Genomic DNA, 71,232 nt, shown 5'->3' on the forward strand with positions numbered 1-71,232 from the left:
CACACGGGTGTCCACTTATCAATGAGACGCTGGCTGTCCATTGATTGTAACTTTAACTCGATCACTACGAACGCTTTTGTTCAACAGTTAGGTTTCTGGTTAAACAACACACGTACCGGACGCGGGATTTTGGAAATCCAGTACTGAATAAACCAGTCGGCTACATTTATAAATGCCGTGTCTACTTTACAGAAGTATATGATGGAACATTTGTGTTTAGTAAATGACTCATTCATTGTCGATTTAGTGATTTATACCCTTGTGATACCAGTCTAAAGCGAGAGTAAGGACGTTACGAGTAGGGGGTTACTACAGTACCTTATACACGGCATTATGTAATACTTCCTTTAGACTTTAGAGAAAGGGGTCAGCAATGTCAAACCCGGAACTTAAAAAAACATCCGAAAGTATTATGGTTATACGGTCGCACCGGGGAACGGAAAATCCGCTACTCGTTTTAGAACGATCAATGGTTCGCTGTGCAAACACTGTGGTGCAATTTCGGCTTGTCTCGGCCAAGTCGTCGAGGTCGGTGTTGTGTTAGCGTCGGAGCTTCGGGAACGAAAGTTTTGTCCACGGACGACGTGGGATGTTTTTGTTTATACGGTGCCTTTGATAGTAATTCGCAAAGCGGGCGTTGCGACCCTAACACAACAGCAGGCAGTGATGAACACTTCAAGACCCTACCTTAACTTTTTCCGCGGCGGTAGCTTTGTTCAAGCCGCAGTATTTTTCTTGGTTTCCAAGGCAGCACACTTTCGCTTTGACTGCAACCTTCTTTTGAACCTAACACTCCACACTGTTCCATTGACTGGAGCACCCACCACGTATAGAAGTCGATATGTCTGTGGACATACACAACTTGGTTAGTAAAATTATAATATAAGGTTTCGCATTTCTTACAACAAACATATATAACTTTAGTACTACAATAATAGTTTCGATCAACATAAGATTTGGCCCGCTGTCGACTACGTTTTATTCTGCTTTGTTTAAAGGCTCGTCTTGTGTGAAGTACAAATATGAATTGAGGTGTATGTTTTGGCTAACACAAAAGTAATTAATGCATGAACCTCTAAACCGTGTTATGGTATTTCAAGGTAATATATCTACAACACCTTAAAGTGTTGTAATTTAAAAGTATGTTTTTCCCAAAACTTTGCCACGCTGAACAGGCTATTAGTTGTGAAAAACCGTTTACAAAATTCGTCAACACTTCGACAAAGTTAAACAAAAACCCTTCCACAAAGTGCAAGCGTGTGTTAACACTTTAAATTGGCCTCGTAATTAGAAACCGCCATTGACGTTGCTGCGGTTGGGGAAAGAAAACAACGAGTTTAATTATTCCGTCAACCATTCAGCTATCTTGCAAATCGCGGCCTCGGGCGCAAAAAGCTATAGGGCGGATACTGTGCAATATCAGATACTACTGATGCATGTTTCATACTACACGTATATCCATAGCATCGAATCATCTCACGTTTACGTATCAATTGTGTTATATATTTCCGCCGCCAGACCATTGTGTTTGAGTTGAGATTTCGAATCGAACTTTCCTGCTTAGATCGGACAAGTTGGGAGAAAAAAACGGAAACAGATCTGGATCGACTACGCGGAAGATCATTTCCACCGCACATACCGACATACAACATTCGTGTATATACAGTCGACGTAAAAGCCTTTGTTAAACCTTAGTGAAAGATGTGCGATCCGGGTAAATTTGACATGTTCAGCCTTTCTCTAATTCTTCAAGCGTTCTTCCAACTTTAACAGTGAATTGGTTCACTCGCGCATCTGGCAATAGCGGTATAGAGGCTGTTCTATCCATGCAATGATATAGTATGGTGGGGGAAGATGGGTCACATTTTCATTCTATTTTTTCGTTCCATTCGGTAGGAAGCAGTGAACATTCAAAGAATTATAAAACCGTATCCTCACGACTCCCATACACCGTTGTTAATTGTTTAAAACACAATCAGGATATTCAGATATTATGTGCTAAAAGTGTCCCTTCTTCCCCCACTCTACTATATACGCCATCTCGCAAACCTATTGTTTTGTGGGTCTTACTATAGATGTGGCATAAGGTACATATTAAATATTTGAAAGGTAACAACTTTATGCATAAATAACTCTTACTAACCGAGATATAACTTTTTGTGTTTTTTTTTCAATTAACATAATTGTACTGTTACAGAGCACAGACAGAGACATTGAGTGTAACATAGGTTATATAAGATTAAAATCTAACAGTAGCATATAAGCCTAAAACTCACTGAATCGTTAGAAATACAAACAAACTCGTTCGAAAAGTGATTCGATTTGTAATGGAAAATTGCCAATAATATAAGACATGTAAAACAAATGGTTTTCACTCCTTTTCCGTTGTAAGTATATCAATCACCATTTATTGGCCTTGACGTTATAAAAATAACGTTTTGTTCGATTTTCGCGGAAACAATTTGAAAAAATCTGATCACGACGCTTCGCATTGTTCCTCAATGTTCCGATTTCACGCTTGGTGATCGGTCGTCGGTTATTTGTTTTCCTTCGCGAGTTATCGTACGACCGTTGCCTGGCTGTATATTTTGGTAATTATCATAATTGATTGCACGTAATGAGTCCGCGAGTCCGTCTGCTTTGAACCCCTGCGGTTGTGAGCATATTTTAAACGGTCCTTCTGTTGTGACGTAATGGTTATTCAATCCAGTGACGTCAAACGTGACGTATATTAATCTTACGATAACATTTTTCTGAATTCGGCTGGGTCTAGTTTTGGTAATGCAGTCGTATTCCATAACGTAACGTCACGATATGACGTAAGTTTGTCTCATGACAACACAGTAAGGTTGGGAAGACAGCCGTGGCATTTTCTCATCACTCTATTTGAGTTTGCGCTCTCGTTGTCGTTGGTGATCGGGAGTGAAAATGGCCCGCTGAAAGTTTTATTCCGTAACCATAAAACACGCGTTGTTTGGTTACGGTCTCAGACTCCATAATTTTCAGCTTCTAGCCACCGCCGGCCGAGATAAAAGCACGGAGGATGGTCCCATATCGAAACAGGAAATACATTATACGAATTTACTGTGGCCAACACCAACGCTTTTGGATTCCGATCGCCCATTAACGATCATTGCTGTAAATTGAGCGTTATACCACGGCCAAGTACCATCGCCACTTTCAACAAATCGAACGACTTAGTTCAAATAAAGGCATATCAAGTTTGACTTATTTCCCGACGGGCTAGGACTTCGATTAATCGAGGCGGTATATACGCTTTAATATGTACAATACTGATGCGCAGCAAATTGCGCGCGTTTAAGATGCCGAGACAATACGTTATGTATTTCGTTTAGAAATTCAACTAATTTGATCTGTTTGCTGTAAAACTGCTCGCCAAGTTTGACGTCTCATGGTCTTACCAGCGACGCCGATGCTGTTGGCAAAATATACGCGAAGGTCGACTCTCGAGGACGTACCTAGGTGAACTATATCTGCACACATTGCCCTGTGTCCATCACGCGACTGTACACAAGGCACAAGTGCGAATGAGGTTACTACTGCACGTTGGTGGTTAGCACCACCCGTGCGGTATTTTCTCAGTTTTTAACAGTGATAAAAATCGTTGGCAATGGGGGGGGGGGGGGGAGGGGGCCCGTATACCATGTGCGTGGGTAGAGGTTTCCTGAAGTAATTTCAGACAGGGAAATAGCGAATAAAGCTGTTGAAATAATTGCCACGCATGGCCGGCCCGGGTTTGGGTACATCTTGCCAGAAGACTGTACCACGCCGCTAATTATGTTTACTGTAACCTATTTGTTGTAGCATTATGTGGTTCGGGCCGGTTCACTTTTCATCGGATGTAGTCTGTTCACTACGCAAGTGCTTTTGTGTTTTTGTCTAACAAATGCTGCTAACAAACAAAGCGCACAACGTGTCTTGTTAGTATTAAGCAATTTGTCCTAACGCGAAAACTAATTCCGCTTAAACCCGCGTATCTTGGCGCCGTAAACAAACCAGTAAATTCGCTGCCTAAACACAAGGTTGGCGTCGAACTTTTGCTCTTGCTATGGCGCGTGTGACGACAAACTCGTACCCAACCGCGCAGGACAACCGCGCTTCGAGTGCGAAGTTTCGAAGTGCGAATTTCGGGAGCTTCGGCGCTTTAATAACATGCAATTTTCGTGAGAACCGTCGCGCAATTGGTGACAGATGCGACTTGGAGAGTGAACGAGGCAGTTTTTAATTAATGCTGACTCGACTGAGCGCTGGTTTATTGCGTTCAGAGCTGTTTATGGGCCGTAAACCGTTCGCCAATTTCTTGGCAACGAGGGCACGACCTACGCAAAGCAAAGACACCAAGTTAGAGTGATTTCGACTACTTTAAAATAGTGAAGCAAACATAGCGTGAAAGTGGCAATAAACTCGTTGGCGTATTCTATTTTCAGCTATAACGAACAGACAGTCAGCAGGCAAAACGAATGATTCAGCAGAGAAATTAGACCCCGGTAAGAGACAACACGTTACGAGTTCAAAATAAGCGAGAAGTGTCGCCCTGCTTAATTGAGTGTAACGAGAGCCGTATTTGGTCCCTACAGTTTGTCCACAGACATCAACAAAGGTTTGTTTAGAGCAGGAAAGAAGAATTACTTATATAATAATAATTCTACGTTTCTACAAGGTTGCCTACGTATATAAAGGTTTATATGCAAGGGGTAATTTTCCTTTGCCACCCACGAGATTTGCAGTTGTTGTTTTTGTTTAAATATTAGTTATAGGTTGTAGGTGTTAGCGGGTCATAGGACTATGCGTAGCTTGCGTGCCCGTTACTGTCACCTACGTTGTAAAAACACCAGTTGCTTTTTTGCGTGTAGGTGCACATTACATTACGCTAAAACGGTACAGGGTATTTCTCCAGACCTGTTTAACCCTTTTTTGCAAACAATGCTCATTTTCGAGTTATTAGACTGCATATAGGCTTAATTTATGCTTTTTTGCGCATTTTCGAGGTATTAGACTGCATATACCCTTAATTAACCGCGCGAGCACGTACAGATTTTCAGGCCAAAATTTTCAACCGGCGTCTGCGATTTTTACTTATTTAGAAACAATCTTGTTTCACAGCCGTAATAACACAGGGTCTTCGTGGAAATACAGGCAGTAAAGATAGCCTGAAATAACAAAAGCTCAAAGCGTATGTTTTCAAGATGTCTTTCTACAACTAGTGTATTACTATTAACTGGTTGAGTTCATTAATCCCAGCTGCGTGTGTCGATATAACGTCGTCAAATCGAAATTACCACAGCGGGACAACTTTCTTTTGCAGCTGTGACTACTACAGACCCAGTCGCGGTAAATACGCGGTAGTTTACGACCGAAATTCGCATCTGTTTTGCCGGTACACCAAAAACATGCTTTGTAACAGAACGGGCAGCCCCACCTGCCTAGGTCCCTGACGTCACAAAACAATACGGATTTAGTTTCAACGTTCGATTCAGAGGATTCGGTCACTGACAACACGGTTGTTTTCGAATGTCCTACAAGAGTGTACGTGTATCGAGGTGCGTACAGCATAGATCTAGGTATACAGTCACATACATATGCGAAAACAACGCAAAGGTCTGCATGCTCCATGCTTTGAATAGGGTTTCGATTTTTAGTCAGAACTATTTTGGTTCATATTTGATTACGGTTTGGGTCTTTTGCGTTATAGGAGTTCATGCAACAGCGTATTTTGTACTGGGCGTTGTATATGAATGCCCGTGTGCATAAAGTACATATAGGTAGCCTCAGTGTTTGCATTTCCCGTCGTGCAACGACGTCTTCGTGTGTGGGATCGCATAGCCGTGACTGCTCGTAGCTAAAATTATGCATTTGTGGCGTTGTAGGGGGGTTGGGGGACCAGCAACAGTTATTAGTCAGCGTGTCGTGTCCTGTCATGGTTCAACATCAGCCACAGGTTGTTCTGTATATTTGAAACAACCTCTGAGCATACCGAAGACATTTCGGGATAGAGTTCAATTGTGCAGGTTACGATGTAGCAATACATCACTGTTCAGCACGGCAGTAACGGCCTGATGTTCGAACGTTATGTCGTGCAACTATAAAGGGTGGCTGGAGGTTTCTCCTGGGTGTAGAATATAGTTATACGAGGCAACTATGTTAAGTATTCCGTTTGCGTGTGGCGTTGCGGAAAGGGATTTTGTCAAATTGGGAAGTTTTAGCTAAATTATGGCAGCAAGGTATGTTTCATTTGTGGATTCCGGAGCGCTAAAAGAACCGGCGAAAAGAATTACCGCATTAGATAGGGTAAATTCATTGCGGCGGGCGGCTCATATTGAGACCATCTGTCAACGTCGTATAGGTACAACCGTACCGCTCGCGCCGGGGCCGTCAACACTTTTGCTCCCCCACCCCTACACCGTGGGTTCAAAAGAAATATTCTGGCTCGGGGTACCCGATGAGATAACCGCTGACCTAGTTGGGGTGGCCTTTCCTAAATCGAATCCTCTGATATACGAAAAACGTGACCGCTCCCGAGCTACGGGCGGTCCTCTAGAAATTTCTAGAGTTTCAAACACCGTATCCGTTGTCCTTCGAAATTACGGGCTTGGTTTCAGCAGCCGTATACTGCTCCAGTGTCTGCATAACCCAGACCAGTCAATGTTTGTTTAGGACGTCGCCGTAAACGGGAAAATGAGGATGCCCCGCGCTTGCAGCGTGCCCTGCATCCCGATTGTTGTTGTTTTAATGAATCTCCACTCTGCAGGCAGCATATCTTCTGTCCAAATAATTTGCAGCAGTTAATTTCCGCAATCCGCGTATCCCGCAAATTGCCCGATGATGAATCATCTTCCCATTGTATCCATAAGAGGAGCCCGTGTATTGATGAGCGGGCAGTGTTGATTTATAAGGATGCGGTCGGACCTAATCGCAGTTTTATTTAAACGGAACGTTATGCGGTATTTGGCCTATTGATTTTCGGGGCCAGAGAGCGATCTGTCATTCATGTCAAAAGCAATCGACTCGTTCCCCAGCTCTGGGTTGTTGAATCTGGGGCAGTATTGGCCCAACTCGATGACAAATAGTTATGCAGGAGCGTGGCAGGGATCAGGTTGCGGCTGGGACCGGTTTCGTCTTGCCCCATGACAACTCGGGACTGTTTTCCTGCCCCAAAAGCGCCGTTTTTAAACGCGCCAGTGCTTTCCAGCAGACAAGCGAAAGATTTTGTTGAATTGTTGTTCCCTGACTCACCGTGGGCGATTTTTTACCTAACGACGTGTGAAGTTTATCTGTTTACGCGTTAATAGGGGGCAACAAATATACGAAATACCTATAGTCCGAGGAAAAGACAGCCACCAGATACGCCGGGGTGATTTGAACTGATACTTGCATAAACCTTCTACCCATCTTTATTAAAGTGACGTAATCGGATAGATTAACCCTCCCCCGCTTTAAGACACTTGTCATTCATCCGTTGAGCCGCTTCTAGAAATGTCGAAATACCTTCCGTAACGGGTGTTTTAGCGCGGATTTGCCGCCAAGTAGCGCCGGGCGTTTGAAGACTTTAAATCGGCCGAGAATTGACGTCATACGCTTTGGTAATTGAAGGTTGTGCGTGCCGCTGAGAGACGCGTTATTGCTGCTTTAACTCTGAGTGGGTGACATGCTATGCCAGAACTGCCTCCAAGGCTTAGCGTCCGCGTGAGAGGCTCCCGCAAAGGCCTTGCCTATAGTTGCACATTGCACCGTGTGTGTTTGTTCATGCAGTTCAAACCCCTTCTATATCTCATAGCACGAGCCATATTCACGCCACCCCGGCGGAATAAGTCGTTGGTTTAAGGCACGCTGCAATGCAGAAAGGGTTTGACATTACTTCACACGTTGACGTTAGCTGTCAGCTACTACTAGTTAACACATGGCTTAGCTTTACTGTGGCCATACACGATGGTTGCCGTAACCACTTTTTTCGAACGACCGCTTCGTTTAACCCAGTAATGACCTTCCATCGTTTCCAAAAACTTTCCCATCGTTTTTCGTCGAAATGCAAATCAAATACAGACCGTTATCAGATTCTCGAACCTGCAAACAATATGCCTTCCGTGGGTCTAGTCGTACAGCTTTGTCTGTGTGACAGACGAACGTGCGGGCAACAGTTTCTAAAGGCTGAAAAGCAAAAGCTTGTTTTTCACCGACTCACAGTAATCGAATCTTTAAAAGTCGGTCATGCACTTCTGTCGTTCGGATTAATTATGTTGCGCAATCGCTTTTAGCAAGGTGTTATTTAACTCAATGATTGACGTGTTTTTCTGTTGGGCTTTCCATAATAGGCAGCTGGGCGTGATTTCACTTCACGAATTCGGATTCATAAGTTGTTGAAACGTTTTCCGTTCTTTTTCAGATAAGACGAAAAGCAACGAAACTGTAGGCGGTGCGGAGTTTTGTAAACAATTAAAGAGCGAGTAATAAGCGGCGCATTCGGGCCGTCGTCGCCGTTGTAGAAGTAAACTTTCGTTCTAATTCGAAGTCATAATATTTGCACGACATTAAGTTTGTTTAATGCGGAAAGACCCCGTGCCGCGCTTTCCGTCCTAAAACTTGCAAAGCGATCATTAACGAGCGGGTATTTGCGGGACAATACAAACAGATTGCTCGACGACTCGATCACTACTGCGCTGCAGCAAAAATATCCAACCAAGACTAATTATTAAACTCGTTATCGTGCTCATGTTGTCCCACACGATACTACCGTCCGGCTTCGCAACGGATTTTACTCCCAATACCATATGCTGTGCTGGACCAATTAAAATAAACGGCGTTATCAATTGATGGACCTTTTGCGGTCCCATGTGGTTTACCGCTAGGTCGGCAGGTCCTCAGATGGATCAAAGGTTTAACGCTTTTCCTTGATTGGCTTTTTACGTATTCGATCCATGTGCTGTTGTACCTCTGTAGGTTCCCTACAACTTCAAACCAGGGCAAGATTAAGCTATTGCAGCTGCACTAGCAAAGTGCTTTGTAACCTCTACCCCAGCGTAAATTAGGCGAGCGGTATTTTGAGGCTTTTTGGGTTCGGAACCGAAAACTGTGACTTTTAGCAAACCGCCCGTTTTAAAGGGGACTAATTGTGACATTTCGTTTAAAACGAGACTAATTGCTAAGTTTATTTACTTTGATGAAAAGATTGTAAATTACGTGGTAAAAATCACACCGCAGGACGAGAAAAATGCCACCAGTTTAATGTAGATTTAATTGCGGCGAATATCTGTCGACACTAAAACGTTCTGCTGCCAATGTAGTGCTAATGCGTTAACACGGTTTATCGTACAAGTTTTGTATTATGGTCCAGTACGACCTAAAGCTGCCGCGGTGAGAAGGAGAAAAAGGCAATCGTTATCGCTCGTCGCTCGTAGAAAAAATGCGTTCGCCAACTCTGACGATTGAAGTAAGCTGTTCGATTCATTCCTGGCGGCCCATTGTCAGATCACGGCCTCTTTACGTCGCTCCGTTCGAAGAGACTCAGGTCGTCCGAGATTTGACCTAAATCCGCCGGGCTGGAAAGTCGATAAGTCGTTAGATATGAAATTTCAGGTCGAGCAATGGCGCCGTGAGATTTAATTGAAAATAGGTTGACGCAGTGTCGCGGATGAGGTTTTAAGAAAAGCTCAGGCCGATCAAAGCCCATAGAAGCGGATTATGTGATCTGTATGGGGCCGACGTGAAGGGGCTTTCGCAGTCGGCGATTTGACCTGTATTAAATTACTTCATGAGCGGCCTGTAATCCATGCATTTGCCGAGGCAAATCCTAGTCAGCTGCAGCGCATGTGTGCTTGTTCTGTAAGATTTTCAATGTTTCAGCGCCGTTCGAGTGGCTCGGTTGTAGGCAGAGGGAAACCGCACGACTCTTTCACGAAGCGCTCCCGGCTTTTCGGGTCGAGGATCGGCGCAAATTGAAATAAATCGCTTCGGTTGAGAACTAACCGCTTTGCCCTTTCAGGTACATCAAAAACCAACCAATGCATAGTAACTTGTGAACTGAACGCTTTATTGGAGTAAGAGTTGTACACAACTCGGTAAGGACTATTTCCAGACATAAAGTGCAAACAAACATGTCGACCATAACTGTTCGTGTCGGCCGAGAGGAAAAGGAAATATCAGGACTTACAAGGAAAACAACTTGCTCAGAAGTTCTACAAGCTTTGCTCAAAGACAAGCAGACAGAGTGGAACGCAGCCAGGCAAAACGCAGAAGCAAGCACAACGGACGAGCTTGAATTTAACTTTTCAGCGAATAAATCGCTCAAGGAAATAGCTCAGGGCTTCGTTATCGTAGAAAACTGGCGCGGTTGTGAAAAGCCTTTACCGCCACGGACACGGATTTTCGCTGTGTGGCAGGCATGGGGTAAGGAACAGTGCCATGTCAAATTTTCGCTCAAGAAGAGCAAGTGTACCCGATACCGCGATGCTCATCACCACCACCATAGTACTAGGGCAGAGGGCTCGCCTAGTAGATGTAATAACTTGATTAACAACTTGCCCCAGCGCCACACCGGGGCTGAATCAGCGCATTTTCTCGATAATCTGTCGCAAGGGCGAAAGAGGCGGATTCGCAGAAGTATGATGCAATTCCAACGCGCTGTTATGACGCAGCAGACAAAAGATGGCGGCGAGGACAAAAACAACAACAAAAGCATAAGCGCCCACGCTCCAACGATCGGCAGCAAAGTCGCCACCTCAGCGGGCGACCGGTGCGTCGCGGTCCGGCAGAAGACGACCGAAACCACCGAGGTCACAATTACCCTTAGTGAGGAGCAATTTGTGGACGGAGTGATTACCGGACCGGATTGCCTCCTGCGGCACACCGACAAAAGCAAGTTTATCCAAAGTGCGCTGGATAATCGAGATTTTAACCGAGAACACTGTACCTACCGACGCCGTAACCACAGACGAAGGTCCCTCATGCAAGACGATGATGACGACGACGATTCGGACGCATTGTCCGACCAGAACGTCCAGTTATCAGGAAGCCGCAGAGACCGCAATGTTGGACATTACCCCTATTGCCAAAATTCCCGACGAAGATCAAGATCCTCAAGCCAAAGGAAGCGTCGACATAGAAGAGACAGTCGGCACCGGCACGGGAGAGTAGGAAAGTCTCGTAGATCTAGAAGACACGCATACAGGTACAGCACTGATGATACTACGACCACCACGTCCACGGGTACGACGAGTACGGGATCGGACGCCGAGATTGACTCCCACAGCGCAGGCGAAGATGCCGACGACGAAAAGTCTATCATGGCGGAGTTCGGGAGTGCTGTTTCCCGCCAGAAGGCGGTTTCGTTCGCTACCGCTATGTTGCAATGCACAGATAGCTACAGCAGTGGTACGACTACTACCACTACCGCTACGGACTCGAGCAGCGGTACGACGACATGTAGCGAGACTTCGAACACGAGCGGTAGTAGCATAAGCGGGACGAGCAGCAGCGAAACATCTAGTGGTACCGACTACTTAGAGAGCTACCTCAGGGCTAAACGTGCCTCTCCAGCAGTTGCGGTCGCACCAGCAACATCAAGCAAGCCGGAAAAGCAGAAGAATAGCGGAGCGGCGAAGTTATTTAGGAAAGTAACTGGACCAGGGTTAACCAAGCCAGCTCAGAGCTTAATTGGTACTTTCCGCAAGAAGAGGCGAGCACCGCAACCCCCCGTAGCAAAAGCTTCGTCATCCGCTGGCAAGAGTCCAGCACCGAGCCAACCGTCATCGGGTAAAGGTTCCAAGCGAAGTGTAACATTTGCTGCTGTACCAAACAGCCGCAAGGAGCAATCCGCAAAACCAGCACCGTCCGAAGAAAGTCTGAAGACCACCCTGCCTGCAGACACGGATACTGGAGTAACGAAGCCGGAGAACAAGGCCCTGTCTGCTGCCGAAAAGAACAAGTCTACAGATAGCGGTAAGATTGTGTTTATTATCAAATCACACATAACCGGTCGCCGTGCGTGCTAGGCTTGATCAAGTCAATATAGTGGTTTGTGGAATTTTAAACAGCACAGTATTGTAGCCTGTAATGAATTTGAACTACGGGGTTAACAAGGTCTCTCGTGTCGCCTTTCTGATGCGGCAATAAACACCGTTTAGATTATATCTGGCACCCTTAAAAGGTCGGGTCGCTTGTGCATGGTTCTCTACCGCTCTCACGCACAGGTTTAACGCATTGCCTGTGGCAAAACCTTTGTGTAATAACGACTCCATCTCGCGTAATTTGTTACGAGCGTCGCCCGCATGCATTTGCATGGCAATTAACGAAGTCAGTGCGTCTTTAAACGAGAGTGGGTATTTAGTGACGCGTATAATAACGCAATTATTTCTGACGCCAGCAGTTGCCCTACGATTCACTCAATCCGTAATAACAATGCATGCAGTCTGGAGCCTTTGCGGACAAAATAATTAAATCGTTTTCCCCAAAATTGCATCGACTTTCCGTGACGAGGTCTATCGAAACAGACGCGAAACGAATTCGACCGCAAAAATGAATCATATTTCATAACTGACAGTTGTTTCCTTGGGTAAAATTTGGCCACGACATTGTTTTGGAAACAGCAAGAGTACTATGCGTCTAACCGTTGTTTGTGTATTCCTTCAACCCGTTGAGTTTAGAAAACACCTCACCGCGACGCCGATGCGCTTGTTTAAACAGGCAACATGGCCCCATCGGTTAAGTCTATTGTTTCGTTCGCGTTACCGTGACACCAATATAGCCGCTACCACATAGACGAGTCAGAGTATGCAGTTGCACGCTGCTGCTGAATAGGAACCGACCTGTCATATCTACCCAGGTCAAGTAACGAAATTCGCCTGCAGGGAAGTAAGCCAGCCCGAGCGACGGCTTATTCCCAGCAGCCCCTAACGGCCTCTGAGTTTCAGTTACAGAGGGTCCAATGGGCGCAAGCGTGTGGGACGCTCTCTTTCGTGCACCATCGAGCGAGCAAGGGGAAGTATTGCTTCGACTTAGCTAACCGCAGTTCATATAAGATCGCCTTGCATAGTTGCACCGCTTTGTTTCGCTTTAGCACACAAAGTTGCAGCAGCGGATAAGCTGTGTTGGGCAAATGCTTAGGGGTGCTCTGTGTCTCCACCTAGCGAGGCGCATTATCTAAACAAGCGAGACTGAAGGACAAATGACGTAACAAAACGTGCTTTTGTGTTTCTTACCTCTGCGGAAAAGAAACGATCAAAATCAAATTCCGCTGCGGAACCTTGACATGACCTTAACATGGAAAGCGACATTTAGGCTGTCAGAAGTGTCGCGGTGTGAAGACAACGGCCTAACGAGCGATCAGCCTCCGGAACCAATCTGAATCGGCATAATGAAGCGATATTGTTCCTTGTTCGCCACAGGAATTTCTCGCTTCTATTTGTTTGGACAAGGCCGTTCGTATCCGTTGATTTCACCAAACTTTTCAACCTGAATTCGTTCTGCCTTCACTATCAGATCGCGACCAACGCATTTACTGCATCGCCGATCCTAATCGTTTGCGGTGTGTTAATGAAGATTTCGCCGTCGATTGTCTATTAGATTGATGGAGAGCCTGGGTCCTGTTCGCGCCTCTGCCCGTTGGCGAAATAGGTCCCCTGCTTTATCGCATATTTTACTAGTGAATTTCATTCGATCAAACGACAGGTCAATGTACGAACGCCTCGTCGTTCTGCTCGTAACACATGGGCGATCTTATTTAAGATACAATGCCAGTAGTACGTACAACGGGTCTCGAAAATTGGTCTTGCTCTATTCGAAATGCGATTAGGGAGTCGTAGTCACAGCGGCGCGACATGAGAGACCGATTATCGAATCGACAACTAATCTCCGTATGGTAAGCGCCGCCGGTCTTGTGTATTGCGAGCCCACGCATCTCGTCCCACGTCGGAAATATATCGGCATGTCTAATTAGGCGATTATTTGATATGTGTGGCACATGGGAAACGGTTGTCACTGTAAACCGACGGCCCAAGACCCCGCGGGGATCTGTCTGTACTCTGCCGTTCAAAGCAACTGTCGCCACGTCCGACGGCTGAAAATAAATAGAAATCGTTTCCAGCGCACAACAAACAAAACCAATACTCGCGTATCGTCTCTTTATCGACTGTTTATTGTGTAAGCCATGTTGCGATTGGCAAGCCTCATGTTTTGGACTGTACAGCGTCACAAAGGCAGAGTTTTTCGATTACGTCATTGTGGTAACGTTTTGGAAAGCTGCGTTAACTTATGTCTATGTAGCGTAGCAACGGGTTAACGTTAGCGCGATAACATAAGGGAAGTTGCGGAAGCGTTACGATGGAAACACCGACACACGAATCAACGCTTTAAACCCGTAGCTGGCTTATGTGATTCATCACACACTATACCGGAAATTATAGACAGGTTGGAAGGGGTTTTATAAGCACCCTTATGTCCGTTCACTGAACGCATTCCAATCACAGTATGAGTGAGTTTCTTTTTCCGCTGGAGTGGCCAATAGAAAGGGATTGGCCGGTCCAGAACGCCCACGCTTCGCTCGAGGGTTTAGAAAGTAGAATAAGAACCACAGCGGGCGGTTTTACTCGCTTTCATGTTCGGAATTTGATGTACGTAACTCTTGCAGTGCTAGGCCACCGGTACTTTTATGAGAACAAACACGCACAGTAACCATTGCAATATGTTTGTAAAGTCGCATTAGGTTTTGGTACTTTTTGGACAGCACCAGTAAAATTTGAACAACACTAAGGAAAACATTATCCGCGCACTTTTGCAGCATTCCTAATGAGGAGGTTAGTATGACACATAATCCTTATCACACACCTGTCATTCACTTACACAATACACTGTGAATTAATGCTTGTTCAAAATCAATTTATTCGCTCGTTAGCCTGGGGAACCGACATGCAAATATTTGGAAAAGCTAACCAAACTGCCGTCCGGAATTTCTTGCACGTTATCACCTTGGTAAAGACCCGAGTGGCGCCGACTTTCGTCTCATGCCCGGTCGTAACTAAATTCTAAGTCACGTTCGTAATCGCGGATAAAGTGTCGCAATTTTCTGCTGTAAACGATTTACCAAACCGGAAAATCACTCTCGAATTTCGTAAGTCGGTTATCCTGTCCGGTTTAGCTCGCCTGAAAGGATAAATTTCGCCTAATTAAACTTATGGATTTCGACTATATCCAGCGCGTGAGAATGCCGTAACTATTACCGTCGGTCCAAAAATCTGAAGCACTTTACAGTATCTTCGACACCAAGCCAGCACTTATAACGCCGCACCTAAACCTAAAATTCACGTTCCAAAATCCAAACTATAACGTTACGCATATCTAGGCAGTTAACGCGAGGCAAAGTGGAATAGTAATACCTCGCGATATGAATTGGATATTCAGCAATGAACCGAATCTTGTTATCATTTCCCTTATTATGCCTATTGCTATATCATGCGGCGTGGGCGCTACAGGTCGTCGCTAGGACCGCGGCAGTTCACGCTTTGTGGGTCTTTTGAAGGGTCTTCTTTCCTGACGCAAGGACTCATCCGTCAGCATTAATATTGTCACAGCAAGTGCGGGGGTGGCGCCGCAACGACCTGCTTATCCCAGCCCTTTGTATACTACACAGAGACCTGTCCTACCGTGCAATGATCTGTCGCAGCGGCCTATTTTAACCGACACAATAGCAAGGCGCATTGAATCACGAAAGAATGCGATAGAAAGAAAAACACCAAGCCTACTCCATGCATAGCGATGTTCGTCGCCACCTGCTTATTTAAAACGACGAAGTTTCGCGGCTTTCCAGCCGCCACAGTGGAGTTACCATTGCGGTCGACTGGCATGTACAACAACACCGCGCCCCTCTCCACAAACATAGCTACAGAAATAGTTTCCAGAAGTGCGGTCTTATCTTGGTGGGAAAACATAAACCGCCCAGCGAAACTTAATAAGGCGCATTGCTCACCCGCCAAATGATGTTTGACATAACCTGCCATACAAGTAGCAAAGGTTCGTAGTCCAACATATACACTTACACCAAAAGCACGCACAAAATCCAAGCTCGAGTTCTCAAATAGGATGCTCATGTGTGCGTTTGTGGCGTCACCATGGCCTCATTCCAGTACGGTCTGCTGTTAACTGGTAGGTCTCGTGTATGGAAACCAAGCTTCGTGTTATGACTTTTACATTCGCCATAGCTGATAAGCAAATCGTGTTTTCGAAACTCCCACATACAAATTGAATGCCTCGTGCGAGTTGTGTAACATTTTGCGGCTTGCCTAATTAACTAATCGATGACTGCAGCTGCACGCGGGAATAAAGGGGGTTGGCAAACAAGAAACTTTTCCAGACTTTTGACGTTAAATTTTGGCATCTATCGTCGCAATTCAATTTTGGTGCAATTTCCCGAGCGCCTTGTCACCAGTTCCTAGTCCCGGAATGCTAAAACGATTTCACGTGCACGTTGCGTGCTGCATTCAGGCAATTACGTTTAAGCTACGGATAATCAAGCAGTGCTTTGAATCGGAACGGATCTAAACATAGAATCGCGTCTATCCTGAGCCGACTTATCAAAATAGCCTTGCCGCCCCATTTCAAAACACGGTTCCACTACGTTTGGCATCCAATTAAATCACGGTCGTAGAATTAAACCCCTTCCCTTGCACGCCCGGCCGTTCCCCAAACCTTGAGCGTGCGGAGAAATAAGCAACTGGTTTGATGCGAAAGGAAGCATGACGGCAAATATGGCATCAGTCGCGTGGACCCAGTAGCAATATAGAATGAGTTATATGAAAAAAGTAGCTATTCATAGTCATAAGCTACATCCACACTGCTACCTATACGAGGCGACCCCAGGGCGGGGCAAATTATCGAATTATCTCTGCTAAACGTTGCTTGTGGGGTGATAAATAATTGAATGATTGGCCGTTACGCTTGGGCCTAGGATTGGGCCTAATCCCTTGAATTGAAAGCCCGGCGTAGAACCTGAGTATTGAGTTAAGCGTGTGATCTGTTTTGGGCCCCACTTTGGCCCATTGTTTATTGTTGAAGCGCCGGCTCCCACACCAAAACGAGTTTACTGCGTGGGGCCTGCATTTTCCGCATTCTTTTCATTTAAGTCGTTTAATTCATTTCGTAAAATGCTGGATTTGAATAAACTTTCCCAGGAACTCACCTTCGCTTGTTGTGCGCCGTCTGATTTGACTCGTAAGGCGGGCGTGGTATTCGTTGGTCCTGAAAAACATTCAGTTTAGAATTGGATAACTATAAACAACTCCTAAAGTAATGCTTCCTGTTTGGAATTTTTGTGACGATGCTTCGCTCCCAAATTTATCTTGGCCGGATACCGTTTAGATGAATCGCGGGCACTTAAAACTTTCAAACGACGCTTTTATATTCTGTTATTCTTTGCTACCACGCTATTGGAAATAGTGACGTACAAGCGTACGGTGTCATAGTCGTTTACAAACTGGACTCATCCGGCGTGTAGACCCGCCCTTTACTACATCGCGGTGGGATCCGGGATTTTTCGGCGTGTAGGAAGCAGTGCTTCCGTTATTGTTACTCGCGGTTAAAAAATAGACCACGGTGACCGCTACCGCTAAGTACAGCTGGTTCAGTGGGCTGTCGTGCCTTGAAAAGAAGGTGTAATTCATGGAAATTACATGGAGTATTGACCGTGGCGAGGCTGTGCCTTTCAGCGAGCGAACAGACCTGCGTTTACACGACAACGCCTCGGTTCGTTATGCACGCAATTCTTGTGGAATCCGCCAACCTTGACTGTTTTGCGATTGCTGATACCACCTGCGGCACTTAAACGGCAAAGCGCAATTTGTTTTGATCTGGATGGTGTGTCATCGCGTGCCGGCGTTTTCACCATGTAGCTATTCACGGCTCTCGCAAATCGTTCGGCTTGTATTATTCGGTGTCTGCTTTGAGGAACGCAGTTAATGGTATGGCTGCCTGACCGCCAGCGACGCTGACAGCACGCAAACGTGCTTAATACGGCTTTGTATGGTAACATATGTCGTACAGGTAGCTTTAAACGTCATGGGAAAGCAGCGTTACATTGTCAAACCTTTCAGTTCGCATTGTCCTGGTAATTGCAAGGTTAACGATTCAAACAGACGCATGACATATATGGTGCTGGAAATTTTCAGAATGACTGTCGATACTTTTACACAGTTAAAAAAAAATTTAAGGAATTTCAAAACGTATAGAAAATCGAAAATATATACGAAAAAAGTCACACTGTAAAACCGTTTTTGCATCCAATTTTATTTGTTGTTTGATTTACCAACACGGGCTATCTTTAGAATACCGTTATGTACGCTTCAGTAATAATGCTTATTTACAATAAAACGGTTTTTCTTTGGCAATGGGCGAGCCAAGATAAACTTAATCGATTTTTCGGTAATTTTCTGGATCAGGTAAATGCAGTGGAATTTAAATTATATTTAGCTCCTTTGCGGAAGTGGTGAAAATCAGCATGCGACCACAATATCGATTAGGCCTCATCAAATAGAGATCTTGTTCTTATCGTAACATCCGCTCGTTTGGCCTTAATATTAACCATACACGCCTAGAAATGGATACACCTATTGTACAGCAGGGTGATGTTTCTACGAGTACATGTGGCGAGTCAGATTGCATTGATAAATCGCTATTTCTGCATTAACCACAGTCGGATAACGGACCAGCCATTCTCTACTCGCCATTAGCAACTAGCTGCGCCCTAATTCGAGGCAAAATACTTGGATTTCCGCGAAGTCGACCAATTTGACATATCGCGCGGAAGTGGGCATAGAAATAACGAGACCCGGACGCCATGACAGCGAAACCCTTGATATGAGTCATTGCTTTTAGAATATAAATAGAAACATTCGACCAAAAGACGATTCGTTTCAATGTAACGTTAGAAGTTGCGTGCGCGAGTAATCTTTTACAAACACATGGGCGGACGCCGGCAAGCATGGAAGCGGCGAATAAAGTGTCACTTATCATGGCATCTATCATCGTACTCTCTAAGTGAACGTGAAGCCGCAGGACGCGAAACCAATCTCATGCCGCTGTTATTATGGGAAAGTACGCGTAGCTTGTGGCTCGCTAAGTATCGGTCACGCAGCAGGCTGGAATGTGATATACCGATGATAGTAGTCTGTAAATGACTGACCAGAGCATGTTATCGCGCACAACAAGTGCCTCTGCTGTCCCGATAAGTCACAAATTAACTATCGAAGGTCGGGGGTCGGGCGTGGCTATATTATTAACTCCAAACAACGACACGCAACTATTACTCTTCTAATCGAAGCTACTTTTTAACGAAATACCAACACGGAAATAGCGTGCACTCACGCCGGTTTAACTGACTCTAAATTAATTAACCATATCAAATTAATATCGAATAAGTGTAATCAATTTCCACATATTTCTGCAGAAGAAACAGTCGCAAAGGAATTGGAAGAATTAAAACAGCTAATCATCACACAAGAACGAGTTCTTCTTGACCAAAAGAAAAAGGTAACAACAGCCGATGCGGATATTGAAAGAATTGAGGCGGACGTACACCGGTATAGGATACGAGCACATGGGAAAAACTATGTTCAGGTACATGTTACGCCAATAGCAATGATATTTCGCCAATTGCTTGTTAATATGAAATTTTTCAGACCAAATAATAATTCGGGATGTTTTTATAGGACACGTATCTATCCGGTATGGGCGACACCACCGACCCGAATAGCCGGGAAGGCGGCGAACTTGGAGTTCCTTCGAACCGAGTTTCATCTCTCAGGCCCCCACAGTGGGTCAGTGACACTAGAGACACGAAAGCACTCGCCATGTACGTGGCAGCGTGTGAAAAAGTCGTCGAGATGCAACTCAAGATTGAGGAGTACAAGCGGAAGTCCGAGATCGTCCTCCAAGAGATGCAGGACGAGGTGTGGAGAGCGTCCAGCAATCCTACCGGAGAGCAAAAGAATCCTCTCACGGCTGCTGCATCCGCTCTTGGACTTGTTTCTACCAAAAACGCCGGCGATTCAAGCGACGAAGAGTCGGATACACGTCTTGCATCTCTTTCTGTGTCATCCGGAAAGGGAAAGAGCCTTCCTCAAAAAGAGGTACCGGTGGTATCACAGCCAGCGCAAAAGGACGGCCTCTCTACCGCAGAGTCAACTCTAGAACTTGAGAAGTCAAGAACCGAATTGGAAGCTAATCTTTACTTAAGTTTGAGGCTTTCATCTGAACTGGAAGAGATGGAACATCGGGCTTTAATCTCTCAAAGACATATTCAGGTAATTGGTGTGCATCAATATAGAAGTAGGGTCTAGGTGGTCATTTACAAGGTTTAACCCTTTACTTTTTCTTTAGGCGAAGGGTGAAGCACTCTTAAACCTAGTACGAGAACTGGCGGCCTCTCCCGAAGGAATCTCACCAGAGCTATGGGAAGAATACGGAGAACTCCTTACTGCGTATGACAACGAAATCTCGCTGCAAAGATACCTTGCTGCGTGTGCGCAGGCAGACCCCAATAGCCCAGCCTTCGCTCCAGAAAATGGGGTACACACACCGCAAGAAAATGACCCTCTTTCGCCGGCAACGTCGGCACTTCATCACGCACTTTCACCCTGGCTATGGTGCGAGCACTGCAAGATGGAGTTGCAGCAACAACAAAACGGACTTCAAACTCCACCTATATCCCCGCACTGGTTCAGCCACGGCGACGTCCCCGCAAATTTCTCAGAGCTGCCTTTACCATCCCCAGCGCCAGTTCCAGCAGCCGCTGCACCTTTACCGTCGCCCAGTCGGTCAACGGCGTCAGTAACCGCCCTGCTTCCCATGCCCCCAATCCCGGATTACCGCAGCGATTGCGAGTACGAGGAGTTGTCAGACGCTGCTGATAACAACAATGCTACCTCGACCATAATTTCAACAGAAGATGCCATTCCACGAGGCATCATACTACGTCACCCAGCAACCCGACGACCGTCACCCCAGACACGGGTAATCGAAGCGCCGTTCACAGCTGAACTAAAGGATTATCTCTCCGTCACCCGAAACAACAATGCAAACAACACTGACGATTCCGGCAATGCGTCAGCGGGAAGCACGAGTAGCTTTGCCAGCAGCGACAGCACAGATATGGGTAGTCGAAATAGCAGTTGCGACGGCGGAAGTCCCAGACCCCTTCCTTCCGTCGGGACCGAAAGCCAAGACTCGGCCACGTCCTCGCCTGCGTTTTTCTCACGCGGAAATGTAAAGCGTGGAAGTTGTCGCAACAGATTCGTTTTCCCTCCACAGTTAAAAGTGACGCAAGACGACCACTTAAAAGCATCTTCCCGTATGTCACCACGATCGCCATCGAGAGCGAACGTACCGAAAAATCGCCCCAGCTTTGCTTCAAAACCTGCGCTTGCCCTTATTCCAGGCACAATTGCTTCTGCGCCGGTCTCACCGGCAGACTTGCGCATTATTAGCATGAACAAGGACGAACAGGATCGTCTTGCCCAGCAGCAGAAACTCATTCGACGAAACAGCGGCCAACGCAGGAAACCAAACCCGGTGCTTTTGGAAAAGCAACAAAACGAACAGTTCGGCAAACGGGGTGGTAGTTTCGGCAAGGGAGCTCTTCCCAGCCATCTTAGCGGAATCCTTAAAAAGCCGATCGTATACAACTCCCACTGCGATGTACGACAGAGCGAACCATTGAAGCGTGTAGCCCTTCACAACGGTGGAGAAATAAAGGGAAAGGGCGGGAAGCATTGCCCTTCTCCGCTCAACCTTCTCTCGGCAGCGGGGGTTGGTCCTGCCCACCATAGATCCCCGGCATCGGCGCCCTGCTCTCCCTTTGTCACTGGTAACCCTCGTAATTTAACGCGTGGGCAAAGGCGACCTAACATTCAATCCGTGACCGGTGGCGTACGAAAAGTTGAAGCGCCGTGCGATAACGATTCGGATACAGGCCTAAGTTCACTACATAGTACTGATTCGGACTTAATTATGTATTCCGAGACACTAGTGTAGCGATCAGCACTTCACAACTACTTCCATCTATTCTCTTTCATATTGTTTATTTTTCCAACCCAAATCTTAATTTAAGCTTTTGCATTTTGCGCCCATGCTTGCATTTCTTGCCCTTTATCGTTTGTCACACCACATGAGCGTATTCTTTTTGCTTTCCCAGCACAGTATTCAGTTTAAGCGGAGTTCTAAAGCTGGCAGTGCTACATACATTAGTTAACACGATTACCTCGCCCATGTAACTTCTCGCGTATTTTTCTACTCTTGGCAATCATGGCCCATTCATTTCGCGTTGTTTTAAGATGAATTAACATTCGTTTTATTTTCCTTCAGCGACAAGAGTGTTACTGTCTTTGCGCCAATTCGTTTTACATTCACCTTTTCCTGTTGTATATCTAGTTTAGGGCGGTACCGTCCAGTTCCATCGCGGTTTTATTTTCGCCCCCATGATTTTCCCAGAAATTAAATCGTCCATGTTTGCATTACACGACCGTCCCGTGATAATAAATGAACAAAACGAAATCTTAAAGCTGTGCTTCATGCTACTGAAAAAGCCAAATCAAATAGAGAAGGTAGTAAGACAAGCCATCACGCGAAACAGAACTGAGACGTTATTATGCCAAAATCCAAATCACATGCAAAATTCAATTACATTTAAGGAGGTTTAGTTTTAGATTAACGACGTCTTCGTCGATAAAACGGAAGATATAAGGTTTAACGATTCCAGACAATCGTCCACAAGCTGTTATATAGTACTGAGGTTTTGGGGTAAGATGAATATCGTTATTAAAATATTTATATTTCCTGATCGTCTTTTTAACGATTAACATCCGTTTTGGGGGTCGTGGTGATACAGTTACAGAACCATACTTTGTTTACTACCAAATTAAAAGACAAACGAGATGAAAACATAAATCATTTTATTCCAACTTACTGCAGAACATTAATAGAAGCGTGCGAAGCCTGTCAGATTATAGTTGCGAGATGACAGCAGCAAAATAAGTCCTAAGTGTTCTAAGTGACTCTAGGACGTCTCTGTTTATTTGCTTTTATGGGTATATTACTCAGCTGGTGCTATAAAATGTCCGGTCTTATTTTCCCAAAACTGTTTGCGCTTTATTACAGCCGCTGTCTTAAACGGAACATTATACATCATAAAATGTAGTGACTTGAAATCCCAGCAGAGTAAGGGACTTAAAGTAAATCAAAGGTTTACACCAGTTAAACTTATAATGTGTTCAAAAACGGTTATGGTTTAAATTACGATATCAATTTACTAATATTTTAATGTACGGAAATTACAAGACACCAAAATATAAACTTAATGGGCTGTAATTTCAAGATTGCTCTATTACCGTCACGGATCGCCAAGTGTCATAAACAAAAACACCTTTGGCTTAATGCTCTTATACTTTAATGCGGCCAGTAGACCTCTACGTCACATTTATATCTAACAATGTTAAGCCTAAAATCTCGCATTCAATGCCGCTTATGATGAGTGGCTGGTGACGTAAAGAGTTGTAGCGGCTAAAACCGATTTCGGAAATCTCTTACGAGCAAAACTTGGCAGGGCAAAGACAATGCTATATTAGCCGTTACCGAGACCACACATGATTTGATTACTGACCACAAGCCCGTACAGATAAACTGCATTCTGCTGACAAACAAACATATGGTGAAGTGTACAAGTTAGACAAATTACTGGAAGTAGCTCCAAACATACGTCGAAAACTGTGCCAGCAGATAAAATTTGATGCAGGTATATTTACAAATGGTCCAAATAAATCAAGGCAGCGGTTGTCATTACAATGTAAGCGGTATCATACACATAAGCGAAGTCTTAACCAGAATAAGCTCAAGAACAAATTAAATCCCAATGAAAACACAGATGGTTTGTACAGCGTTGTCAATGATATCACATTGGATCTCCAACGGAAAGACCTACTTAAGATATAAGCCGTCCGATGTGACCTAACAAACTGAAAAGACGTTTCAAATCTAAGTTAAGATGTGCATAAACACTTATTCTAAAACCAGGCATTCGAAAGTGAAAATCTTCAAAAACGAAAACGGGCATTCGAAAAAAAAAACGAAAAACAAATTTTCGCGAAAATTTAAGATTGATCAAAAACACGCGCGTGTATGACGCATGACCCGGCCAGGCTCTTAAAAGTAACAAGTACTCTGAGGAAATTACGCGTTTTCATTGACGCAAATGCAAGGTGGCGTCGCTTTAATCGTCTCCGATGGACGTTAACTTAATCGGCCGGATCAGTAGCAAGCGGTGAAGCCACGAAAATCACTGTCTCGTGTTGCGGCACCGTACCCAATTCCCATGACTCCGACAGCCGTTCTCAGATAGATTAGGTTTCGGAACACTTCTTAAACTTTGTGCATAGAAGTTGAAACCCCGCGAACATGCAGGCGCGGATGATACCGGACCAAAAATACCCATCCAGCACACGGGCCAAAATGCGAGAGATCATTATATGTATATAGTAGGTTGGGGAAAGATGGTACATGTTTTTATTCTCTGTAATCGTCCTATTTGGTTGACAAAGAACGTTTATAAATACATATAATGATGAACAAAGAACGTTTATAAAAATGTAACTGTACGACTTTAAAAACACGGTTTTAAGGGGCTACATTATTAGTTAAACATTCAGTTATGAAATATGAGATGTTATGTGCTAAATTATTGATCTTATATATTACTAAAAAATTACAAATGTACATGTTAAAGAATGCGAAAGTCGAGTAACAATTCTATAAGTTTTAAACGTGAGAATAACAGACCAAAACCACTTGTTTCTATTTTGCACCCAAAAAATTGTTACTTTATTTTTTTGGTATTTTACTTAAATATAGTAGGGTGGGGGAGACGAGACATCTTTATCACGTAATATCCAAATTTCGTAATCGTGTTTTAAACAATTACCAACTTTCTATGGAGTCATGAGGATACGGTTTTATAATTCTTTGGATGTTCTTTGCTGACTACCAAACGGGACAAGAAAATAGAATAAAAGGGTGTCCCATACTCCGCCACCCTACTATGACAAAAGTGCCGACATAATTACATTCTTTGTCCAGTGGCAACTGTCGAGCGAGAGTGCGGCGTAATAGGATTAGATTTCGTTTTAAGAGTTACGACTTCTAACTGGATTGAACTGGATCGGTGATCGGTCATCTTAACTAGCAGCATATAAACAAGTAACTTCAATTTTCTCCTAAATTTGTTCGGGACGCTTGGAAAGAAAACACCTCAGGACAGCTGGCCCATTTATAACGTCACTAATGTGTAAGAAGATAAGCTAGAAGCCAAAAATCTCTGCTCCAGTATTGAAAACAGCGTTAAGTTAGCGGTATGAGTTTCGCAATAAAGGATACTTTTGGGTTTATAACGAAAACAACTTAGCATATATAGGTTTATGCTGTTGGCGTACAATTTCATTGGCGTTAATCGGCGTTTATAATAAAGTAGGGTAGAGAAAGATGGGACAAATTTTCATTTTATTTTCTGGTTCCATTTGGTAGTAAACAATGAACGTTCAAAGAATTAAAAAATCGCATCCTCACGACTCCTATAGACCGTTGTTGATGGTCTAAAACAGGATCAGAATATTTGGATATCAAGTGCTAAAGGTGCCCCGTTTTTCTCACCCTACTATATATGTTTGCCATTACTTTATATGTAATCAACAAACATACGCTTTGATATTGAACCGTTTCACTTTATATGTGTAACAGTTATTTATTATGGGCCCGAAAATGGAATAATTTTTCAGGAAAATGTCGCAAAATAAGCCGATATTCTTAAACATCGTGGGAATGTGCACGTAGGCAGTGCTTTGCAAGTTGGAAATATCTGCCACCCAAGCTAGATTAAGGATGTACGTGATTACACTTTACATTTGATCCTTGCCTTCACCCCTGACGATATGTAGGTTACGTAACAGCCCCGTGACGTATGTAAGACCGGTGTTCGTCCATATTGAATTACAACACGGAAAAACCTGATGGCGTCTGCCAAATAACACTTCCTCGTAAGAATGCATTTTAGTTTATTTCAAGGTTATATCCGCAACCGAAGCAATTAACAAAAATTCAAACTCGCCATGTACATTGCACTCGATTTCGACCGATTTCTTCAGAAGTTAAATATTCAAAACCTAATTATTTTATACATGTGACCGGTTCATATAGAAGTAATATTTGTACAAAACAACTGGACAACAAACAACTCACTACAAACACAACTAATCACACAACAGAATCGTATTTCGTATTTTGATAACCGTCTTGAAATTTCAACATTTTTTTTACATTTTTTTTTAAAAATTACCAGTATTATTTAAACCAGATTTTAAGTTGGAACTAAACGGAACGGGCACTGAAAGCGACGGAAATACGGAACACGTACGATGACTATGTACATGTCGCATGCATATGTACAAGTAGCGAACTTAAAGGCCTGCACTGGTGAACGCCAAATACACTTTAGAAAATGCACTGTACAGTTTTAGGCTTTCAAACAATTTTTAACTTGGGTTTTAGGAAAATTTTAATCTGGCACTGAATTGTGTATGCCGTGGGGTTAGTTTACTTATTTGTTTTGTGTATTCTTAGCAGTTGGTAACAGTTTCAGAAAGTTTATATGCGATTATAAGCCAAATGTTTATTGTGAGTTATATTATGTGATATAGGGGAATAATATTTATGCGATATAGGCTTTATTTGTATATAGCCATAAGCGGATAAACGAAAGCTGTAAAAGTAAAGCAGTTTATTTACAAGCTGGAAAGATTAAACAAGTTCATAGTTTTTCCAAGAAGAAAGGGAGAGAATATTCTGGAAGGAAGAAGAGTTCAAAGGGAAGAAGGCTCAACCTTGGGCTGAAGGAAAAAAAATAAGTTTAAACTGCTTTGAAGTTAGAAGTCGAAACCTAACAAATATCGCGCAATTAAAATATTTTAAAAACAAGCTCTCGGTCTGCGTGTCTGTTATTTCCCAATTACCAATAAACTCACTTCAACCTACGGTTACGTGTTCACAAGTCACTTACATTTCAGCTCCTTGACGGTGACTTCAGCAGAACACGAGGCCTCGCCCAGTTCATTGATTGCTGTCACCGTGTAATTGCCAGCGTCTCCTGCTCGTGCCCGCCGAATTTCCAGTTGCACAATGCCTGCATTAAGTGCAAGATTAAGCGGTCAGCGGATGCTTTTACATCGAGGTCATGCGGGTCGTGGATAAGCGGCAGGTGACCGGCATTCTCGGTCAAAGGAATTTTTAGGCTTATATACACCGCAACCAAATGGGTTGTTTTTTACTAGAAGTGGTACCGTTGAAGTCAAGCTGAATATTCATATAACCGCGGACAGCGATACCCTTTGCCATTAAAAATGTCAATACATTTAGAAAATTTAAAAAATAGCCATAAAAATGGTGTATCAACAAAATATGGGAGTGGAAAATGATTACCAGACCAGATATTTCAATTTGTTTTTAACGTTTAAATTCTTCACCTGTGAATAATCAAACGTCGAAATTACCTCGAATTACACTCAAAGCAGCGTAATCACAGCTGTTATTTTCCCAATAAACACTTCAGTACACGATTCGCGTCATTTATATTAAATATCAATGACATAATGAAAACACCTACCCATGGATTGCGTCATCTTGTACTTCGGGTTGTCAATGATTTCAATTTTGTTCTTAAACCACTTGATTTTAGGGCGGGGGTTGCATTTAAGGGCGCAGCTGAGTGTACCGTTGTAGTTTTCCACGATGCGTCGACCGTTTAGAAGTTGGGTAAATTCAGGTTTCATACGGAAGTCCATGGGAGCATAGTCGGGTTTCTTGTACACGGTTTCTATTAGAAAAAAACACGTTTTTAGGCTCTAGAGGTCAATGGTTTAGGTTTACACATGTGTATGGTAACAGAATGTACATATCATGGAATATTTGTATTTGTACCAGTGGTAATGGGACAACTTTGGCCTAAATCCTATTCGTAGAATAACGTGTCACACTACAGGACCTCACCCACGCAAAAAATATATAATAGAATACTCGTAACACTAATTTCATCGTTACATTAAGTGGTCAATTTCAAAATACCAGATGTTGCAAAATTAAAAAAACGTGTGCCTGTGTGTTTTTAGATGTAAATTTTTAGATTTAGATGTAAATTCATATAAATTTTTATATACACCGTCACCCACTTTCTTTAGGTATGTTAGCGCTGTCTTTGGTTCCATTTGACTCTCCGGTTCCCACTTCATTAAAAGCTCTCACCCGGAAGAAATAGTTGTTCCCAAGTACAAGGTCGCTTACTTGGCACTGCTTATGTCGGAGTTTGTCATACACGACGTACCTGTAAAAACAGGAACACACAGTTATTTGTTTTGGCAATACAAACGAAAAGGCAAAACAGCTTAATCTGGGAGTTCGGCTGAGTTATATTTAACCACACGATCCCAGCTTAAAATATATACACAATACACAAAACTTGTCGGTTGCAGCGTCTCATCCGCTGTCAAGCGCAAATTTGCATCCGGAATTTTGTGAAAAGTTCTCCATCATACAAAAGGACTTTGAGTTAAACGAGTTTTAAGCACTCAAAATCTTATCGGAATTTGAAGCATTTGGCCTGTTTAGATAAAATCCCTAAATTTTGGATGTTTTTTCTTATCTCGGCTCCCTTCCAATTTAAGGTGACGTTAAGGTTTACGATTCAGTTATCTTGATAACCGGGGACAAAGAGCTTTGTGGGTGCTCAGGTCGTGTTACTCATTTGTCAAACTTTGCAAAAAGTCGCACTGCATCTTAAGCACTATACAAGGGTCGTAAGCACCTTGCCACTTTGTCATAATAAGTGCTGACCGCAAGGTTTATACCGATTTAAAAAGCGGAACTAAAATTTGACTGATAGTAATTTAGATGTACAAATTTACATCGACCCTGTCCACGCTTCAGGTTTACATAAAAGGAGTTTACACAATAAAGAAAATGAGAGTCAAAATGTTATTCCCTATCACACACTAAGTAACTGCAATATACAAATAGTTTTTGATGCAATCAACTTTACGCTGGTTGTTTCCAAAATGAGTTGGCATAGGGGCGGAGACAGAGTAATTACGTAACGTGAAGGAAACAGCAATAACCACGGGTTGTAAACAGTACCAAGATGAGAAGCAATCTCGTGCACGAATGGAGTATGAGCTACAACAAACAATATCACCATCCTCATCAATCAAGTAATATATGAACTTTACTTGAAGGGACTTACTGGCTCACTATACAGCATAGATGTTAGTTATAACGTTACTGGATCTAGTATCGCCTAACACGTGTAGTAAATACATATGGTAGGGGTAAGTTTGTAAATGTCTTAATTTTCTTTTCCGGTGCCATTTGGTAGCGAGCGTATATTTACAGATTTGTAAAACCGTAGCCCCGCGACTCTAAAAATATTTGTTAGTTGTTCCAAACATATGATCAGGAAATATGCTATTTAGGTGCTAACGGCATCCTATCTCATCTTATCAGTACTAAAAGCAAAATAATGTTTAAACATGTTTAATTCACGTGCTGTTTGTGTTAATGAATGAATGCATGTAGCTTACTTCATCCACCCTTGAACCCATTACCTTTGGGTTTGGAAAGCAGGCGCACTTACCAACCGTGCTACGACATGTACATATTGTAATACTGGACAACGTTTGACCTTTTGATGTTAAAGAGTTCATATAACACGTGTCATCGTTGTTTAAAACGTGCCATTATCTTGGAGAAACGAACTACTCGTGTTGGAATTAACGTCACACCGAAGTATAATCCCCATTCGCCTCGTACAGAACTACAGTGTTTATGAACGAACGGATCAAGGGCTATGAGGATTAAGTGATTTAAACGGCGGAGTATATTGTGGTCTAATTACCATTGTAGATCGTGGAGATACCGTGTAATTTTCCACTGTGTAGTATAGGAAGGGTGGTGTAAACTGGTTTGCTCTCTTTATGGCAAAGGCGTTGAGTGTTTAGTAATTACTAAACCGCTAATTGAAACATTGGATTACGTAGAAACAGCACGATAAACCAATGTTTCCCGGGCGTGAGGGTTCTAAGCTCTTCCGGCCACGTCAATATGAATACACTTATAGGAGGTTGCGGGTGCCAAGTAGTATCGGAAGAAGAGTGTACCGCAGCGGATCTTATGTGTGGAAACAAATAGACCTTTCCGAATGTGGGCACATCCATCAGCTACAGTCAATGAGTCTGTCTGGCCGGGTGGCTTGCGCTTTGTGTACAACGCACACAGATTATAGCGTTGGCACCCGTGTACAAGCATCCTTTGTAGGCGACGACGGTTCAGATCACGACTTACAAAGGTTACAAGTGTGAAAACTAATATTGTCTTTCGCTCGGACTTCCTAAACTTGTAAACCAAAATAAACTTCGGTTTCGTGAAACTGTTAATTATTGGTAATTACACAGAGAACCTGGACTCGCGGGATCTTTATATTAAAATCGAAGAACAATGACCCTTTTTGCACACGGGACCGTATACGCGAAAGCGGATTAATGACGTAAGAGAAACAAACTCTAATTCAGTCGTTCTCATCATGCAAAAGGTTGGGCTTAACTTGGAGTAAGAAACGAGATTAAAATTTCAGGTAATATCGAGTTTTTATTGCCAAGTTTTTATATCAAAATCTGCATTGACGTAAAAGAACGTTGTCTATTGTTCTTTCACAGCAAAGATGATTTAGCTCGGACCAAATGATGTAAAGATTCAGACTAAAATATACATAAATAAGTTGGAAAACAAGGATCGAAATGAAAAATCACAATTTTACAAGAACAACATAAAATACGCCAAGTTTGATCGAGTAACTGACAACACTCTTGCATATTTATGTCTAGCATTTAAAATGTTCAACCTGTTCTAGCATTTAAAAATCAACCTGTTACAAAAAAGATTAGTCCCATACAGCTTCCAGGGAATAAAGACATTATTTATTCCGTGAAGAAATTCCTCTTATGTTTAGTTGCAAACAACGAAAACATGCGATAACCTACCGACTTCAAGACCAATCGGAAAAAGACATGTAAAATAGCAACGAAGCGACCGCAATCAGATTCTACTGTTATTACTGCACACTAGGCAGGCGGTCACGTTTTGTGCGTCGTTCGAAACATGTAACGGTTTGATTTGATCACTCTCATTAAGGTTAAGTAAATTGCTGCGTGTTTGTGGGCAGTTTTGTGACGTCACCCGTTTAATCTTCAAAATATTTATAAAAAATCGGTTGGCAAAACCGTTTAAGCTTTAACGAAAAATTGGCTTTTTAATCTTTGTCGGTTGAGAGAGTTTTGACGTGGAGATGGTCATATATACTGCACCGGGTATTTCATATTTTTCATGGCCTATTTCAGCGTGACATTATATACTATAGGGTGAAAGAAAATAAGACACATCTTCGTTCCATTTTCTCGTTCCTTTTAAGTAGTAAAAAGAGACCATTCAAGGAAATATAAAACCGTATCCTAACGACTCCTATATAGACTGTTGTTAACTGTTTAATTTTTATATTTAGCTATATTTAGATATTGTGTGCTAAAGGTGTCCCATCCTCCCCACCCTAACAACGCATATTCCATGTAATAAAATGTACGCCCATCAAATGTACATTTAAACAACTAATAAAAGCTTACCAGTCGTCGCTTCGTGCGTCTCGTTTCTCCACAATGTATCCAAGTATTTCAGTGTTGCCCGAATCGTTCGGTTCTTCCCACTTAAGAGAAGCAGAATTCCCGACAACTTCGACAAGTTTAACTTGGCGAGGTTTGGAAGGAATGTCTGAAATAAAATAAGTATTTGTTTAAGGCAAATTCCCCCAATTAGAAAATTTACAACACGTAGTTTTCTGTAATCGGCGTAATAAATTAATGAATGATACTTATTTATTCTCGCCCGACAACGAGTCTTATTAACACGGGTGTTCTGTTTCGTACAACTCGTACCCGCTTACAAAGTACCACACATATAACTTTGTAGGTGAAATTTTTTTTAGTCATTTCTTTTTCTAAGTGTGGCTAGCAACGCATCAGAAACTCTATATTCGTGACCACTGGGTTAGAGCAATGGTCTATAAGTGTTTTTTCCCAAAGCCACACACACCCACAATGATAGCAGCATCGGGAATCGAGTCCAGTACCCTTTGGTTTCGAAGCAAACGCTCCAACCACTAATGTACTCAGTAGGTACAGTGTATCAGATTTAGCGACACAACAGCGTGGGATGTTACATTGATAAGTTTTTATCTCGGTTAAGTAAAGTCAGAGGATTATCCGCAAAATGCATTAACAAAAATGAATCATGCATCGCTTATGGTCAGTAAGAAGGGGATTTTCAAAGATAGAGCCATTATTAACCGCTTACTAAACCGCGTATCAAGATGAATCATGGTTAATGGAAATTGTGGATCAAATCCTGCGTCATAAGAATAAGCGATTCCAGGGCCCATGACGCAGAGTTGAGATGTGTGGTGTTATTTTAGACAGTCAGCATCGTTAGATTGTATCATTGGTAACCATATCGGATTCAGTCATTAGAAAAAAGATCGTACGATTGTAAGGAAAAGGTTTTGGTCAGAGATGTTGCTCAGTTTGTGACAATTTATAATTGATTATTACCACGAAAGTTTGTACAACAGTTTCAAATTATCTGTGGTATTTCAATTTACACGGGTCGACGTAAAAAACGTTTTGGGGACACGGAACGCCAAATTAGATTAAATGATCTACTGTGAAACACGACGACGTGTATATTTTATTGACTTATAAAGCGTTTTGCATTTTCCCTATATACTTCTTGATTTGAACATTCCCTGTATGGGTCAATATATTTCACTTATTATAGAGCTTAAAGCTACTTTTGATAAAAAAATGTAATATTGGTTTTAGATTATATATATATATATATATTGGGTATTATTTTCCTATTGAAACTTTACCAAAAATCCCGTGTTTTATGCGCTAAGCTATCATACAGAGTGTTCGGAAAGTTATTATGCACCGTTCTAATAATTGAGTTGTTTAGAAATGAAGCATCTGATTGGGGTGTTTAAAAACAAAATAAGAAAGTTCCAAGTCTGTATTCTTGTTAAAAGGGGTCACATTCAACATCATTTATAATTTTCATTTATATTTACCTCCTGGATTCCATACTGAAACATGTCTGTTAGTAATACTTACCAATCACTGCCACTTCCACTTTGGCTCCAACAACATCATCTCCGACTTTAAGTTGTAGATCATATTTGCCAGAATCCCATCTCTCAGCTGTTCTGATGAAGAGGACGGAGGAATCGAGAGAGTTTCGAACAGCAACGTGATCTTCGAGAGCCTTTCCTTCTTTAGACCATGTGAGTTGAGGCTTTGGTCGTCCCTGATTAAGATATTAAACACGTTAAATATTAGGTGATATAGTGGGTTAGGGCAGTATGGTACAGATTGGGGTAAGATGGTCCATTTTTTTTAATAATGTAGTAGGTTAGGGTAAGATGGCCCATTTTTTAGTTCAAGTTTCATCATACAATATGATAGTAAATGAAAAATATTTACAAATTCATTTAACTGCGTCCTCACGACTCTAAAAGAGCGTTGTTACTGTTAACATTAGGGTTATATAGGGAACATAGTATATATTTGTTGTTTAAAGGTATAACGTTACACCACAGTACTATAGGTAAAAAACTATATCAGGTATATTAAGAGGGGTTATATGTTTTGTAAACTAATACGCTGGTACATTACAGAACTGCCAATCAATTTAGTTTCGTTTATGTACGCCACTTAGTTTAATAACCATGCTAATATGCCGCTTTACTTTGACCAAAGCACGTTGAAACAATACATTGACATGATACACAGCCATATAGAATATCGTGATTTTGTTTCACACAGCAGTGAAAAAAGCGTGACCCAGAAACTGATCGATTTACACGACATTTCAGGTCGTTTGGCCGCGACCTACTAAAATCACAACTCGCTGGCATCAAGTATAACGTTGCACATTGTTTTACCTGGTATGGCACGTTAACGTGAAGCTTTCCGCCAACTTTGACCTTTACTGGCTTGAGTAAATGACGAGGAAGAACGATCTTTGCCTCCTCTGTAAAAAGAGCAAAGTTTAATCCTCCGTATCACGTGTTTGTTTTGTACAATGTCTTTTAATAATGGAAGATACCGGACTTAAGGTTACCAAGGGTTTAGTTGAGTTTTATTACATGAGAAATATTGCTCAATTAATGTTTTTCATTTTTTGCGTTTTTGTGCCGGTTATACTAAACAAAGTTGACTTTTTCGCTCAGAAGGAGCCTTTTGGTGAAAATGTGTTTGGTTTTGCACTGCTTTTTTTAATAGGTTGTGATTGTTGCGGCCATATACACTTTTCCGTTAAAAGACACCCGTGTTTATAATCACGCCATCTCTTTAAATAATGTAAAGTTATTGTGTTTCGAAGCCCATATAAAGTAATCTGCAAAGTTGGCATTTGGTTTTGTTTTAAACTACCAATAAGGTTGTAAACGTCATCACAGCCATGAAGCTCGCGTGCTTCTGCCCACTGCTATATACGCATGAGAAGCTGGAATCAAGTAGGATTACTTTAATCCAGGCTTACGGCACGCAGTGGTCTCTTTGTTTGTTTTATTAACAGGTGCCTCGACCGGGTGTACGTAGAGTTTTTCGTCAAAACAGCCGCCGATCAAGTAAATCGAAAATTGGGGGTTGTACAGGGACACACCGTGCCCATTATCACGAAGGTGGATTTTGGGTGGAAATACCGGGTTTTTCTTGGTGAAGTGACTTCTTTTAAAATAATAATAGGTTGGCGCCTTGGTGGTCGTATCATTGCGCGCTGTTGCGACGTCTTGCGGAACGGGATTAGTGTCACAAAACCTACTAGCATCAATCATAATTAAGTTCTTTATTAATATTCCTATTTAATTGTTTTGGAGTCTTAGCAAAAACCGGCTGGCGCCGGAACGGTAAGCAGCATGAAATTTCACTGAAGTGAGACGTCGGCTTCATATTAAAGAGCGGTCGGGGTGTTAATAAAGTTATCCGTGACGGCACACTGCGGCTTTTTTCTCACGGAGCAAGCAAATAAACAGAGGCGTCGAAAGCGGGCAGTTTTGAGGTTTGAGGCGGTGTCCGATAATGGGTTTTCGCGAACACGCCGTAAACAGTGTGTCACTTGAAGATCTGACGTCATACTTTCACTGCGTCACCAGGACACGCGAGCATTTTAATAACAGGGCTTCTGCTCCAGAATGGCCGATCGTGCTGATCGAACGGCCGTGCTTTTCCAGATTATGATCAGCGCTTACGGTGTCCAAGTTACGTCACTGAAGACGTGTTTGAGGTCGTTTCGTCTTTTCTTCCTAACATAATTGATCTCGACGCATATGCTAGCACGTAGTAACCGGACACGGCTCCGGAGCGAGAACGATGCTGTTTGCGACATTATTATGATACGCGAAGAAGGTCAGATCTTTACACGTTGAACGCACACGCCCCAGATAATTGGTAGCGAGAAAGTCTCGCCTAATGACCGAAAACATCCGTTACCTGTTGCCCGTGCATTATTTACGCTCGTGTTCGTGAGTGCGGGTTAAATTCAATACTAGACACACGATAGGGAGAGTTAAGCAATTTCCTTCACGTTACACGCGATGGAAAAACGCGACACCTTTGGTCACTGACTCATATACAAACTTTCTCATATAGAGCATACACGCAAGTGAATAGCAAGCACTTTGCGACGAGTGTTTTCCGGTCCTGTACGGAGCTGGAAACCCGTCGGATAGTGGCGGATGTGAAGTCCGCTAATCACGTTAACACTGCGGCGTTGACCAAAGATTAAATCAAAAGATTTTGGGCAAAACAGAGCGAGGAAGTGGCGGTCGGCACACGCGAATTATTTAACCGACCTAAAAAGTTGATTTTAAAAATGTTTCGACTTGAACTTTTTCACGCAACGAAGCAAGTCCCATAACTACATATACTAGGGTGGGGTAAAATGGCCCATGTTTTTTTGTCGTCCAATTTGGTATAGTATAGCAAAGCATATTTACAGAATTGTATAACCTTTTCCAAACGACTCGAAAAGAGCGTTGTTAAATGTTTAAAACAAGATTAGGAGATATGGGATACTATATGTGCTGAGGGTATCCATCTTAATCAGACCCACTATATTTAAACACTGTAAATGGCACAAGTTAAAGCAAAGAATGCACCGATTCAGTGGATGCACTCTAAAAGCGTAGATTTAGATTAAAAATATGCCGGTCAGTTAAACCTTACACAAACGATTTATTAACTTAAGGTGTAGGTGTCAGCTACTTAACTAAGTATGCTCTATTTCTATGAAAAAAATGTGGTTGCTTTTCCAGCGGAAAACCAAAATTTACGCTGAAATAAACATCGGTAATACCGTTCCAGACGTTTGTTAATGTTTTTGAAACCAAATGTTTATTGCTTGTGCCAGGGCAGGGCACTAATCCTTACCTAATGACATAGAAAGCGGTCCATTAACCCAATGCCCGTGTATAACATAGGCCTGAATCTTACACCCTGCGTTGGTGGAACACAATTAAAGGAAAATACTGTTTGTTGTGTAATCACAGCCAAGACAGTGCGTCTACCGCATATTGCGTTCGAAGCGGAGGGCTTTCGTATATATGGCTACACGGTTTCGGGATACCGGTGTACGTCATACCATTCAGAAGCGCTGACTAAATTTGGCGATTGTGGGTCGCATGTTTAACACCACTGCTATACGACAACCTGCAATTTTTGCAGATGCGGTGCCAGATAAGGCACTTACGCTAATCGTTCGCTGACACCTTGCCTGGGAACAATAAGCATCTTGTGTGAACTATAATTGGCAGGTGTATGTTGACATTGCATCTTACTTATGTACGTCAACGGGATGCAAACCAGTTCCATATAAGGCACCTAACGACCCCAAAACCTTTATGACCCAAAACTGTTAATGAAGAAGGTTCGGCATTAAACCTAGAACGCAAAAGCGCATGTGCTGAAAAGAAGCGAAACCCCTAGTCGAACCCAGCGCTTAAAGTAATAGGATTATAGCTGCAAAAAAAACTGAATTTCGCCCGAACGTTTGCAACACGAATCTAGTATGTTAACGTTGATGTACAAGTTAAAATACGCTGAACATAATTAACTATGTTTATGCCACAACATAACCCAACAAAAAAGAGAAATAACAAACAAATTCCTCAAACATTTAAATCCTCATCAGTATACATGATATATTACCAAAGCTGCAACAATGTATTGTACAGCACTATTTGGGTTAATAAGTGGTTTTTGACAGGGCCATTTTTTACAGGTTTTATCTATACCTGTTTATTTATAGGATATTAAAATAAAGGCAATTTACCCAAAGGTTTTGGTTTATTTGCACTAAATACCCCTCTTTACCGTTTTATCAATTTCATATGCAAAATCGCACAACATGTTTTTTCAATCGAGGTAAAAACAGGATACGATAATTCAGCCGTTTCTCAAAACGGTACCGTATTACGTAAATCTCACAAATTCTTCATCCCCAATTCGTCTCGGTACAAATTTAATGGCACAAGACGATACCGTTCCCCCTAAGGGATTTAGTATTTGGCAAACAAATCTAAGGACAAACAAGGTAGCCATATATTTTGTAACAATTCGAAAACTGATACATCAGTATTGTAGGACAAGGTCATAGGGGATCCGATTTTTCTCATTTCAATTGACAAGTGAGAAGGAGAAATGACTGATTTAGCGACCGAGATTTCCGCCTGAAATCCAGCGTTATCACGTCGGCGTGATTGAAGCCTTAACCTCGGCCGTGCAACTGACCGTTGGTGGAGTTTACAGCGAAAACAAATTGGCAGAAAACGAGCAAAAACGGACCGACATCGGTTATCGATTAAGCTGCATGATTAATGACACACCTGTCACTTATAGCTAGCTTCCTCGATGTACGATAAGCTGCATATGCTAACATCCGGTTAAAATATTTTCAAAGGCGACAAAATCGCTTTGGTCCGACCAATAGCATGTTCGCATGTCTTAAACGAGAGAGTAAATACCGCTGCCTTGTAGCAGACAGTGTACGGACCAAATGTCGGAATTTTTAACAGCTATCTAACGCATTGTCAATTTACAATAACAAGATCGGGAAATGAATTATTTGCTCGTCAGGGAAGCGAATACTGCGCGTAGCAGCATATCTACATAAAGGTAATCTTTCAATGTGTTTATATGCATTTATACAATGCCTATGTATCTCCACTTTATCAATGGTTCGAATACGGTTTGTTTGTTTGCTCTAATACAACAACGGTACCACGTATTATACTTCAGGTTAGAAATACTTTGCTAGTTATGTGTAAACTAAAAATAAACGTGAGATAGGCAGGGTACAACATTCTTTTAGTCATATTGGTAAAGATATTACGTAAGCATTGCAGGCATTTGCTTTTTTATCGAATGTTCAAATTATAATTTTTTGCAGATTTTGGTATTTATATTTAGTGCTTGGCACAAGTGTCCCTGGGCAAGACACTAATTATTGCAAGAGTGGCGAAATTGTTGGCTATACATTAAATAAATGCTTTAGGACCCATAACCCCTGCAAGTGGAAAGCAGAAGCGTTAACCATTGTTCCACAGCGCCGGTTACGGGATGTAATGTTTGTATTTAAACCGAAAACTTTTCGACTTACTAAATAATAAACCAAACTCACCGACTACTGCAGCGCACACAACAGGACCAATCTCAGTGAAACCGCTGGATCCAGCTTTGTTGATTGCTGCCAACCGAAAACGGTATTTCTTTCCAGTGACCAGTTTATCCATGAGGATTTTAGAGGTGTTGTTGGGTAATAGACCTCCGTTTGATTGGACGGTTGTCCATTTTTCGTCTTCTTCGCCGACAAGTTGTTGTTCAAGCTGAAAAAGGATGTGTCAATAACTTGGAAGTGAATTTAAATGCGTATTTTTAGGTCATGTGGAAGTACTTGTGAGATATCGTTTTATTGGGCACAAGGGGGGGGTTACCCCAAACCCCCCCCCCCGTAGGGTTGGATGGGTACCGCTAGCTCCTGGTATCTCAGGTTTCCAGCTGCGATTTTAGCAAACAAACAACGTTTTTTTAGAGTCGTGAGAATACGATTTTGTTATCCTACAACTTTTTCTTTTTACCGAATTAGCGAACTAAAACAAGAAAATAAAATAAAAACGTGTACCATCTTTCTCTCCAAACTATATTATAAGGTGATGAAATTACCAGATATCCGTCGAGACCGGCCGCTCCTATGTCCGCTGGTGGAAGCCATGATAGCTCCAAGCTGTCGTCAGTGGCGGCAGATACTTTAAAACCGCTGGGCTCGCTACAAGGTGCTGAAAAGTAAGAAAATATGAGTCATTAGAAATAAAGTGGCAACAAATGGAGGAACCGAAACAACCTATACAGTCAATCTAGGAAGAGGCATTTTCTATTTTTATATAAAAAGAGGTCAAATACACTAAAACATAAAGAGAATACAAGAACACTCATGAAATAAGGTTATTACTAGCACTTGCTACACCAGCGTGCAAACTTTTACAGAAACACGACATAAATAACAAACGTTGCGCTAGTAGGCAGTTTTAATAAAAAGAGCATTTCGCGATGTTCAAAAATTGTTTTTAGATTTGGCAATATAAAACACCAGCGTGCAAACGCACCTACATGAAACGCACTGACCATCCACAGCGGCCCCATGCGGACGCAATGAAATGAGCGAACAAACCGGCGGGGGGCGGCAGCGCGCGTGAAATCTTTGCTCTCCCCTTTAGCGTGCAAGCGAAAACAAACTGTGACAATAAAACATGAAAATACTTTAGCAAACGGACAAGGAAATTAACGCTGACATGTCTATTTTACATTCTGGGAAAACAACTGGGAAAACAACTGTTTTGAACCTAAGTCATTTAAACGCGAGACAAAGAGAAAAAGAAATCCCACGCTAATAAAATTATTTCAGAAAAACACATGCTTATACTTACCCCATTTACCGAAAAACTTTTAGGAATCACTATTTTACCGTTACCAACTGCTGCCTTACAATTAAACACGATTTTCGAACCACCAACCACATTATTATCAATCGCGTTTACCGGAATCAAACGTACTTTACTTTAATACAATACGGATACCACGCCAACATAAACCGTATACGAACCTATGAGATATTTACAGTACGGCAGTAGTGTCATAAAATGCAGAAGAACGAAAAACATGAAACACGTTGTTGTGTTTCTTGACAATTCCTGATACTGAGAAATTAGCGACTGTTGTACATTTTTCAACGTAAAGCTAAACCTCAATGCTAGTTTAACACAACGCCCAACACAACATAAAATACACAAAAGTTAAAATAATCAACTCACCGAGAGGAGTGAACGGTATAGAAGCTGGACTTGGTTCTCCAACCCCAACCTCATTCACAGCTCGTACTCTCAACTGGTATTCCGTCCCTTCAATCATTCTTCTTGCTTCGTATTCTACTCCTTGCAGAGGGTCGAAGTTAAGACGAATCCATCTCTCGGATTTCGTCTTCTTTCTCTCCATTACGTAACCTATAGAATGAGTTGAACAATTTTTGGTTGGAATTAGATAAAGTCCGACGCCGTAGCAGTTGTTTAGCGCTCAAGCCGCTAACCCAGAGGCAATGGGTTTAAGGCTCATTGCTGCTACCATGTGTCCTTGGGCAAGGCATTTAGCGGTAATTGCTCAAGCCATTTTTTTAGTTGGAAGTTACAATACTCTAAAAATCTCTTCCAAGCTGCATGTGATGCTAGCTTAACACCAAGCAATTAGTAGGTAAAATTTATCACGTTGATTTAATTATTATGTTATGTACTTTGCTAAATGCTTATATAAAGTGCCCAAGTCCTGTACTTACCCTTAATTTCACAACCGCCGTTGCATGAAGGTCCAGTCCAAACAGCATAACATGTTTCTGCTGTCACGTTTGATACCTTTGGGACAGTTGGTGCACTTGGTACGTCTAAAAAACATATTACACGTTACGGTATGTTCTTACAAAGAATACATTTGTCGTGTCAATGTTTGTGAAACTTTTTCTTTGTGAACTTTTTTGTGAAAGCTTTTACATCAAGCAGTAGCAGATTTGTGAAAAGGTGAATTTCAAAACTCTTTGTACATTTAAGTCCTACCAACAAATTGAAGTTTAAACTGAATTTCTTGTCGTTTAATATATTCAGAGTCTCCGCCTTCAAGCTTTTCTTTGTCCCAAACCAAGTCACAATAATATTCGTCACTATCCTCGAGGTGAGAATCGACGATGACAAGCGAAGTGATGCCATGCTCAGTGCTTGTGTTGGTCCAAACCCGTTTTCCGGTTTGAACTAGTTGAATCTGCTTCCCGTCCTGCAGTGACGTGGGTTAAAAATGACTTAGCGCAGGCTTGGTGCAAAACATGCAGTGGATTTAGTTTTGAAAGTGGTATAATCATGCTGATGGTGTTTCCTAAGTGTGGCAATGCATTGATATGGTTTTGTGTTGTGTGCTATAGTGATTTAATTACCAATCACTTTGACTGTAAACGTAGCTGATTCAAAACCTTCTTCGCTAGTCAGAATAAGCGTGTATTCGCCCGAGTCGGTGCGTTTGGATTTGTCGATTATTAAAGAAGTTCTTTTTCCATTAGGAGCAGTGTCACTGCGAACACGCAGCTTGCTACTGCCCTCTTCCAGCAGCTGAAAGTTATTGGCTACATCACTCGGTAGCGTTATAGACGAGGCTTTATCGCGAGCCCGGAAAACGACACTTGTTATTACACGGTTGTTCTGTTTCATACACTTCGTGCCAGCTTATGAGCTACCACTTATGTAACTTTGTGGATGAATGTTTTTATGGGTGACATTTTAGACAATCCAATATAACACACGCTGGGTGGCAGCGAATTGTCTTATTTAAAGACACATACAACCACAACGGCAACATGACAAGCCTTGAACCCATCACCTCTTGTTTGGAGGCTATTAACCACTGTGCTACGCCGTCGGACTGTGCAGTATAAACACCTGTCCGTTGAAGTGGTTCAAATTCTAGTTAAAGTTAATACGTTTTCTATGTAGTTAATTCATAACAAAATGTCTCCAGTGTAAGAGATACAAATATACCTTAGGTCCTTTTTTCCATTCGGGTACTGGTGCGGGTTCCCCAGAGATGGGAATGTCTAACTTGATCTTGTTACCAGCTCTAACTTGAATGGATCTATCTTTTAAAGAGTGATCCAAGAAGATTTTGGGAGGAGCTGGAAGGAAACAGGCGATTAAAAACTTTACCAAGTAAATTAAAGTGTCGGTAAAGTATAATGCCTTTCGTTATAACTTGGGCCGAGAAGGGCAAACTTTAAAATAAAAAATGACCGAAAAAGCCTAGCAGTATTTTGAAATATATACAGTATTACAATTTATAGTAGGTCGCGGTAAGATGAGACACCTTTAGTACATAATATACAAATATCCTGATCATGTTTTAAACAAACAGTAACAGTCTATAAGAGTCGTGAGAATACGGTATTATAATTCTTTAAATGTTCTTTATTTATTACCAAATTGAACGAGAAAATAGAATGAAAGGATGTCCCATCTTTCCCACCATATACTTATATACAAATTGTAATTGTAAAATGGGGAGTTCTTACCCTTCTTTCGTTCAACGGTGATATGTCCACCAGTCATTTCAAGCGCAGCAGTAATGGAGCATGTTGGGTTATCTTCTGCAGCAAAAGTGTATTCACCTTGGTCGGAATCTTTCACGCCGGATATGACAAGCTTACGAGCTTTACCGGTCTAAAAGTGCAAAAGTAACAGTTTCAATCATGCTTTTTTGTAAATTATTAATTTAGTCTATTTATGTTTTTATTTAGTTAACTTAAGTATCAAAAAGTGTTTTGTTTAAGTATAGTCAAAAAGTGTTTTGTTTAAAAATAATCAAACATATCGCTATACTAATTGTAGTAAAATACTTGACAAATATTAACATATTGATCAAGCATTTATGATATAATAGGTTGGGTTAAGATGGGGTATGTTTTATTTTCTGGCCCCTCCAAATCGATAACAGGCAAAGAACATTTACAGCGCTATAAGACGTAACACCACACCTATATATAAAAATTGGTTTGTTAATTGTTTAAAACAGTCGCAAAATATAGGATTTAGGTTCTAATGCTATTCCATCTTACTCCAAGGTACTATATATTTTGGTTTGTTAAATTTACAGACATTAGAAGAATATAAATTTTGATACCTCAGTAATCTTAACTCGGTCATCAGCTTTCATTGGCTTGCCGTCCTTCAACCAATTTCCCTTCGTGGTTTCATTTGAGACTTCGCAGAAAAACTCCGCAGTTTCTTTGAAGTTTACCTATGAAGACACAAAGGTATTACATTGTGTTTCGTTGGGACACTTTTCTTGATGCAATACAGCTTAACGACATTCATTTGACAGAGTGGTTTTGTTACAGAGTATAAACGGTGTAAATATCTCGTGAATGATTTTCGTCCTACTCGCAAATACCAAAAAATCATGTTATAGTAGTCTACAAAAGACACATACGCCCGATAACGATAGCAGCGACTACGAAGAGCCTTAAATCATAACCTCTGGGTTACGATACCGGGTTAGAGGCAGATGCACTAGCCAAATACACTGCTGCGCAGAAAAATACTACTAACTTTAAGGTCAGAGAAAGCCCGAGTGAACACAGCAGCTGGTTCCTGCACCAACAACTCGGAACAACTTGAGCTTCCGTTAGTCATGAACTGGTAGAATCCTTCGTCTTCTATCACAGCCTGTTGTACAAGTTGTTGAATATTAAAAAGCACTTTTGAAACAGAAAGCGCGAAAATAAAGTCGAAATGATAGTGTAATATTTTTATTTTTTGTTGCAAAGTAAAGTTATAATATTTGTTGTTTTAATGCTGTATCTTAGCCGGTTATGTAAATTGTCAAAAGTGATAACGTGTCCAAAACATAATGCTCAAATATAAAGGCGAACTGGTGTTATTTTTATAACTTGTGTAAGAACGTTAAACTATGGTTTATCTGGTACAGCAGCACTGCGAGGCATTGGCGAAAACGGAAAACAACAGGAATGAATTAATGGTGAAGATATGGTATGTACCTCAGTAATAGTTAAAGTCACTTTCACGCCTTCTTTCTTTACTTTGAACCGATCGTTGGACGGAATATCAACACCGTCTTTGAGGAAGCGAAATTTGCCGTTCTCGTTAGAGATCTGTAAAAGCACATGAATAAAAAAATGTCAAGAAAAAAATGACAAGAAAATTTAACAAAACAAAGAAAATTGACAAGAGAAACAAGTTGGCAAGATAAAAAAATTAAAAGAAAAATATGTTATATGTTTGAGTGATGCAGCAAGCCCTAACCTCGCAGCAAAATTCGGTAGTTTCTCCACATGCGATTTGAGCGTCCTCCAATCCCTTTACAATGGTGACTGGTGGTTCTGAGCAAAACATTTAAAATTGAAACAAAAAATATACCAGTCGATGCCAAGACATATTTTTCGTTAACATGTGATGAAAAATATGAGAATCAATTCAAAATTAGTTATCGATAGGCAGCTAATGGCTTTCAGCGATATATACTACTGTTTGATTATAGATTGCATACTGTAAGCACCTAAATTCCTTATTTTTTAATCGTGGTTTAATCATTTAACAACGCTCTTATAGAGTCGCGGACCACGGTTATATAATTCTGTAAAAGTTCTTGGTGTTCTACCCAAATAAGAAGAAAAGAGAATGAAAACCTATAGACCATCATCACCCACCCAACTATATGTAATAGAAAAATAAATTATATTTGATGTTTAATGTTTAGAAACAAATTTACATGTGGTCATACCTTGAACGAACACCTCACACGCAGTTACATCTTTACCAACCACACAAGTATAAGTGGCATCGTCATCCTTGGAGGTTTGATCAATCATCAAGTATCTCTTGTTCGCTGGTAATCAAATCGAATTTTACAAAGACGCCAGTATATTCGAGACCCCATGTTTTATGTGCAACAATATAGTATGTTGCCCATGCACAATTAAGTATACAACTTCTTATAAAAAGATACGAATGCTACTTGCGTTTATCCTCGCGTGGACGGAAAACGACAGTCGTTATAATTTTTTGCCTGACTGGTAATTTGGACAACCCAGTAGTGACCACTGGGTTGAAGCAATTACTGTTTAGTGTCTTGTCAAAGAACACATATGCTCACAATAGTAGCAGCGACGAGCGTTGAACCAATTACCCCTGAGTTAGAGGTAGGCACTGTATAATTCCCCCCAAAAAGTTATTTTACCTTTAGTTACAATCTGGTAACCCTTCCCTGGGGTAATTTCGTTGCCATTTTTGAGCCACTTTACTGTCATTTGCTCGTTAGCCACCTCTGCTTCAAGTACCAACTTTTCACCAAGATTAAGAGAATGACTTTCGGGAAGCTTTTTGGTAAATGCTGTATTGAAAAAATATATTGTCTTGATAAAAATTTAGATACAACATGTTTTAGTATGAATACAGTTAGTTACGTTTGCATTACCGGTTATAGGTATTCGGTATACTTAGAAGTTCTTTTTTCAAATTTGTTTTTTAAGGTGATGCCGAAATTTTTAGAACATATTGAAACATTACTGAAATACTTTTACTTACACGGGCACTTCTTGTTGGCCAGTTTACTCATTTGCGAAAGTCTTCGTAGCATAATACGCATGTCTGGGATTCCAAACTTGAACGCAATCGACTCATAGTCGCGAGTAGATGCAGTCTTCAGCAAAGACCAAATGTCGAATTTGCCGGAACTTTCTTCCTTACGTAAGCGCTCACTGCAACGTATTGATTTTAAAGTATATGCAGTAGGGTGGGGTAAGATGGGACATTTCATATATTTTTCTCGTCCGACTCGGTATTAAACAAAAAACGTTCAAAAAATTACAAAACCGTATCCTAACAACTGCATAGACCGTTGCTAATTGTTTAAACACGATGAGGATATAAAACGGCATCCCATATTAGAAAACAGTATTATATTGTGCGGCAAAATTGCGTCGCTCTATGTACAAAACAATAGTTCTTAATTTTAAAACAATTCCGACCATTTGTTTAATCTTGAAGTTAAAACATTTTTAAAAATCTTAACATAAAAATTGGTCCAAGTCTTTCTGTTATTGCTGTGCTGTATTAAGCACAGTTGAAATCATGTGGAATTAGTATGAAACATGTCATTGTTAAACGAATGTGCGAACTGACAGGTGTGCTAAGTTAATACACATGTGTGCATGCAAAATGTACAGCCAGTTACCTTAAGCCACCCGCAGCAATGCTCTTTTGCCTGGAAGTGAAATTAGTAAAGTGTCATTTCAACAAAGTGAAATTAGTAAACTAAGTAAAATTATTTTTGCAAAAAAGTTAAATTGGTAAAGTGTAATTTTAAAAGCGTGATATATAGGATTGGAAATTAACGGCAAAACAACAGTTCTTAAAACTCGCTATGGGTAAAACCTACTTCAGTAAAAAGTGTCAAATAAAAGCGTGGTTGCATGCTAAATTGTATGCTGCAATGTATCTATAATTTGTGCTAATAGACTACGTTTGGCGATGTTTTTATTTATAAAGCAAAGCATTCTTACACTTTCTTGAGTCGGTTTCGGAAGTCTACATCCTTTAAGACATCTTTTTCATCACTGCATATAAAAAATGTTACGGTCGAACTAATGTAACTTAGGGGGTCAATTTTTGTGGGATCGTGTTTTTGCAATGTATGGCTGACAATTTAGACAACCCATAAGAGACCACTGGGTTAGAGCAATAGCCTTCAAGTGGCTCGCCCAAGAACATACACGCACATAATGGCAGCACCTAGCCTCGATCCGTATACCCTAGGCTAAATGTAACGTGATTTCCATTTTGCCATGGCGCCGGACTATACATGGTCAGTGATACAGCATATACCGATACGATATTAGATACGCCATTACCAGGCAAGACAAATCAGAGAACTTACGGGACATATCCTTTCTTGATTTCAATTTTGTGTTCTTCAACCACTGGAGCTGTGGAAATATTAAAAATTAAAAAACATTTTAAACATAATTCACTCCACACAGCAAACAAAAGCATGCAGTAAAATTTCATAGGAAAAACAAGTTTATGCAACAACGAAGCAGAACCGTTGAGCTAATATACAGTTTCGTCAGTCTTTTGAACTTTTGAATAAATAAATGCTTAGAGTTGTTTGCCCAGCACATCCTACATGCGAATAGGAGTTATATTTTGGAAGACACATGCAACCTTACGAAAAACAAATTCTGGCAAGTATACTACTACCCATATGAATTGGTATTGGTCCTTAGCTATAATATAGTATATGGTAGGAGAAAATGGGACACCATTTTATTGTATTTTCTTGTCCCATTCGGTAGTTAACAAAGAAAATATAAAAGTGTATCCTCACGACTCCCATAGACCGTTGTTAATTGATCAAAACACAATCAGGATAATTGGAGATTACGTGCTAAAGGTTTTCACCTGACCCCAAAGTACAACTATGTTACCATTAACGTTGCCTGTCGTTAATCTGCAACTAAAGCATACGTACGTCCAACGGCCACGTTAAAAGACGCCTCATTTTCCCCAATAGGCGACACGGCTTTCACTTTGTAACTGCCACCATCAGAAACTTTGGGCTGACGAAACTTTAAAAAATGTTCCCCAGTGCGTTCGTTGCACCACATGTCATATCTGTCGCCCTTTGTCAACTCTTTCCATTTCCCTTTGATCCAAATAACTTTCATAGCATGCAGCACGTCAATGTGCATCACTTTTACTCGGACCGTAACCTCCACGCCTGCAAATGCTCAAATTCTGCATGCATGTTTTGCAAAGTCACTCAAACAAACGGAAAATCATGGGAAATCAAAACCACACAAACAATGGCCAACTCCTAAACACAGGAAAAGCAAGGAAAACATCAACACCAATCTACTAACCTTCAGTTGTAGTTGCATTTTCAGGAGCTTCGACGATCCCGTCTGCGAAAGATAGACAGTTAAAAACTGCGTAATGTTGCGGTGCAGACAAGACGATAAATACGGACATGTCGTAACGACACTAGTACAACAGCAGACTCCAGAACCATCATTATCGGTTTTGGAAATCTGCCTAGCTTAAGCACTACATAAGAGTGTCTGCTGTTCTATGACTTTACACAACCTCCCCTTTAAACTTTAAATGAATGAATGAATGAATGAATGAATGAATGAATGAAATATACTTTAAACTCCCAATTTAAATCTACCTAAAGTGGAACTAAAAGTATTTTTTATAACTGGTGTATAGAATAGAGACGCGACCGTTGCAAATATAAGTGACTAAAACTCGAAAATGATATCGTTTTAAATCAAACAATTGTAAATATGAATTCAGTTTAGATAAAAAAAAACAATTTGCAGATCAATTATAACAATTTAGTTCAGTTCGCGTTTAATGATCTGGTATTTAGGTATTACAGTATTATGGGCGAATGTTTAAATATAGCGTGCCCATTTCAATATTTTAAAACGTGTTGCAATCTAAAAAACTTCGCTTACTTGTCACTGGCGTCTCCTCCGTTGGTTTTTCAGGAGTTTTGACTTCAGAAGTTTCAACGACAACTGGGGCTTCTTTTGGTTTATCAACTTTTACAGGTTCTGGGGCTAGTACAAGTTTGATTGAATTAGTGTCAACAAAACGATATGGGTTTGTGTGATATAGACCTCATTCGAAAAATTTTGGTAAGGTGGGGAAAGATGGGACGCCTTTTCATTATCTTTTCTCGTCCCATTATGAAGTAAACAAATAACATTCCATAGGCCGAACAGGATATTGGGATCCTCTGTGTTATATCCTTGCTTCATTTTTTCACACAAGAATCTTCCAACTTTATGAGCACCAGATCAGGGCCATAGATTCGCGGAAATTATTACCACTCCATACTTTATCCACAAGCTAACTAACAAGATCATAGCAATGGAAAACTTTAATGTACCTGGAACAGGTTTTTCTTCAGCTTTTGGGGCTACGTCCTTTGCGGGTGCTTTTTCTGCCACGCTTTCCTTGCGTTTTTTAACCACTTTCTTCACTACTTTCTTTTTCAGGATTTTCTTTGCGGGGTCTAAATACATTAAGGCGTGTTATTAGCTGTTACATAACAGAACAACTTATCTTTTTGAAAACGATAGTAAAGATCATTTTAAGCAAACGTTATGTATTAAGAAACAAAGAGAATGGAATCAACAGAAAAAAAACGACAGTCGTTAAAACACGCTATATGGATAAAAAGTGTGGGAAATGGCGTTAATTAAAAACACCCGATTTGTAAGCAAATCGGTTTAATGTATGCTATGCCAACTATATATTATCTAAGTAGTAAGTACGTAAAAATGATCACAAATATGTGTCATCGTACAACAGCGTAACGAATGCTAAAGCATTTATACGATGTGGTAGGCTGGGGTAAAATGATAACCTGTTTACATTCTTTTTTTTTGTCTTACCATTTGGTGGTAAACAAAATACACACAATTATATAACCGTATCCTATCCTCACGATTGTACAAGAGCATTTAAAACACGTTTTAAAGTATGGGATATTAAGTGCTAACGGTATCCATCTCACCCAACAGTTTTATATTATCAAGGCATGTGCTTGGAGAACCAAAGTTCGCCAACGAGGCTTCAAATTAACTTACCTGCTCCTGGCACTGGCATCTTGATATTTGAAACAAATTCCGCTGATGTTTAGAAACACAGATCAGTTGTACGACTCAAAACTTAATGGTTTATGATTCTAGGGGAATCTGTAAAAAAAAATAACAAAACCTGCTGCTTACTGCTTCTACAGTCGTTTTAAATGCACATCAAGTACATTCAACATAATATAAACAACTTAACAGATGCTTGCACACCCTTGAGTCACTTGGTCTGTGCTTCGTCTGTGCAAAACTTGACTGGCAGAAAAGAATGCGGCTTCTTACTGATAAGAGCAAGGCGCCCTGTGCTGATTGCTACGCAAGAGAAAAAGGCTGAGTGCTGCGAGTGTTGCAATTAACGAAACGTCATCGAATCTAGGTGCTATGCGACCAGCTGTACTGATGTGTGGGAATTGAATCAGTGACCGTTGGTGGTATACATTTGCATGGCTGAACATTCGGTAGCAAAGTTTGATATTTTTAAATTATTGACCTCAAGTCGATTTATTAAACACGATGTAACGTATTCCTTAGGTTAAATATTTGCATACTGATGTATATCTCTACCGGGTTGAAATGTATTTTAACAGATTTTTTTGTTTATACACACACACAACTTTTTTTTATTTTTTATATGAAACTGTACATTACATTTCTCAATCTTTAAATCTGCAACTCGTTAAACCATAACTGTATACTAGAAACCTGGAAAAAACATTTAAGTTTTACAGCAAAGTCTGCACGCGTCTATATTTATCCCTTCAGTACTTTAGCTGTCAACAGTTTTCTGATGACGTAGCAACCCGATGACGTGTTATATATAGAAATGAATGTTTAATAGCCAACTGTTAGTTTTAATTTATAGACATTAAATACATCAACAAAACACTTCAAAAATAGTTACATTTTGTTGTTGTATTCGCAGAATCACTCTTGCATGGTAATAGGTTGACTAGACTAACAACCAAAAAAATATAAAGTATATATACAGTGTTGTGGGGAGAGATGGAACACCTTAATAATATCCAAAAAAATCGTGTTTTAAACAATTAACAACGGTCCATTTCGAAATCGAGAGTATGCGGTTTTAAATTCTTTGTTTTGTTCTTTGTTTACTACCAATTGGGACAAGGAAAATAGAATAATTACAAGTGTCCTATCTCCCCCACATTACTGTATATTTGATTTGGCAGAAGCAAGCTATATACGTATGGTGATTTTCGGTAAACTACGCATAATAACTAACAATCTGGCTTTAAGCGGTATAAATGTACACGAGAAAAATGTCGGCGGGCATATATACGCGATATATAGATTTCCTTTATAACGGAGTGTTTATGTAACCAGCGTCATCGGCAACGTTAATTTTTGGATCGATTACTTTTACAGTTGGAAGAGAGTTTACAGCTTGTGAATTGGAAGTTAAATTGTCATTCTCGTCTTCTTCAGCTATCCCGGGTGGCTCGCTAAATTGGAACGAAACTTTGCTTGCTTTACGGTCGTTGTGTCCGTTAGATTGGAGCTTATGACTGTTGTTGGTCCCAGAAAATCCTCCCATATTAAAAGCAGGGTTTTCTTTGCCCGACATCTTTGGTTCATGATATTTCGTGAGCGGACTTTCGTGAACGTCAGAATCGACATCTAAATTGTTAACAGTACGGATTACTTGCTGTGATAAGATGAAGGAACGAAAATTATCGTGTTTTAAACATTTAAGTATACGTTAAAATGTACATAGCAGGGTGATCGAGGGAAGACAGTTAGCACATATTATCCAAATATCCCGATTGTGTTTGGGCTTTGGGCTATACAGGGGTATATGGGAGTCGTGAAGACACGGTTTTATAATTCTTTAAATAATTTATGCTTACTACCGATTTGAATGGGTAAGAGAATGTGTCCCATCTTCCCCACCCTTCTATATGTTATACATCACCTTGTAGCATCGAATCATCTCTTTCGTAATTGAAAAACAGACGAAGTGCTTTGGGTTTCCACTTATGTACTATCATCACAGATATTCCACATATAACGCATAAAAGACCTATACAAGTATACATATTTATAAATACAATTTTTAAATAATACATTTTCGCTATCGTTTTCAAAGAGATAAATAAAAACTAGGCTATGTTATGTTACACCAACCTGTGGCAAAACAAAGCCAATAGCACCATCCGTAAGAGGGCGTAAGAACGGCATTAGGGGCGTCGTATCCGAGGTGTATTTGGAGTTCCCGCCCGTGGCTACTAATGGTAAAATACGAAAGATTAGCGCTAAGCATTAGTAGCCCAGTGAACGTCAGCACCATGCCGCCGTACAAGAGAACGCTATGGAACAGTACATTCGTTACAAACCACATCCCGAAGGCTGACCTGGAAAGTACAATAAGCTGGTATCAACGACAAATACATATAAAATAAACTGTAAATATACTGATATAATAATACTGTGACTAAACGTTATGTATTCGAATGAACCGAACATTTTATAACTAATCATAATTCATGCGTATGTGAAGTAAATATTATTCTATATTCATTTTAGTCGGTATTTTATAATATTTCTTTAACATTGCACTAATACCAAAATAAGGTACACAAATAAATCACAATGAAAGCCATACCATAGCATGTAGAAGCTGTAATGACCCGCAATCCAATACCGTCGACCCCACATCCAAATTGTGCTTATTCTGTTCACACTGAAGTGTTCAACTACGTTAAGGATCGGGAAAGGTAACCCTCGCTTCAGAGAATCTGTCAGGGCCTCGTCTGCGGACAAGAAGTAATATCTTTCGCTAAAGGAAATGTCTTCGCCACCTTGAACGCCATCTCCTGATGTGAAAACATGGGCGGTAAATTTATGGTTAGGAATACCGAAGATGCCTTTACAAAATATGTTTACAAATAAAAAAATTTTAGTAAAAAGGGTTTTCTGTATGGCTGATATTTTAGAGTGACTACTGGGTTGGATCATTTACCGTTATAAGTGTTTTAATCCAGAACACATATGACCACAACGGTAGCAGCGACGAGCTTAGGTTAGAGGCAGGCGCGCTAACCATACTGTGCTACAGCGCCGAACTTGTTCAAGTTTCGCTCACCTCTTAGAGTTACATTAAACTCGCTCAGACCGATCATTAATCCAACTTTGAAACGAACCATTTCCTCGGAGTTTGCTTTGAAAGGCATAACAGTTTCCACGGAATCGACGTGCCATGACACACCTTGTGCGCAAGCTGAAAGACATGAAATTTAATAAATGAAAGATTGTAACTCGCGTCAACAGAAAAACTATTAGTGACTATACTGGGTTGCCGTTTCAGAAAAAAAGAAACTTATATTGTGGCTTTTTCCGAATAAAACATATAAAGCATTTATGTTTCAATTTTTTAGTTAAACATTTCGAAACCTTTATGTTCAAGTTGTCGAAGAAAGTATTTCTGCCAATTTAGAAGCATGAAATTGTTCGCAAATAAAAACGCACTGTCGGACAAGAACCGATTGTATTTGATTATGAATTCGCTATATACCCAAATCAGAAAGGAGTGCTATAGTCAATATACATTATCAACTCTTCAGTCATAATAATCCAAAATGCGAAAGCTGCCAGTTGCAAATATAAACATACAACACAAATTAGCATATACTAAATGCCGGCAAAAAAGTACACCCGATACGAGATTCGTTTTCGCTAAAAATATCTCTATTCATAAAACGACCGATAAAAGCTCGGCTAATGAGTTGCGTCAGACGGTTTCGTTCATGCTTATTAAATATCAACACATATTATTTACATACTAGTTGCAAAGAAGTAATTTCCGTTACATAATAGCCACGCGTTTTCAGCGAAACTATTACACGATTTAAACGAAGCAAGTTTATGCAAGTCAACATCGGCACTTAAAACTTACCAATAATTGTGGCGCCAATGAAAAGGCTTGTGCACCATCGTAGTAAAAAGAACAATCTCTGGAAAAGTAAAGAAAATAATAATAGTCGCAAATATTATTTTGCAAAAAATAAAAGAGCATGCCAACATAAGCATATGCGGTGTATGCTTATAAGGTCCCTTAAGTTTGTATATAATCCGTTATATTCAAGGTTGCAATAGTCGTTGAAGTTAAACACGATTTTAAAAATACGTGGCTATGAACCGCAAGGCATGTGTATTTAGATGATCATTTAGGTTTGTATATATTAAATTATTTTCTAACGTCATCAAAATGGCAATTGCAGCTTCGTACTTCATACGCGGTGGGGGGGAGATGGGACACCCGACGTGATAAGTAAAAAATGTTGCAATAGTTTGGAGTGAGATGGGTCAAGTTTACATTATATAACCGTAGCTCGCGACTTTAAAACAGAGTTGATAACTGTTTAAAACACGATCGAGAAATAGGGGTTTTAGTGACAACGGTATCTCATCTTACCCCACAATAGTATAATTATTTTTACGTTTTGCATACCTCTTTGCCTCGTACACCGGGTAGAATAAGAAAAAGCCCAATAAGCACAGCAATAGCGGCATAACCGAGATACAACTGGCTTGGATTCACAACTGCTGCTGAAGGTCGTTCGGAGTAAAATGGCGGCCATCCATCACCCAATGTCATCTTAAAAAGCTTTGTGGATTACTTAACAAAGCAACAGGTCCAAGCGTCGTGGATTGGCGGATTGCTCAGGTTTTACCAGCTAAGCTACCGCTTTGAAATCTAATACAACAAATACTTGATGTTATTTTTGGTAACTTTGTAAGAATACAGTGTAAAGTTACGATATTTAAATTCGGCATTGGGGAAACCCGTAACACCACAATGCTATATGACGCTGAAAGGAATATTGTTAAGGTTATACCCATGCGAAGTGAATGTCAATGTTATCGGGAAATCTAGTCATTGTGGAATGTGAAAGTTATCGAGGCAAATGTCATCGTGATTTGCAAGTTCGAAAACTATAACTGTATCACATTTCGTCATTTAGTTAAAATAAAACAGAATAAATATTATACAAGATAAAATGCAAAACAAGATTGAATCTCAAAATGTATAGTCCAGACGGAAGCGTTTTAACTATTAATGATAAAATGTGATACAGTTACGGCGTAAACTAAACGTAACGATACATAAACAAATAAGCCTCTTACAACAAGAGTTATATTTGAAACGCAGTTTAAATATTTAAAAAAATGCTCGCGGAAAAAATCCCTACCCCAAAAGATCTCATTTATATTGTTTAAATACTTGCATTATCAGATTAGGACTACTTAACGCATTGCAACAGTAGGTTTCTAGCAAACAAATCCATTGCAGCCAAACAATATATTTTATTGAAATATTGTTAGGTTTAGTGAAATAATGATTAGAAGGGCACGCGTGTTCAAAGGTTCCACTTTATTAGAACTGTACTCTCTCAACACGACCAAGTATAAATTTATACCATGAATAATAAATATTTGCAATTTATTTCTTTTTCTGTATTTGTGAGCACGTAACTTCAAATTTAGCCATGTTTATAATTTTGTCCAACTTCCAAGTTTTAATATGGAAATGATGTATAATTTAACGAATGTAACATTTTATCCTCACGTGGACAGAAAACGACAGTCGTTATAATACGGGCGTTCTGCTTTATACACCTCATGCCAGCTTACGATATACCACATATGTAACTTTGTTGGTGGTTGTTTTTTTTTTTGTTTTTTTTTTCTTTTATTCTTTGTGGTATGGCTGATAACTTGGACAACCCATTAGTGATTACTCCAATCCTAGTAATTGGCGTTGAGAGTTTTGCCTATTGATACATAAGCTCACAGTGGTAGCAGCGCCAAGCTTGGAACCCATGACCGATTGGTTAAATGCATGCGCACTAACCAACCGTGCCACGACGCCGAACGATTAAATATATTCATTGGTTATAGACGTTCTGTAGCTTAGCTTTATATACATTATAATAGGCCATACTACAGCAATGCTCGGGTTTAAGTGTATTATTCAAGTCACAGAAAAAAGGGCGAGATTGAAAACAAAACACGCCCTACGGTTGAAGCTCGACCGAGCGTCACAGACCCGTGGCGTTCTCCCCCAAAACAGGACTCATTAGATCAACAAGTATATTTTACACCTAAACACACTTCTGCTAGACTTGTGCTTTGTATTTCTAGTTCAGAACAATTTCCCAAACATCAGGACACCTTATACACACCTGAAGGTTAAAATAATTTCCCCGGAAATTTAAACGACAATTCCAAATCCGGTGTTTCTTCAGACAAATTAAGATGCATTGTAAGTTGGCATGTTTAATTACCGAGTGATTTTAGTTTCCCAAATAAAGCACGACTAGTATGCTATGAATGTTTCCCATGCGTCGCCACAAGGACATGATAAATGAAACCGCAAAAGGCGAAAATTGTTATTGCGTGTTCACATTTTGGTACAGATATTGCAAAGGTATTAGCAGAGATAATTTTGCGCTGTTAAATTTCTTTGTTTAATTTTAACATAGCTATTTCAACATAAAGCAGTGAACAACGCGAATGAAGGTCATATTTTACAATAATAGTTTTGTAGGGTGAAATTGGATAATGTTTTTTTGTTTACCACCAAATAGGACGGAATAATAGAATGAAAATGTGTCCTATCTCCCCCCATCCTACTATATATAAACCAGAACTATACAAAAAGAAACTCCATAAGGATGTGTATAACTTCCATTACTAGATATGAACAATCCATAAGTATGAGTTGAGTCGCGTCAATGCAATGAGATTGCAAGTAGTGAAAAGAATTTACGCGCAATCATTGGACCTGGAACGCCTGGAATTATTCAGGAATTTGCGGGTAAGTTTTAGCATGCCTATCTCCGATAGAGCGGTATTCCGATACTCAATATTCGGACCGAGCATATGGATTCAGGAAGTTTTAGTATAAGAGGATTGTTTTTAATTTGATGTAACATATTGCCGAAGTGTAATTAAAAGATTGTAATTATATGTTTTACTAATTGCCGTTAAAATTAATATGTCATTATGCGTGTCACGTAAACACACGCGGTTTGACAGCCTGTCATTGGATATTAAAGTATGCGCTGTTTTGTTTTTACCAACACCAAATAAAACTGTTAAAATATAGCTCTGTGGTAAGATGGGTACTACCAGCACATACTAACCCATATATTTTAACCATACCAATTAACTACGCCCTTTGATAGAGTGAAAATATCTTTAAATAATTTTCAATATTCTTTGTTTAATACTGAATGGGAAATTAAATAGGAATAAACACAGGCATTAGCCAAACTACTGTACGTTTGCAAGTTTCGTATTCTGTAGATTTTTAAATAAAATAGGTAACATGGTTTTATTGCTACGCGTATGAGAAAACATATACCAACAACCTATATAGGCGTATAACTATAAGAACGGATATTGGTATACACATACAAGATAAAAAACATATGCTTCTTGTATACACAATCAAAATAGCGGAAACAAGTTATATAGTAGGTTGGGACACTTTTTCATTTTATTTTCTCTTCCCATTTGGTGGTAAACAAAGAACATTCACAGAATTATAAACCGTATTCTCACGACTCCCATAGACCGTGGTTAGTTGATTAAAACACGATCAAGATACTTTGATATTGTGTGCTAAAGGTGTCTCGACTCCTCTCATCTTATTATATATAAAACAACTCGTAATAACTACTCCATATCTTGTTTCAGTCGTAATAAAGTTCATCTATACAGCTATATACATGAGCATGAGGTTTTAATTGTTAAATTACCTCAAGTAATGATTATATGACATGAGAACACATACACCTACTCGTCGGCAATTTACGCTAATTTTTCTCAGGCTATTGTTCTACGAAAAGCAAATGATTTTCACTCAGCAAACTACAACTAAAAGTCAGGTTATATACCTATAACTGAATTTTGCGACGCGACTAAAGTAAGTTTATGTGTATGTTAACTGCCTTTTAAAATTATGCTTAAATAAAAAAAAACTGTTTTTAATCTACATGATTTTTTATTAGTTGCTTGTTTTGCTTATAGCGTTCTAAAAATGCCTAACCTCGTTATAGAAATTTTTGGCAGAATTTATAAAGTACTAAAAATATATTCCTTTTAAAATATTATAAGACTACTTTCCTTCACAAACAGAATACATGGCTCATAAACTTCGCACAATGACAGGTATTATAACGTAACTGCCCTAAAGCCTATTGTCAATGTCAATCCAAATCTTATGGGTTTTTTTAGCTAACTGAACCGTGCTCCGCTACGCAAAAACAAAATTTCGGTAATATTTAACAGAAAAATCTATAATAATATGATCATATTTTTTTAGCACAACAAATACGTGTAGTTAAACCGATTATATGCTGTTATACTAACCAAACCTAGTCTGTCCTGTTTGCCGATAGTCTCGTCCGTATAAACACAAGGAAACACTTCATTAAAATGTAAAATATTAATGCCAGGGGTACCGAACTTACATTAGCTTCTCATTGATTAACGGTTAAGCACTGACCATCGGTAGACTTAACTCGGTCGGCCAATTAACCTCACATAATCACTGTAATCGGCTAATGACTAAGATGTCTCAAATACGACAAAGGGCTGCGAGCACAGACCTTATAATATTGCACTAATCTTTTACAGAGACTGGTCATAGAACCGCTCCGCCTATGCTGGGGTATTCTGTGTACTGCGGCTGTCTTCTGTGTTATTCTGTGGGAAACAGATCGCGTTTTTTACCGTGCGAATGTACTGCGGCGCACGGCGTCGTTCTGCTTGCGGCGCGTACAGTCTGTCGCCGTTGAGGCAGTAAGAGCTCCGGGTTTTATCAACCCAAGAGCCCGTTATCGAATAGTTTGGTTTAGCAATGACAAAGGGGATTTATATAAAGGCTGTCATAGGTCGGTTAGTCGAAAATCCAGCACTTGAGCGAAAGCTAGAATGAGGTTGATATTTGCGTGTCTCATTTAGATGCAGATTGTAACCTTTACCAAAAACTTTTATACAGAATATAAGAATGTCTTAAGACGTAGAACAGTTATTTTTATTTTTTCGATCTAATTTTACGCAAAAACGCAATACCGAGAGCGTAATACGCAACAACATATGGCGTAAGAGTTGTTTAATTGGCTACTGACTCAAACCATGGGTTGACTCTTTGTTGGTATATGACGTAAGACGTGTTTCGAAACATGATTGCGGCACGTATGTAAGATAAATTGCGTAACGTAACGCAGCGCACGTATCGGGCTATACGTTTGCAGGAATGTGTATATTTAATACAGAAAGTTTAGATCAACGATTAAAGTACAATACTTAAGCAACGGACAGATAGTGTACAATAGTTAAGAATTAGTCAAACGTGTAGTTTTTTTTAAATAATGCAGAAGACAGTAGTGTAGGTAACAGTGTTAGTATTACAGCGTGACGCACTGCACCAATATGCTTTAAATGTTCTGAGAATATTCATCACTACAAACACGGATGCCCGCCCACGCTGCACTACAGTATATGCGTTTTCCAAAAATTAGGCAAAAGCTGTATGCTGTCTTGCTACAGAATCACGTACTAGCTTTCATCGCCATTCAAAATGTGCCAAACAGCAACGTAAAATATAAGTTCGGAACGCTGTAGTTTTTCTGCAGGGCGATAGTTTAGTTTAGAACTAGCCCATTATGTCTACAGATTTGTGTCTTAAAAGATACATAGGAATATATTGTTAAATAATGTGACGGTGAAATTAGAACGACATTAAGATTGATATGTGGTACCTTCAGCATTTAGAGCTCGTTTGTTCTGTGTCTGTGTATATAAAACAAAACCTCTAACTTATAGTGGGCGGGGGAAGACGGGACACCTTCAGCACATAATATCCAAATATCGTGATCGTGTTTTAAACGATCGTTCTATGGGAGTTGTGAGGACACGGTTTTTATTTGTTTGAATGTTATTTGTTTCTTACCTATTGGGACAAGAAAATAGAATGAAAAGGTGTCCCATCTTTCCCAATTCTCTTATATAAACGTTTAAAAAATGTTATATAATTTTGTTAGTTGTATAAATCAAAACCCCGTAGTTTGAACTCCAAAAATTCTCGAAGACCGAAATGTGAGTGAGGTCAGCAGATGTTCGTCTGCTCAGTTACGTTTAACCAAGCGTGTACTTCGCTTAGGTCTTTGTAAATGGGTTTAAATGATATACGTGATGTTAATGCAACGTCCCGGTCATTGACTTTGTAAATGTTTTTGAATCGTATTTACTGTTGTATACTTTCAGTTTAGTATTGACAAAGTGAAGTTTAAAAACTGTAATTCAAGTTAAGGTTAATTGTGATTCAAATTTTTACAGCAAAGCGATGTTGGAAATTTAATGTGGAGGGATATTCGTGGTTTAAAGCTTTACCGCAGTTTCAATAATAAAGTGAGTAAGTTGATTAAAATGTAATCATCCACAGGTTAAATTCGTGGTAACTCGTAAGCGGGCACGAGGTGTATGAAACATAACATCCATGTTATACCGAATGTCGATGGCCTCCACGCATTTAAGTATTAATAAGTTTCACTCATTTTTTTATTCCAAAGGCCCCGCAAGCCCCCGGATTTTGTAAGTTTAATGTAGTGTTGAACGATGTGGCGAGCGTGGGCGTTTTGTAGATTAGAAATGAATGTTTTTGTCTTCGGGACATGGACAACTAACTCCCTACAATGTTGTTTTAGTTAAACGAAATGATCGAGAGTGTATAGGGTTTATTTTGTAAGTGGAATTCGTGTTTATGCGATGACTTAGTCGAAAGCAATGCGTTTACTTTACAGATTTAGAACAGATCTGAATTCATGTTGTCTCTGTCGAGTGAAATTGATTTTTATTGTTTTAAACGTTTCCTCATTGCCCGCGAAAACCAAATATTGGTGAGACTCCTGAACGTCGTTTCCTGCCTTTAGGTTGTTTTATTAAATACCTGTTTACAGCCTATAAGCTAGCACACGATTTGCAAAGATAACACCGGATCTAGGCAGGTCAAATCCGAGCCTTAAACGTTCAATGTCAATTTTAGGGTTAGGTGTGTAGATAGACAAGTGTATGTAGTTGAGAAAACTTTTCTTTGCGTAGTACCATTTTCTAAGCACCCCAAATAGTTTTCTCACCAATTTTCTGTTTATATTGGTTATGTAGGAGGGTGGGGAAAGACAGGACACATTTAGCACATACTGTATCCAAATATCCTGATCGTGGTTTATACAACTAACAACGGTCAATTGGAGTCTTGAGGATACGGTTTTATAATTCTTTGGATGTTTTTTGTTTACTACCAAATGTAACGAGAAAATAGATTGAAAAGTGTCCCATCTTTCCCCACCCACTATATCCTATTGTTATTAGTATACTCCAGCGTACGAAAGACGCGTTGCTTTTTCAATTACTTCCTCTATATTAAAATGCTCTTTCAGAAATGCACGTATTTGGATAATCATATATAAACATTGCGTGTTTGTATAGTTTATCACTGCTGGGTATAAGTATTGCAATTTTTCCAAAAAGTGAAAATTATACACACACAATGACTTATAGCAATAACATATATCTAATGTAACTTTTGTGCCGTAAATAAACAGCTAAAAGTTCAATAATTTAAAGTAAACAACAACAACAAAACGTATTTTAGCCAGCTGTGTTTTAAAGAGATAGCAAACAATCACGTTTTGGAAATAAGCAACACGCGTCATCCTGCAAGCGACGTCACGAATTTGTCCAGGATGCAACTGCATAAAGTTGCGCAGTAACTAGAATAGGAAGTCTCAAAGCGTTGTGTAAACATCACAGAAAAGGTGGATAATGCCGCATTGACTTATGTAAATATATTCGCTATGATGGCCGGTAAGAACAGGATTGAACTAGAAGTATTTAAACTTGCAAAAACATTTATTTCGAAAACTCAAGGTGTAAGTTTTAAACGAAATGGAGTTTTTTTCAAAAACTTAAGATGTAAGTTTTTAACGTACAACAAGTCGCAGTGAAGCACCGAAGCTATAAACATAGGCATATAATAGATTTAGTTCACTATTAATGCTTTTTTAATGTCAATACAAACATGGCCGCTCATAAATATGAAAGATTTTTATTTCAAACGTTTCGTTTCAAAACTAAAACCACCATGTTTTGTATAAATTTTAACTAACAAACCACATTTTCAGGTTGAATAACTAATTAATGTAGGATATACAATACTGACTAAGCGTACAAACCACCAAGCAGACGTGATGCGTCAATTATGGTGTGTGGCTTTCATTGTTTTAGCGTTACCGTCATCACAAGGTAAAATTTTACAGGATTTTCATTTATATGTTTGTGTTTACTTATCAATAAGGGAATTAACTGTGTACCATGCGAGCTACTCGCTGCACTAGTTACTGCGAGTGGTAGTATAAGTATATAAAGTACTGTGGGGTAAGATGGAATACCGTTAGCTCATAAATCCCACACACCCTGAAATTGTTTTAAAATTTAACAAAGCTATTTTATGCTTTATAAAATTCTGTGAATATAGTTTGTTTACTACCAAATGGGCCAAAAAAGAGAAAAAAAAACATGGTCCATCTTACCCCACCTTATACTGCACACAAATCAACATATATCTTACCGGATTCTCTTAATTCATTACTATTAAAATACACCCACGTTATAACTAGCATGATACGGGTAATACACCAGTTGTACATAGGGTTTGCATTGCATGTCATTTAACACTTATATCATACAGGATTCAACGATATACTAAACCGCAATCGCAGAATGGATGGTTGGTACAATAATCTTGACCACCCACAATGGGGTTCACCAGGTACGTGAACAGATATATACTCGCTTTCTTTAGAAATACACTACATATACGGCGTGCTTAAATTTCCTTTTTAATGACCCACGACTTTTCCAATGGCTAAATTAAAAAAAAATAGAGCTTTGAACTGTATACAAGTTACTTCGGAAAAAAAATTAATCCAATTTCAATCTGTTTTAAAAACTTTTGGTAAGTATCGTAACATTATCCTGTTGGACTTATATTTATCCATATTGCGAAATGCGTTTCGGTGAGACCCGGCCGAAAGCCCTACTATCCCTGTCGTACTCACAATACTATTTCTGTACATCTATGGTGGGGTGGGGAAGATGGGACACATTTTCGTCCTATTTTCTCGTCCCATTTGGTGGTAAATAAAGAACTTTTAAAAGTTTAAAAGTTCATAAACCTTTATTAATTGTTTTAACCACCATCACGATATTTAGACAATATTAGACTAAATGTCTTTCTTCACCCTACTGTATACATTTTGACGTATTTATTTGATCGTGTTTACAGGCGAACGTATGATCCGTCGTTCAACCAACGGGTATTCCAACGGCATCAACAAACCAATAGAAGATGGCTTACCAAACCCACACACCCTAAGTCGTTTGCTGATGCGTGGCGAATCTGGGATTCCGTCGGTGACCGGAAAATCAGTTTTTCTAGCATTTTTCGGTGGGTGAATGGTTTGAGACGAATTACCTTACGCGCACGTGAAGCATAATGCCCCATTAATCGGTCTAGTTGATATATAAGTCAGCACCGCGTGTGTGGGTAGACGCGTGCGTTTATTCAGAGTAACCCATGCTCACCGTTAACTTATGACGTCTTTTAAGATCACTTCATATTTATGCAAGGCGTGTTTATATCATATCAGTGAGCCCTGTGTAAAAAAGGGTGCGCGTATTCAAAGTATTCGTGCTTGCTATATGTTAATTTTTGACGAAAACAGTTTTGACCATCGTGGTTATTAATGGGTTGTCTAAATTGTCAGCCATATACAGAGAAACAATCATCCACATTGTTACATATACGTGGTAACCCCTAAGCTGGTGTGTAAAACGAAATACACGTGTTATAACGACTGTCGTTTCCGGCCGCGCAAGGGTAAAGCAAGTTATCTAAATGTGAGTTAAAACAAATTACGGAGCAGGTCAACATGTGGGCGATGACATGATTGACAGCAGAAGAAACGCTTGTCCGAGTGAATACATCAACATTGAGATAGAGGAAAACAAAGAAAGCAACAACCACATACTACCCATGTATAGATCGAAGTTTATTACGGGTAGCGGGTCGTCTGTTAATTCACCGAGGATGCTGGTTAGTTTATGTTAATAACAATTTTAACTTTTTGCTAATTTGTAGATAAAGTTATTCTGCTGTTATAGTAGGATGTGACAAGAAGATTCCGTTATAGAACATACTATTCCATATTTCCTAATAATTTTCAGCAATGTGTTATATAGTTCTGTGAATATTACTTTTTACTGGCGAACGGGGTGATAAAAGGCAATGAAAACATGGACCATCTTACTTCAACCTATTTTAAATTTATTGCGATTTTATTTTTTTGGCTGATTTGTAATTAAAGCGCGGGGGTTAATTTTTGGCACAAAACGGGCTTTAATCAAAAAACGCAAACTCGAAAATGTAAATAAATGTTCAATTAGCTGCAAAAGTTAAATTTACCAATCAATCAGAAACTGACTAATATCACCATTTATACGTGGCTTTTTAATTATGGGTTCTGCGGGCTGTCATGCATATTCAGAAAATAAATAATGACAAATATGACACAGTGCTACTGAGAAAAATGCTTAGTCAATCCGTTTTTTTTTCGAACCCGGGCCAAAATCGAACCTACAGAAAAATTCCGCGCACCGAATAACAACTAATGCACTTTAAACCTAATTTATTGCGGCTGAAAATAATACAGTAACTACCTAATTTGTCGGCTATTAGTAAAATCGTTAATAAATAATATTAAATTGGCAACGACTGTTACCCCAACGAGTTCAAATTTGTTAAAGCTATAAACATTTACAGGTAAACGAGGCGACGTCGTGGCTTGACGGTAGCGTGATATATGGCAACAGTCACTCGTGGTCGGAGCATTTGAGGTCATTTGAGAGGGGTCGTTTAAAAGAAGAAGACGGTCACCCGGGATACCCATCGTTTAATAGAAACGAGATTCCATTATACAACCCGACTATTGACCTTAAACGGCCACCGAAGACACGAAACCCTGAAGAACTACTTAGTAAGTGATATAGAGAAATTTAGTAGACGGAATTTCCCAGATCCATTTTGGTATTCACATTTTATGCAAATAAGCAACTGGTATGTCTTAATCAGCGATAGGCCGACGCCAGGCAGTTTAAAGTATGCAGGTTTCATAATCTTTCAACACTTAACAAGGACGCCCTTGTCATAAGTGTATACTCATCGACGTTGAGTTGCTTAAAATTATCTACATACAGGTTTCGGTAACCCCCGAGGTAATGAAAACCCATTTCTGATGACGATTGAAATTATTTGGTTTCGATGGCACAACCATTTAGCGGAAAAGATTGCAGTCCAGAACCCGGACTGGTCTGACCAGCAGGTAATATTATCACCACGGCCGTGTTGGTACAGAGTAATTTTTACTTTTACATGGTCAGCTACTGTATATAGTTCTAAGTAGCAATATGCTTTAAAGGCGTGTTTTAACGACTGTCGTTTTGTCGCTGTTTTCAATCTTTTAGTTTTAGATTTGGATGAGAAATTTTAAATATCCTTTCTCAAGGATCTGACAGTAAAAAACAATATTAACAGAATTAACTAACATATTTAAATAAGCCTGCCATTCTAACACGACGTTTTTAATTATTCAAAACATAACCACGCAATATGGGACTCAGTAGCTCATTTCCAATCAAGTTATATTTCAGATTTTCGACAAAGCAAGAAAATGGACGATTGCCACTTATCAGAACATCGCTTTCTACGAATGGTTGCCGGAAATCATAGGGACTTCTCCACCGCCATATCGGGGTAAACAACAAAGATATATTGTTATTAAAAAATATCTAAAACATGTAGTAAGTTGGGGTAAAATGGGACATATTTTTATTCCATTTTACTCGTCCCATTTAATAGTAAACAAAGAACATTCAAACAATTTTAAGACATCGTTATGAATTGCTTAAAACACGATCAAGATATTTAAATATTATGTGCTAAAGGTGTCCCTTACTCTATAAGTATTCTATCATTGCAGAGCTTTATAGTTTGTTCATTAACGCGAAACCGACCTATTGACGTAGCTCAAAGTATTATGCAGTTCAAACAAAACGATGCCAAGCCGCGACTACCTATTTTATTCTACGAAAATACACCGCATTATTGGCGAAAAAATAACTAAACTTTTATGCGCATCAAATTGATAGGCTGGTTGCAATACAGTTTACCGATTTTATTCTAAGAAAACATTAAGCGCTGCGTTTTAACAGTATACTCTAAACAGCTTACAAGGAAATGAGATATAGTAGGTTGGGGGAGCCATTAAGACACCTTTAGCACAAAATAACCAATGGTCCTGATCGTGTTTTAAACAACTAACAATGGTCTATGTGAGAATACGGTTTTATAATTATTTGGGAGTTCTTTGTTTACTACCAAACGCGACGAGAAAATAAAATGAAAAATTTCCAACTTTTTCTCACCCTACTGTACTAAGACATTCTTTGAAAAACAGAATACAACAAATTCATGCTGCCTAGCGTGTCTGTCGAATTCTCAATCGCCGCGATGCGACTTGGTCACAGTTTGGTGCCAAGCGGGGTGGTGCTGCGACAACCTGACTGCAGCCCTATCGACCCATTACCAGAGGATTATTTGGCTTCTGCCGGGGAGCCTGCATTGCGACTTTGCAACACTTATTGGCAGTTACAGGTGAATATATTCGACTTGTGATCTTGCGATATGGCATTCAAATGTCTTCTTTAGGAGGTAAATCCATTCGAATTAAACCTTTTACTACATATAGTAGGGTGAGGGAGACGGGACACCTTTAGCCCCCAATATCCAAATAACTAGATAGTGTTTTAAACAAATAGCAAGGGTCTATGGGAGCCGTGAGCGTACGGGTTTATAATTCTTTGAATTTTTTTTGTTTATTACCAAGTGGGACGAGAAAATAAAATAAAAAGATAACCCATCTTCCCAAACCTTACTATATAAAACACGTTATTTCAAAAACGTCTTGTTTAAAGCGTTCATTTATTTGCAGATGCTAAAACATAACTATAGAATAACGTAACATTTTGTTAACTTTCTTGCTCTTTCCGATACTACAGCACGGAGTAATTTCTAGTAGGCTGTGCGTACAGCTTATAATATAAAACATCAAGAACATATAACGAAAAAAACAACATTTCTTCAGGACGCATTGCTGGATCTGGGAATCGAGGGAATAGTTCTCGGTATGACATCACAGAACGCCGAAGAAGAAGACGCAGTGGTGGTGGACGACCTGGCAGGTTCTGTTGCAAATGTTACATAGTTCAGTGAACAATAAGATGAATTATATGCGATGCATAGCAAGTGCATGTATGGGAAATAAGTCTAATTTAACTGATTAATATATTCAGTGTCATTTCCAAACGTGTTCTTGGGTAAAGAAAGGTAAATAACTTTTATCAAAACAGCAGTTTTCTCCAACCGAGTGGTTATTAATGTTGTCTGTACTGTCCGCCATATACAGTAAAACAATCACCCACAAAGTGACATACGTGGTAATTCGCAAGCTGGCACGAGGTGTATGAAACAAAATCTTCGTGTTATAACGAATTTAGTTTTCTGGTCACGTAAGGATAAAACAAGTTACAAAACACCATTTAAATTCAAGTCGTATTATCTAAGGTTTCTTGTACGGTCCACTTAAACGCACACGAATGGATTTGGAAGCCATGACAATACAAAGGGGCAGAGACGCCGGTTTACAAAGATACAATGAAGTTCGAAAAACCTACGACCTTCCCCCAATAACAGACTTCTCACAATTAAACCCAAGTTTACCCAACGAGGTAAACTGTACTCTTATTTTTAAATTGGAATTTCTAAAGCTTGCAAAACATTTTTTTAATATCTTTATGCTATTGAGCGTATACTAAGATAGTATTTGTTTAGTAAAGGTAAAAAAACACGAAAAAACGTCAAGAAAACCAATGCTATAACAATGGAAACAATACTGTTATATCTTTCTAACAAAATAAACTATAACCTTTGATAGAAACTATCAAACTCAAAAAATCTTAACATTTAAGCGTATCCTACCCCATAGGTGATCGCAAGACTAAGAAATGCTTATAACAACGATACCAACAAGCTGGAGTTGTACGTGGCTGGAATGATGGAAGATCGAAGTAACGCAAGCAACGTTTTGTTTTATAAGATTATTTTGGAGCAGTTTCAACGCACGAGAGACGGGGATAGACTATGGTTTGAAAACGCTCAAAATGGGTAAGGATATATTTAATTTAACGTTTAGTAGGGTGGGGGGAGATGGGACGCCTTTTCATCCTATTTTCTCGTCTTATTTGGTAGTAAACAAAGAACATTCAAAGAATTATTAAACCGTATGGTCACGGCTTCCATAGACCGTTGCTTTCTTAATTGTTTAAAACACGATCAGGATATTTAAAAATTATGTGCTAAATGTGTCCCATCTTCTCCCACCCCACTATAAAATAAATCTAAAGTAAAATAAAGTTTGTACAAGTATATGTACGGCTGCCGACTTTGACAACCCATAGTCACTGCGCCAACAGTGATAACAGCAATGAGCCTTGAGCCCGTAAACTCTATAAGTTGCATTTTAAAACGTAACCTATGATTCAGACTTTTCAACGCAAGCGAATTGCAAGAAATAAGACAAACGACAATGAGGGATATTATAGCTGCCACTACAACTTTTAACAGAAGCTTGTTTCAGCCGAACGTTTTTAACACTGCAGGTAAGTAACATCACATGAAAATTCTTTATACTAACACTTAACCATAAAATTCGCTAACATTTTACAACTTTTTACATAACTCTTTCCATTCCAAACTTGTATTTGTACGTTATTAACCGTTTCTCAGGGTCTCGATGCGCGTCTATAACTGTTAGAAAAGATATGTTCAGCAAATCCTGTACACCCAACACGGGAATTGATTTCTTTTATGGATACTGGGGGAAATATGCAGGAATAGTCGTTCTTTTGCTTCTATTTCCATTTGGTAAGTGTAAATTAACATTGTTTAACAAGGCACCAGCAAACTTTAACTGCATTTTTTGTTTAAATCTGTTAACGTGCTAAATTCCGTATGCAGTATCCTACTTCGTTATGTGTATGATTGCATGGAAGAGACAATACGATCTGGCAAAAGCTAAGAAGATAGCCACACAGAAGGTCACACGACGAAAGTCCTCTTCTCAGAATGAGGCGGAGATAGAGAGTGAAGACGGAGCTGTGTTTTCAGGTGTTGTTACTTAACTAGCGAATATAATGCATATTTATTTATGATGGTGCTGTATAGAGGGGACGTAAAGAAGTCGACAGTGGGAACGGGATTTAATAATCGTTTGTGTACACATAAAATATCAAAGTGGGTATTGGTATGTAGTATATACGTGCCATCTACGAATGAAACGATTTATAACCTGATCGTGTTTTCTGATCCTGGACAATTAACCACAGTCTACGAAAGTCGTGGGAATACGGTTTTATAATTTCTGGAAGGATCTTAGAAAATAGAATAAAAAGCTGTCCTCATCTTTTCCCACCCTACTGAACAACATAACTAATATTCAAGATTTTTTTTTTAGCATTTGAGGTTGAGGGTCAGGATAAATCAAGAAGAGTAGTTGTTATGTTGGAAGGTACATGCATCAAGCTATTCAGCAGTGCAGGGAGAGAGCTACGGAAAATCTGCTTTTCTCATTTTAAGGTGAATGAATGTAGCTTGCTTTATCCTTGCACGGCAACATTTCAAATATTTATTGTGATTTAAAACAGCTGCTAAAAATAAATCCATTTATTCTTGTTACAGAAATCATTTCTGTTTATGTCTCGGAACAAAAGGAAAGATTTAATTGTAATAAGAGTGCCAAAAGAATACGATGTGGTGTTAAGGTTTAATGACTCTCTAGAGAGGTGAGTAAATGGGAATAAAGTACAACTTTGTATAGGCATGGACTTAAACTCTCATACCTCCAAATAATTGCAGAAATTTGATTTTAAACACTGATTAAGAAACCCAAGAATGCCTTATAAAGTTCAGTTAACCACGATGGTTTAAACTACTAAACTTTTTCAATGAATCATGTTTGCTTCAGGGTGGAAGCAATAAAGAATGTACAAGAGTTCATGCAACATAATGGTGTGAATGTTGATGTGTTCGAGATGGACGAATCCGCATTAAAAGAAGAAGCAGTCACAAAAGAAGCAAGACAAGCTCTTCTGGAGACATTTTTGAGACAAACTTTTGCCGAGGTATGTAGGCAACGTGTTAAAATTAAAAACTGTGATGGAACAACATGGTGATTTGGAAAGTCAGGTCCCATGTTATGGTGTCTGCAAAATGTTGCGTTTTTAATCCATAGTGCAAAATTAATGCATTAAAAAAGGAACCGTTTTAATTGGTATAAAACACACATATAATATGAACCAGGTTACTTTTATTTCAAAACTTACTGAGTTGTTAAAGATTTTAAAACTTTACATATATACTTTTTTTATTACAGGCATTAAACATCGATGATGCTGTTGAACAAAATTCGAAAGCCAAGTACAGACATAAAACAATGGAGGTTGCCGATTGTGAACTAACCCAGGTACAAAACATCTTGTATTTATAAGAACACTTCAAAAACTTGATAATCGTACAGCATGAAATAATGTTTTATGTAATGTTATCAAACTATTGTACAAATTGTTCAACATGTGAAGTTAAGAGTGAAGTGTTTGACTGGTAATTAGGGAATACCAGGTTCACTGGTCGAAATCCTACAATTGTAGGTTGTTGAATTCTTGGGCAAAACACATAAAGTTATTGCTCCAACCCAGTAAATACTAATGGACTGTAAACTAAAGCGTCAAGTTCTTGGTATTCTATTCCATGTGCGTCAGCTGGCAAGCCATGGGTCCTGGGATGTAGGCTAGAATTGCCTTATTACCTCTGATTCTTGGTATATGCAAGAAATTGACCACTTATACCATGAAGTTGCTCTACAAATTGAAAATAAATATGTGACATTAATTTATATCAACACAGATGGAGCTGGCTGAAACGATGGGAATGAAACCAGACTCTCTCTTTGTGACTCAAATGTTTCAACTTGCAGATACAGACCACAGTGGATACCTCTCTTTTAGAGAATTTGCTGATCTCATCAT

General features: G+C 39.9%; 5 protein-coding genes and 1 long non-coding RNA gene across 11 annotated transcripts in view; 3 read left to right on the plus strand and 3 right to left on the minus strand.

The window, feature by feature from the left end:
- The first annotated feature begins 9,992 nt into the window (after positions 1 to 9,992).
- Positions 9,993 to 22,548, plus strand: LOC100177998. Its single transcript, XM_009863975.3, has 4 exons — positions 9,993 to 11,952; positions 19,445 to 19,614; positions 19,707 to 20,300; positions 20,377 to 22,548. The coding sequence occupies exons 1-4, from the start codon at positions 10,110 to 10,112 to the stop codon at positions 22,027 to 22,029; spliced, it is 4,260 nt and encodes a 1,419-aa protein (XP_009862277.1). The 5' UTR covers positions 9,993 to 10,109; the 3' UTR covers positions 22,030 to 22,548.
- LOC100178041 (myosin-binding protein C, cardiac-type-like) lies at positions 13,927 to 50,073 on the minus strand. 6 transcript variants are annotated; one of them, XR_003396445.1, is made up of 30 exons: positions 49,942 to 50,073; positions 49,239 to 49,364; positions 48,802 to 48,906; positions 48,202 to 48,243; positions 47,811 to 48,059; positions 47,217 to 47,265; positions 46,843 to 46,896; positions 46,515 to 46,544; positions 45,866 to 46,038; positions 45,519 to 45,671; positions 45,063 to 45,167; positions 44,585 to 44,661; positions 44,320 to 44,433; positions 43,871 to 43,987; positions 43,443 to 43,559; positions 42,835 to 42,982; positions 42,308 to 42,441; positions 41,339 to 41,552; positions 41,065 to 41,169; positions 40,550 to 40,738; positions 39,405 to 39,517; positions 38,863 to 39,067; positions 34,127 to 34,215; positions 33,297 to 33,489; positions 31,755 to 31,899; positions 28,260 to 28,411; positions 27,698 to 27,907; positions 27,095 to 27,217; positions 17,183 to 17,241; positions 13,927 to 15,150 (listed from the first exon to the last, which is right to left on the minus strand). XR_003396445.1 is itself a non-coding variant. In XM_018815376.2 (29 exons), the coding sequence occupies exons 1-29, from the start codon at positions 49,958 to 49,960 to the stop codon at positions 26,914 to 26,916; spliced, it is 3,561 nt and encodes a 1,186-aa protein (XP_018670921.1). In that variant the 5' UTR covers positions 49,961 to 50,073; the 3' UTR covers positions 26,077 to 26,913. The 6 variants fall into 6 exon arrangements, 5 of the variants coding, with proteins under 5 accessions (XP_018670921.1, XP_026692941.1, XP_026692944.1 ...); XM_018815376.2 differs by lacking the exons at positions 13,927 to 15,150; positions 17,183 to 17,241 and adding an exon at positions 26,077 to 26,924; XM_026837140.1 differs by lacking the exons at positions 13,927 to 15,150; positions 17,183 to 17,241; positions 41,339 to 41,552 and adding exons at positions 26,077 to 26,924; positions 41,710 to 41,881.
- LOC113474778 lies at positions 32,049 to 50,935 on the plus strand. Its single transcript, XR_003396465.1, has 3 exons — positions 32,049 to 33,281; positions 46,724 to 46,729; positions 50,922 to 50,935. It is a non-coding gene; the product is annotated as an uncharacterized LOC113474778 (long non-coding RNA).
- On the minus strand, positions 50,839 to 58,645 carry LOC100180454 (dual oxidase maturation factor 1-like). The gene is made up of 8 exons (XM_018815387.2): positions 58,443 to 58,645; positions 54,413 to 54,658; positions 53,858 to 53,915; positions 53,048 to 53,182; positions 52,568 to 52,778; positions 52,090 to 52,316; positions 51,878 to 51,985; positions 50,839 to 51,582 (listed from the first exon to the last, which is right to left on the minus strand). The coding sequence occupies exons 2-8, from the start codon at positions 54,557 to 54,559 to the stop codon at positions 51,263 to 51,265; spliced, it is 1,206 nt and encodes a 401-aa protein (XP_018670932.1). The 5' UTR covers positions 54,560 to 54,658; positions 58,443 to 58,645; the 3' UTR covers positions 50,839 to 51,262.
- A 1,720-nt stretch (positions 58,646 to 60,365) lies between these two features.
- duox-b (dual oxidase-B) overlaps positions 60,366 to 71,232 on the plus strand; it is an 18,262-nt gene continuing 7,395 nt past the window's right edge. The window contains exons 1-20 of the mRNA XM_018815372.2: positions 60,366 to 60,384; positions 62,157 to 62,277; positions 62,723 to 62,803; positions 63,320 to 63,481; positions 63,960 to 64,129; positions 64,856 to 65,069; positions 65,290 to 65,414; positions 65,743 to 65,845; positions 66,549 to 66,745; positions 67,236 to 67,332; positions 67,715 to 67,878; positions 68,136 to 68,314; positions 68,693 to 68,808; positions 68,936 to 69,073; positions 69,167 to 69,316; positions 69,663 to 69,784; positions 69,887 to 69,990; positions 70,173 to 70,329; positions 70,581 to 70,670; positions 71,111 to 71,232. The exon at positions 71,111 to 71,232 is cut by the window's right edge and continues 14 nt beyond it. Coding sequence (XP_018670917.1) covers positions 62,223 to 62,277; positions 62,723 to 62,803; positions 63,320 to 63,481; positions 63,960 to 64,129; positions 64,856 to 65,069; positions 65,290 to 65,414; positions 65,743 to 65,845; positions 66,549 to 66,745; positions 67,236 to 67,332; positions 67,715 to 67,878; positions 68,136 to 68,314; positions 68,693 to 68,808; positions 68,936 to 69,073; positions 69,167 to 69,316; positions 69,663 to 69,784; positions 69,887 to 69,990; positions 70,173 to 70,329; positions 70,581 to 70,670; positions 71,111 to 71,232 — 2,546 coding nt within the window. The 5' untranslated portion in view covers positions 60,366 to 60,384; positions 62,157 to 62,222. The remainder of the gene's footprint in view (positions 60,385 to 62,156; positions 62,278 to 62,722; positions 62,804 to 63,319; positions 63,482 to 63,959; positions 64,130 to 64,855; positions 65,070 to 65,289; positions 65,415 to 65,742; positions 65,846 to 66,548; positions 66,746 to 67,235; positions 67,333 to 67,714; positions 67,879 to 68,135; positions 68,315 to 68,692; positions 68,809 to 68,935; positions 69,074 to 69,166; positions 69,317 to 69,662; positions 69,785 to 69,886; positions 69,991 to 70,172; positions 70,330 to 70,580; positions 70,671 to 71,110) is intronic.
- Positions 67,054 to 71,232, minus strand: part of LOC100180409 (meiotic recombination protein SPO11) — a 17,346-nt gene continuing 13,167 nt past the window's right edge. The window contains exon 12 of the mRNA XM_009863864.3: positions 67,054 to 67,335. The gene's annotated coding sequence lies outside the window, so the exon portion shown is untranslated. The remainder of the gene's footprint in view (positions 67,336 to 71,232) is intronic.

The sequence above is a fragment of the Ciona intestinalis genome, chromosome 1 (genome assembly GCF_000224145.3).
Source record: "Ciona intestinalis chromosome 1, KH, whole genome shotgun sequence".
NCBI lineage: Eukaryota > Metazoa > Chordata > Ascidiacea > Phlebobranchia > Cionidae > Ciona > Ciona intestinalis.

Excerpts from the sequence above, each read along its gene's own strand:
- LOC100180454 (XM_018815387.2), bottom strand. The coding sequence starts at position 54,559 with ATGACATTGGGTGATGGATGGCCGCCATTTTACTCCGAACGACCTTCA. Across the intron at positions 53,183-53,857 it reads CATTGGCGCCACAATTATTG|CTTGCGCACAAGGTGTGTCA; the intron begins GTAAGTTTTAAG and ends CATGTCTTTCAG. Across the intron at positions 51,986-52,089 it reads TTGGCTTTGTTTTGCCACAG|GTCTTTTATGCGTTATATGT; the intron begins GTTGGTGTAACA and ends ATACTTGTATAG.
- LOC100178041 (XM_018815376.2), bottom strand. Across the intron at positions 48,060-48,201 it reads AAATGCAACTACAACTGAAG|GCGTGGAGGTTACGGTCCGA; the intron begins GTTAGTAGATTG and ends GAGCATTTGCAG. Across the intron at positions 39,518-40,549 it reads TATACCGTTCACTCCTCTCG|CACCTTGTAGCGAGCCCAGC; the intron begins GTGAGTTGATTA and ends CTTACTTTTCAG.
- LOC100177998 (XM_009863975.3), top strand. The coding sequence starts at position 10,110 with ATGTCGACCATAACTGTTCGTGTCGGCCGAGAGGAAAAGGAAATATCA. Across the intron at positions 19,615-19,706 it reads ATGGGAAAAACTATGTTCAG|GACACGTATCTATCCGGTAT; the intron begins GTACATGTTACG and ends ATGTTTTTATAG. Across the intron at positions 20,301-20,376 it reads TCTCTCAAAGACATATTCAG|GCGAAGGGTGAAGCACTCTT; the intron begins GTAATTGGTGTG and ends CTTTTTCTTTAG.